This window comes from Mytilus galloprovincialis, chromosome 14, assembly GCF_965363235.1.
Source record: "Mytilus galloprovincialis chromosome 14, xbMytGall1.hap1.1, whole genome shotgun sequence".
NCBI lineage: Eukaryota > Metazoa > Mollusca > Bivalvia > Mytilida > Mytilidae > Mytilus > Mytilus galloprovincialis.
Genome location: NC_134851.1, coordinates 64,616,195 through 64,688,283, shown reverse-complemented (window position 1 = coordinate 64,688,283; position 72,089 = coordinate 64,616,195). Strand labels below are relative to the sequence as shown.

The 72,089-nt window shown below is 32.0% G+C and overlaps 1 protein-coding gene across 1 annotated transcript; it reads left to right on the top strand.

The window, feature by feature from the left end:
- The first annotated feature begins 25,507 nt into the window (after window positions 1-25,507).
- On the top strand, window positions 25,508-51,231 carry LOC143058147 (cell adhesion molecule CEACAM2-like). Its single transcript, XM_076231609.1, has 6 exons — window positions 25,508-25,820; window positions 43,461-43,748; window positions 44,249-44,560; window positions 46,017-46,322; window positions 48,900-48,959; window positions 51,224-51,231. The coding sequence occupies exons 1-6, from the start codon at window positions 25,508-25,510 to the stop codon at window positions 51,229-51,231; spliced, it is 1,287 nt and encodes a 428-aa protein (XP_076087724.1).
- The last annotated feature ends 20,858 nt before the right edge of the window (window positions 51,232-72,089 follow it).

Genomic DNA, 72,089 nt, shown 5'->3' with positions numbered 1-72,089 from the left:
CATCATTATCAAGGGACATAACTCAGTTATACGGAATAGAGATGCATGATAGTCAACTCCTCAGTCACTCTCACTAAAAAATATCTTGATGTGATACATTGAATAACTACGTTTAATTGTAATTTTGTGAGACGCTGAATACCGCAAAACTTATAATTGTTTTTTTTTTATAAGTTAGACCGTAAGGGAGCAACCATTAAACTTCAAAAGACGGATGGGTATTGTTTTTTTTTTTTGTTCGAGTCAGAGTTTTTTAAGTTTGTCTATCAAATCATTTTTTTTCGTCAAAACTTGACCACATTAAGTATGGGGAAATCTGAATTCAGAATATTTTTATTTTTGTCATCTGCTTGACTACAATATATATTTTTCCATCAAATTTGGTGTCAGAATATTATTTTAGGGGGAAAATATACACCCCCTGCCCTTTTTGAAGTTAAAGGGTCGTTCCCTTAGTTTTCTCAATTGAAATGTTTCCTTTTTTTATGTCTTGGCCTTTTATAAAATAATAATCCATTTAACACCGTAGTTAGATCTTTGAATGCTGTTCTTGTTAAATGATTAAAACATAACTTATATGTATTGCTATGCAAATATAAAGAAACTTATGGTATTTCATCTTGTCTACACTATTTACCTAAAAGAGGGACGAAAGATACAAGAGGGACAGTCAAACTGATAAATCGAAAATAAACTGACAAAGCCATGGCTAAACATGAAAAACACAAACAGCCAAAACAATAGTACACATGAGACAACATATAAAACTAAAGAATAAGCAACCCGAACCCCACCAAAAACTGGGAGTGGTCTCAGGTGCTCCGGAAGGGTAAGTAGATCCTGCTCCACATGTGGCACCCGTCGTGTTGCTCATGTTATAACAAATCCGATAAATAGTCCAATTCAGTAGGTCACATATGTTGGCATAGAAAATGGTTGTGCTTTTCTCTGATTATTTTTAACGTCTTTACAATAAATCTGTTTTATTTGACTGACTGATATTCAGATACTTACATGCTCAGTTTTTTCAGAATTTACAATAAGGCTGAAATTCGTTCTTTCTATAAATATGGGCATGTAATTAGCAACTGCACTTAGTAATTCAGTTTGCTTTTCTTAAGATTGTTAAAAAAAAATGTAAGCTTATTTTCTAGTTTTAATTACAATTTCTGTTCATCTTTCAAATAATAACAAGTGTGGACACAGATGAGTGTGGTTAATATGTTTGGATGTTTGGCAGTGTTTTCTGACAGTAGAGAATTGTCTGTTTTTACAATGGTGTTCTATATTTAATTGTGTTGCACCATAACAGCCTGAACCAAACACCAAACACTAAGATTGTTGTTTATTTAATATTAAGCTTTAATGTCCAAGACTGTCATGCTACCACTATAATTCCATTGACTACCAAATGATAATGATAAAATGCATGTTCGACATCTTTGATTTTTGAATGTGAGGAGAGGAACACAATATCATGATTATGTGCATTACTGCATGATACGATTTTTATAGGGGAGATGGGTATCTAACACATTATTCAGTGCAATTTGATAAACATAATTTTCAAGGGACATAATTTAGTCCTACGGAATTGAGATGCACGACAGTCAACACCCTAGCCACTCTCACTTACACAGTCTGAGATTACTATGACGTCAGACGGATATTTTGTCAGACAATAAATGCACAAGTCAATCATATAGCTAAGATGTACGTCAGTACAGGTATGAGAACAGGTCTATCGTATGGTTAAGATGTTAGTTTGTAGATATAGGAATATGTTGTATGAGTGCCAATTAGACAACTATCTATCCAAGTAACAATTTAAACAAGAGGCTCTAAAGAGCCTGTGTCGCTCACCTTGGTCTATGTGCATATTAAACAAAGGACACAAATGGATTCATGACAAAATTGTATTTTGGTGATGGTGATGTGTTTGAAGTTCTTACTTTACTGAACGTTCTTGCTTCTTACAATTATATCTATAATGAACTTTGCCCATTAGTAACAGAGAACAATATTTTGTAAAAATTTACATAAATTTACCAAATTAATGAAAATTGTTAAAAATTGACTATAAAGGGCAATAACTCCTTAAGAGATCAATTGACCATTTCGGTCATGTTGACTTATTTGTAGATCTTACTTTGATGAACATTATTGCTGTTTACAGTTTATCGCTATCTATAATAGTATTCAAGATTATAACCAAAAACAGCAAAATTTCTTTAAAAATTACCAATTGGAGGGCAGCAACCCAACAACCGGTTGTCCAATTCATTTGAATATTTCAGGGCAGATATATATTGACTTGATTAAAAAGTTAACTCCTTGTCAGATTTCCTCTAAAGGATTTGGTTTCAGAGTTATATGCAAAAAACTACATTTTACCCCTGTTCTATTTTTAGCCGTGGTGGCCATCTTTGTTGGATGGCCAGGTCATCGGAAACATTTTTCAAACAAGGTACCTCAAAGATGATTGTGGCCAAGTTTGAATTAATTTGGCCCAGTAGTTTCAGAGGAGAAGATTTTTGTAAAAGATAACTAAGATTTACGAAAAATGGTTAAAAATTGACTATAAAGGACAATAACTCCTAAGGGGGTCAACTGACCATTTCGGTCATGTTGACTTATTTGTAAATCTTACTTTGATGAATATTATTGCTGTTTACAGTTTATCTCTATCTATAATAATATTCAAGATAATAACCAAAAACAGCAAAATTTCCTAAAAATTACCAATTCAGGGGCAGCAACCCAACAACGGGTTGACCGATTCATCTGAAAATTTCAGGGCAGAGAGAGCTTGACCTGATAAACAATTTTATCCCTGCCAGATTTGCTCTAAATGCTTTGGTTTCAGAGATATGAGCCAAAATCTACATTTTACCCCTATGTTCTATTTTTAGCCGTGGCGGCCATCTTGGTTGGTTGGCCGGGTCACGCCACACATTTTTTAAACTAGATACCCCAATGATGATTTAGGTCAAGTTTGGTTAAATTTGGTCCAGTAGTTTTAGAGGAGGAGATTTTTGTAAAAGTTAACGACGACGGACGACGACGGACGATGACGACGACGACGGACGCCAGACGCAAAGTGATGAGAAAAGCTCACTTGGCCCTTTGGGCCAGGTGAGCTAAAAAGTAAACCACTGCAGGTCAAAGTAAGGACATGTACTGTATAGGTCCACCATATGACTAAAAGGTAAGTTTGTATATGTGTGTTATTAGGTAAGTCTGTAAATGCATTTAAACATGTCCACCATATGGCTAAAAGGTAAGTCTGTATTTGTATGGGTACATGTCCACTATTTGGCTAAAAGGTAAGTCTGTACTTGTATGGGTACATGTCCACTATATGGCTAAAAGGTAAGTCTATACCTGTATGTTTACATATCTATCATATGGCTAAAAAGTAAGTCTGTACATGTATGTGTACATGTCCATCATATGTGTGTAAGGTAAGTCTGTACAGGTTTGAGTACAGGTTCACTGTATGGTTAAGATGTAAGTTTATACATGTATTTGTACAGAAAATCTACCAAAGGAAAATTAATAAATATCTCAATTGACTTACATTCCGCGTTCTTTAATTCAAAGGAGGGGTATTTTTACCTCATTTTTTTTTCAAAAGAAAGATGTCATGAGCAGAGTATGTGTCCTGTTAAATGAAAGCCATTACGGAAACAGGTGTTATATTATACCTGGCAAAGGACTTTTGAAGAACACTGGTCATGGTCATAAAAATAAAAAGATGGCACAGCTATATATATTCTTATGACATATATATTTTTGTTTTTGAATCCGAGTCAAATTGACTTTTAAACTGCGTTAGAATATCTCGTCGTCTCATACAAAACTAAATTTTGTCTTGTTAAAGATCTCATGTTCAGTGCGTTTTTGATTTTACAAAAACGACAAACTATGACATATCGAATACTGCCAATGTTAAGAAGGAAAAAACCAAACCTTTTGAATAAGATAAATTGCAAATTTTAAAAATTACAACGCATATATGTCCGTATAACAATAAAACCTTGTTTTGCAATAATATAAGACCCAAAATAACATATCATTACACTTCCATGTGTTATTTTAATAGTGCACTAAACAAATATAATACATTTCAATCAACAATCTTGACAATGATTTTCTTTTAAAAATACATTTTGAAACGTTTATTGAAATCCTATTTACAAATGCAAATCCTTGGTCGATAATTTCTTTTGAATTTTTACTATACAGAATTCATGTCTAATTGACTTTTTGATTTTAAGTTTAACTTATGTTGTTAAAGTTCTACCATAATCAACGGCATGCTTAGTAAGCATTTTATAAAGGTTTGCGTGTAGGAGACTTTTTTTTTTACTGACGATCAAGTAAGACATTTAAGAAAAATAGACTATATTTCAGCATGTTAACCAGTTAAATACATTAATCAGGTTTCTGCGTATCTATTCCGAATCTTGCTATTATTATAGTGATTTTTGACACAATGTGATTTTAAGAAAATCTCATAATATATATATCGTATGTAATAATAAGTAAACAGTAAGTGACAAAAAAGCATTGCAAATAGTATCAACATGTCAAATTAACAAGAAAGTACGATTTGAGAGTACTAGGAGTTACTGACAGCTAGTTAAGAGCCAAACACATTTGAAATACAAAACAAATCATGAAGACAATTAGAAAAATGGAAGCAATTTAAGAAGGTTTATTACATTAGTATATGTATGTCATGTAGCTAAAAGGTAAGTTAGTACATGTATATGTACAGGTCCATCATATAGCTAAGAAGTAAGTCAGTAAATGTATGTGTACAGGCCAATCAAAAAGCTTAGAAGTGCTTCAACTTAAAGGATGGGCATGCTTTCCAAAATGTTATATTACTGAAAAATTTCAAATGCAGAGTTACAAAAAAAAGTTGGGCCAATAGGCGGTAGTAATATCAAGTGCTAGTAGAGCTATAATATCGGAGGACACTTTGTATTTGGTGCAGGCTCTACCAATCCGCAATAATGTCCGGTTGTGACAAATTGTCCAGCTCAGAAGACAAGTTGTTACTGGCCGCACTTTCTGGTGATGACAGACTGTCCACTCGGAGGAGAAGTTGTACCAGCCCACACTGTTTGACATTTTCCCTACCGGAAACACGTGTTATTACTGATGAAATACGTTCAGGGAAGAGGTGTTCTCCAACATAACTTTTAAAGCTATTCCAGAAACATGAGTCATCTTATTTAAATACATAGAATAAAATCTAGCTGATCAGGAACACGTGGTATCTTAGATAAAAACCATTACGTAAACAGATGCTACATTGTAACTGACGAAGGCCTTTTGAAGAACCCTGGCAGTGGTCATAATATAAAACAAAAAGATAGGATATCTATATATCCAAAGTAGGCCCAATGCCACAGAAATTTTAAGTTTAACTGATCTTGTTATAGTTCTATTATGCAGTGAAACGTTAATATAGTAACCTTGTGTACTACATTTTATTTAAAAATTGAATAACATAAGATATGATTCTTTTCATTTAATTGTCAACAAGCTGGACAATGATCTTGTAGAATGAGATATACAAAGTTATTCAACGCATATCCTGAGAATACTTTTAATCGTTATACTATTGAAGAAAAAAAAATCAGATATAGCATCTTAAATTGAAATATTTAGATTCAGTTTTTGAAAATATGTAATTCAACAAAACTAACTTAAGTTAGATCATGAATCCTCATTTTTTAGATACTACAATAAGAATAATTAACTGCATGCAAAGTGAGCATTTTATGAAGTTTGGCGTCTAGGAGATTTCCTTTATTTTCTTTATTGAAGATAAAGTAAGACATGTAAGAGAAACTGGCCGGCCTGCTATATATTTTATCATATAGGGTGTCTGCATATTTATTTCGCATCATGTTATAGTGATTTCTGACACAAACTGACTACGAACAAACCAATTGTATTATTTGTTAACTTCGTGTGAATTTATTCATTCATAGCTAAGCCTTAAGACGGTGTTTATAAAATAAGTACGAATTAAGTCTAAGACGGTCAGGATTCTACTTCGTCAAAATTATCTCCCCATTACGCCAGTTCATTTTCACAATCGTAGAAATGGAAGCCATTGTAGGGATGACGCCATGCCAATTTTGCCCTTAAAAACCGATAAATCAAAAATGTACATGTATCTACTAGCTAATGGGCATGATCTTCTCTGCATTAATTCAACTTAAAACTATTGTCTGATCGGTTATCAGGTGGAATTTTTGAAAATTCTTAAACATTTAAAAAAATTCTCTGGTGGAATTTTCGAAAATTTTAAAACATTTAAAAAAATTGTAATAAATATTTCGTGGAAGGGCAGACTAAAAATGTTTAGTGGTTGAAGATTATAAAACCTAGTTTACACACACTAAAAAATTATATTTTTTCGAAGATATTCATTTTCATCGTCCAACTTAAAAAAACTGTCGTCAAGTACTTTTAGTAAAAAACAGCTATTCGAACACACCTACTCTGTTTTAGTGATTCATTTCACTTGATCCATATATTTCATCTTTTCGTACTGTGATTTTTTTATGTTATAAAGTCAACCTGTAGCTTTGATATATAGAAAAATGATAGAATCTGAAGCGAGATGATATATCAAATACTCTTGCTTTGTACGTTTTAAAGACAAAATATACACCTCTAACACGCCCTAGCATAAAAAGGTGAACTCGATTTTATCTTTTCGATACAATTGTTACCCATTTTTTGGATTTTTTTCTTGGGTCACATAATGGAAGGGCAGGCACGAAAATTACTGAACTAATAGATTGATATGTTTTCCGTCCGTGGTAATTTTTTTTAAATCGGAGGTTATGCATTTTCTACATCCAACTTGATAGATACCCATGTTGTCAACTTGATATCTAATTGTTCTGCATTACTATGTAATAGATACATTGAAAACTTATGCAAATGTTGTTTTTAAAATAAAACACTTCGTAATTGAGAAGAAAATTGTCGTTTTATTTGTTACTATTAACTTTTAAATGTTTTGTTACTATAGTAAACATTACAGTAAGCATTTGTCGCCTTCTCTAACAAAGACCTTCTATTCTTTTGTTCTATTTCAACTGGGTTTCTGCCTGTAAGAGTGATATGCATAACTGATATAAACAGTGCGTTTATTTGGTGGTTATATCCACAGTTCGTTTGGCAATTGTGACATCCTTTGAAAGGTCGCATGTCCACCTTTTGCATTAGTGCATTGTGATTTCGTCAATAATACATGTATACATTTTCATCAAAACATCTTCTATCGTTAAGCACAAAACTTGTTTTTTAATACAATCCCAGATAAATATCATGGGACGCAAGGGAATCATGTCATCAACATCAAACGGTGTTCAATTCAAAGGACAAACATGACAAAGTAATCTACGATTAGAAATTGATGAAGATACGACACTGAAACAGTCTAGAGTAGACCAAACAGTTGGTTGATAACTTCGATAAAATGAAGTCATTGTTATCTTTTTTTCCTTTAAAGGAATGACTGTTATATTTGTTTTGTCTATGAAGAATTAATTTACAAAATGTGATGCACACTGATTTACTAGTGTAGAGGGTTATTTTGAAGTGTGCACCAGATTTTTTTATGTTATTTGGAATAGACAGAAAAAATAGTACAGTCATTTATTATAATTTAATTCTAAATTCCATTTTAAAACAGAGAAAACCATGAAAAAACGTTGATGACGTCACGGTCACATGACAAAATTAAGTCTATGAGCTGATAAACAAAGCAACGTCAGTCAATCAGAAAACGTGTTACATCCAAAAATAAATTATTAATAATTCTAATGGGATTTAGCATTGGTTTTTCGATAACATTTCCAGCATGCTGGATCTTTCAATGGTTTTATAAATGACATGTGAGTAATACTACACATATTGACGTATTGGCATACTTTGTTTTAACATAACATAATCCAAAAAAAAAACCATGAAAAAACGTTGATGACGTCACGGTCACATGACAAATTAAGTCTATGAGCTGATAAACAAAGCAACGTCAGTCAATCAGAAAACGTGTTACATCCAAAAATATATTATTAAATTTAATAATTCTAATGGGATTTAACATTGGTTTTTCGATAACATTTCCAACATGCTGGATCTTTTAATGGTTTTATAAAGACATGTGAGTAATACTACACATATTGACGTATTGGCATACTTTGCTTTAACATAACATAATCCAAAAAAAAAAACATTTTGGCAGCTCTCACAATACATTGTTTTAACAGAGAAGTTGTGTCCAAGTTGAAAGAGCTCATTATTTCTGAAGAAATAAAAAAGGAACGTAAGAATAATTACGATTGGTGTAAATTTAAAATGATGGTTGGCGGTTCGAACAAGACATAAAAACTTCTCTATGGAAAGAAAACCTATATCTATGTCGAATAAATGTCCTTGCATTTACCATCAACCGATATATGTTAATGTATTTTGTTATATTGTGTTGGTTGTAGAATTCAGTGTAACATTAATATAACATGGTTTCATCTGTCGAATTCATCCCAACGCAGAGAATAAATAAATAAAATAAAAGCTTTTAAAGGTTTTAAAAATTACAAACATTTAGATTTGCAATTAAAACATGAAACACGTTTAAAACATTATAACACCAACACAATTTTAACCCGAAATATGCACCACAACCATTCCATGTATTATTCAATTTTGCTTTAAAAAGGGGGAAAAATCGTTTGACAACAACATGTACAATGCATATCCTTGGTCAGTTTTTCAAACTTTTAACTATTAATAATGCGTGTCAAATTGACATTTTAATTTTTAAAGAACATTTTTATATGATGTTTAACTTTTACTGTTAAAGGTCTGTTTCACAGTGCAAAGTTATTACAACAAACACGCCTATTATATATTATTTCACAAATGCTGATTTTTAAAGAAATAAAATATGATAAACATATTATTATTAAAGTTGTAAATAATGATTAGCCTTGTCCTCTTTCTTCAGATATTTAATTTTCGAAAAATGTTTTATTCGCTGAGAATGGTTGCAAGTTAATCATGAAATCTTTGAATCATTAAATTTAAATACCACAACAAATTCATGCTCAGTAAGCACTATTAGTAATGCTTTGGGTCTAGGATATTTCATATTTTTACTATATATCTGGTAAGAGAAACTACTTTATATTTAAAAGAAAAAAATCCATAAAATATCAATTTTAATAATTTTAGTTAGGACGAAAAAGAGTTGACAATCTTTAGGGAGCGGAACCTGCTTAGGTTTAATCGATAGAAATGTCAACTTGTGTAGTTGAATAGTTGAGTTGATCGTTCATAAATTGTTATCAGAAGTACAAAATATCATTTTTTTTGCATATTTATACATAATGATGGTGTGCCAAATTTTGCACATCATGTTTGCAGTATACAATTGTAATCATAATATGATAAGTTCAGACTCAACTTTACATAAAAAAGCAAAATGTTATCAACATGAACATACATTATATTAATCTGGTAATCCTTGATTTTTTAGTCTTAACAATTTGAAGGATACCTAATTTCTTAAGTAATTACACATTCTTGTAGATATGCAAGAGTTCAACTAATTTTCTAAAGAGCTGCCTTAAATTTATTTTTAATCAGAATATGTGATTTTCGCACATGCATGTTACATAAATGACCCTAAATATTAGTGTTGTCATGTTAAGCAGTTCAGAAGAACCGGTTTCTCGGATAATCTTTCGACCGATTTTTATTTTGTTAAACGGATCTTCAATTGTTTAAATATGTCAAAATAAAAGAAATGTTAATATTGTTTTGTAACAATTCTAATTATCTAGATTATGTCATTGAACTGTAGTATACCACAGACACTCTTGCTTATTTTAGCAGGTAAAATATTATATTGATATGTGAGATGAAGTTTTAACGATAATTTGTTCTTTCCGGGCACTAGGTTGCTCTTTTGTATAACATACTTAGGCAAATGTATATACACTTGCTGATTGGACAAACAATACATCATTTACTGAATTAGTGTTTATTGTGGTGAGAGAGGAATCAGGTGCAAAACTGTTTTTCTACATCCAATTGAACATTAATTTTGTTATGTTTCCCCTATTAACTGCTTGATGAATTGCCATAAATCCTAGTAACATTAGGATTTTAAGATATAAGAAATCGAAGACTGTGGTCATGCCTAAACGCATATATTTTTGAATGTTAAAATAAGAATATTTTAGTTAACAGTGGCTGTTTACTCCGGGTCAGTGTTAGAAATTTAAAGTGGTGAAACTTCTCAAACAGATCTCATTATCCTTATTATCCTTTCGACATTGACTATAATTGTTTTTTTCTCAAAAGTGTTTAATAAATAGTAATCAAAGGTAACAGGATTATACTTCGACGCGAATTCGGCTACATAAGATTTCATCTACATAAGACTCATTAGTGACGCTCAGTAACACCAAACAAGTACAAAGTTGAAAGGCATTAATGAGCCAAAATTCAAAAAAGTTTTACATAATGCGAGGTACACAATATTCTCTATTTCTTCAATAACTTTTATAATGCAAGGTATAAACTATTCTCTATTTCTTCAAAAACTTTCATAATGCGAGGTATAAACTATTCTCTATTTCTTCAATAATTTTTATAATGCGAGGTATAAACTATTATATATTTCTTCATTAAACATAATCGTTTAATCACGTAGATGTTGGAGCTTAGAATATGCATGTCCAGGTTGTCACGTAATACTATACTGATTCTTCTTTCAGTATGTGGCAATGTTGAATCCACACTGTCTATCCAATGGGGTAAGTTTTCGACACATTATAGTAATCAAAGGTACCAGTGTATAATTTAATACGGCAGACGCGCGTTTCGTCTACATAAGACTCATCAGTGACACTCAGGTCAATATAGTTATAAAATCAAACAAGTACAAAGTTGAAGAGTATTGAGGACCAAAAATTCTAAAACGTTGTGTCAAATACGGCTAAGCTAATCTATTACTGTGATAAGAAAATTCTTAGTATTTCGAAAAAATCATACTTCTGTAAACAGGACATTTATTACAATTGATATTCATGTCAACATCGAAATGCTGACTATTGGTCTGATTAAACTGTTGCTTACAAATTGAGATTCAATTTGAGAACTTTACAAACGTTGTGGTCATTTTTTGCAAACATAGACAAAATTTAAGTGTTGATGGAGGTTAAATGTCAAATCCAGTCATGAATATTCAACCATATTCAGAAATGAAATAATTAATAGTTAACACAAAAGATTATACTAAAAACATATACAGAAAACAATAAAAAAAAAACCAATTGTTATGAGAACCAACAGAAAGTCTTTTCAGCTGTAAAGATCTATTTTGATATGAAAATAGTAAAATTTAGTTTAAAATATCATTCCCAGCGTTAAATACTCGCTTCTTGCAAAAAAAAAATGTTTCTATACATTTTTTTTAAATAAGGGAGACAATTTATACTTCCGGTTTGAAAAAAAAAATGTTACTTTCGGTATTAACCAACAAATTAACTGACACTGATACCAAAATATCTGGTTAAATACACTTTTACTTCCGGTTTACAAAAGATCACTTCCGGTTGGCTTTTATAAGGTTAAATGACTTGAAAAAATTCCATTGCATTATCATGAAGACATATGAGGTAAAAGCAAAGGTCAAGGTCATCAACCACGGATCTCAAATCAAAAGACCCTAGGTCTAAATTATATTTGCGTCATGAGTTATATCACCATATGCATATTTTCAACTAAAAGAGGGGAGAAAACTCTAATATGATGTAAGCGTACTTTTTAAACCAATATGTATGTATTACAACATGTTGAAATAAACAATTAGGTAAAACTATGTTGTCGATTTCTTAAATCGTGTTTGAAAAGAGGTGAAAATTAGTCAAAATCAAAATTTATAAACGACCTTGACCTTTGACCTTGACCATATTGTTTTTGGGACCAAGGACCTCAAATCAAAAGACACAAGGATTCTATCACTTATGGTTTACAAGCTACAACAACAAAAAATCTTTAAAATACAAAAGGGGAAATAACTCCCATATGTAGTCTCCGGACCGCTTTGGTGAAATTTATTTTAAAGAACCTAAGGATATAACGAGCAATCTTTTAGTTGATTGACAAAATATCATTGCCAACAACAGATATAGATTAGGACCATCAGCCTTGAATAACATGTTTTGTTTTTCACTTAAAATGAGAGTGGCAAATGAACAAAAAATAAATTTTGGGAATGTCTATTGGTATTGAGATCAGCAAGTAAAATTTCAAGGTCACTGCTACTGTGTATCTATCATTTTATTTTGGTATCACCTTAGTTGAAAAAGGTATACAGATGTTTTTTATTAATTAACATTACATTGCGATGTATACTAAAATGTGGTATTTAAAAATGATTTCCTTGTAATTTTAATCAAAATAAAAAACTGTTCTGGTACGAGAGAAATTGATAACAATATAAACAAGTAAAAGAAGAATTTGTCATCGTTTATATTTATCAAAAAACCAACAATGACAATACGTCTTATCTTGCCCCGCTGTTGTTCAAATATTCCATCTCAAATGTATGTATATTGATTGATGCTGATCGAATTCAAAAAAAAAGTTGGGCAAAGAAGTTGAATACTATTGATTTATATTAGACTTTGATACCTCCGCTGATCAATATACAAATGATATATAATATATAATGTAAACTATAATCATCATTTATATTTTAATTTGCAATTAGGTTTTCCCTCGGTGCGTATTGAACCAGGACCATACAGTGTTGAATACGGTCAAGATATCACTTTGGTTTGTAATATCACATCCAACCCACGTCATTTCAACGTATATTGGTCACGGGAACTAAATGGTCACGAACTACGCACTATGGAATAAACATTACGCTTTCGACTGAAATAGATATATTTTAATGATGGATAATAACTTGATATACATAAGAGTTGCAATTAATCCTGTCCTAAGTCAGGAATTTGATGTACAGTAGTTGTCGTTTGTTTAATATGTAGTTCATACATGTTTCTCATTTCTCGTTTGTTTATATAGATAAGACCGTTGGTTTTCCGTTTGAATGGTTTTCCACTTGTAACTTTTGACCCTTTATAGCTTGTTGTTAGGTGTGAGCCAAGGATCCGTGTTGAAGACCGTACCTTGACCTGTAATGGTTTACTTTTATAAATTGTTATTGGGATGGAGAGTTGTCTCATTGGCACTCATACCACATCTTCCTATACCTATTTATCACTCGCATGCTAACCTTTTACAAAATGTAAAACAAACAACATGAGTAATGATAAAATGGTGACTGAAGTATAAAGTTACAAGTCCTCACAAATGACAAAACTAGCCGACCTGCGTGCTTTTACACATTATTTCAGTGTAACAACCATACCTCACGATAAGAAAATGCATCACTCGACTTAAGAAAGTAATGTTGTATAAAACCGATGTTTTCAGATGATTTTTGTCTCAACATGTTGAATGTTGCCAAGTATAGATCTTTCGGTAAATAATCAAATATCATTCAGACATTAAATCATGTTACCTGTACATTCATATAAATATTTTTGAAACCCATTGAATTTCCTTGTCTTATTCCATTCATATATAAAACAATAAAAGGCATGTGAATATAAGACAATATAACAACAGCCCAGTGATGAAAATGGACAAAACACAATGTCAGACAATAGACAGGAAAAAGAAATATGGTCAATTGTTGAAAAGTATTATTATTTAATATTTCTTCTTTATCGTTTTTTAATAACTTCTTGAATTTACAAATTCTATCTTCCATTTGCATCCAAAAAATGCCTGAATCCAAACACAAATATGAAGTGTTTTCGTTTCACAAAATGGTCATCTATTAGAAGGGCTGCGATAATAAAACCAAACCATTGAAAGTTTACTTGAAATCAATTATTATCTAATCACTGCATTTTACAGGTGTTCCAAATGTTACAATTCCAAATTTGGAATATATCAAAGGAAGTGGTTGGGGTGTACGACTAGAATGCTTGATAGATTCTTCTCCAAACCATACCGATGTGTACTGGCAAAAACTATCTAATGGTTCAGCAACAAATATAACAGTGACAGATTCTGATATGTATGGCTCAACTGTCAGTCTCCCGTCATTGACTTTCCTTCGACTTACAACAAATGATGCAGGACAGTATACATGCTTTGCTGTTAATATCGTAGGAACTGGTAGCAGTCAACCAACCACTCTGACAGTATTAGGGGGTATGATTCTATAATATTTCAACTAACGAGGCAACCTCAATCATTTGTTTTTATCTATAATATGTTGTAGGTTCAGTACAGTGATAAGAACAAGATTCACGTACCCACAAGAGGTTGATAGGATCATCTCTTTTTTTAAGATAAACCAGAATGAGTTGTTATGTATCTGCTATGGAAAACTTATAAAAGAGGGACGAAAGATACCAAAGTGATCGTCAAACTCATAAATCGAAAATAAACTGACAGCGCCTGGCTAAAAATGAAAGAAGAAAAACAGACAAACAATAAAACACATGACACACATAGAAAACTGAAAAATAAGCAACACGAACCCCTCCAAAACGATGGGTGGTCTCAGGTGCTACGGAAGGATAAGCAGATCCTGCCCCACATATTGCACCCGTCGTGTTGCTTCTGTTATAACAAATCTGGTAAATAGTCTAATTCGGTAGGTCAAATTCATGAAAGGGAAGGGGATTGTAGGTCAACGTAAGGAACATATTCGATATCATTTGTGAAACGGTTATTCCATAACGGTCAACCAACTCGTGATGGCGTCCGTAAAATTTACGAAGGGATGATTTCAACTTCACCATTTGGAACTCTTGGTTTAATAGCTTCATTGTGAGCAACAACCCTCGATCAAGAAAATCATGATAGAAAATGCAAGAACGGGAATATCGTATCAATTGGGAGAAATACACCTCGTATGTAGCTCTAAGTGGATAGGTGATCAACACCTTTCCAAACCTTTGACCTACAATGCTCGTCTTTTCTCATTTAACTATATTGCTTCTAGCGTCACTGTTAAATGATGTGTTTAAAAAAAAAAAGCTTTGTTTAAAAGTCATACCCCAATAATTAATTATTTGCTATTGGTCTTTTTTTACATGGCGTTGTCAGTTTTTATTCGACGTTTGAGTTTGAATGACCTTCTGATATTTTTCAGTTATCATCTTTTCTTGATGCAACTGTCATACAAGAGAGAGATTTAGATATCTTTAAAACGAGGGTTACTCCACCATTTTTTTAATTGTATAAAGTATAAAAGCTTTGTTGATAATTTGGAACGTAAAACAATGACAATAAACTAGGCAAGTTGCACATATAGTCTGCTGTCCACGTTATTATCGGTGACCTCAACATTGTTAATATCAATTAATGTGTTATGTGTTATCTAAAGGTCCGAAATATCGTGAGCCTAAATCCATTTATTGGGAATACAACTTTAAAATTTTGATGGATTCAGTCGAGGATTATGCCAGGCAATGGGCTAAGCGCGAGAAGGAAGACGTAGACACTCTTTCCGAATAGATTAAGGCAGTGAGGTCGTTGATACAAATTAGAATTAAGAAACTTAATGGGTCTATCAATGCCCAGGCTACGTCTGTGAAAGACAAATTGAAAAAGTTGGTATTGCTTTGCTTCATAAAAAAGAATGGCCAACGTAGATACAAGTATCTTGTCTTAGGGAGAGATAAATACTACTTTGTAAAGGATCACTCTAATTAAAAAAAAAAAAAAAAATTCTCTGAAACTGATTATCAAGATGCTTGATATCTTGATTGACAACATATTTGTTACGTTCGGAAGACATGTTTTTCAACAGACTGTCGGCATTACAACGGGAACAAACTGTGCCCCTCTACTTGCCGACTTGTTTCTTTATTATTATGAGGCTGACTTCATGCAAGAACTTCTTAGGAAGAAAGACAAGAAGTTAGCAATATCCGTAACTCTACTTTCCGCTATATAGATGATGTTCTTTCACCAAATAATTCAAAATTTGGTGACTATGTGGAACGCATCTATCCCATCGAACTAGAGATAAAGGATACTACATATACAGTTAAGTCAGCCTCATATCTTGACTTATATCTAGAAATTGACAATGAGGGTCAGTTGAAAACAAAACTTTACGACAAAAGAGATGATTTCAGCTTTCCAATTGTGAACTTTCCATTTCTAAGTAGCAACATTCCAGAAGCACCTGCATACGGGGTATATATCTTCCAATTGATACGATATTCACGTGCTTGCATTTCCTATCAGGATTTTCTTGATAGAGGGTTGCTGCTCCCAAGGAAGCTATTAAACCAAGAGTTTCAAATGGTGAAGTTGAAATTATCACTTCGTAAATTTTACGGACGCCATCACGAGTTGAATGACCGTTATGGAATAACCGTTTCACAAATGATATCGAATATGTTCCTTACGTCGTAACTACAATCCCCTACCCTTTCATGAATGTGACCTACCGAATAAGACTATTTACCGGATTTGTTGTCACATAAGCAACACGACGGGTGCCACATGTGGAGCAGGACCTGCTTATTATCCGGAGCACCTGAGATCACCCCTAGTTTTTGGTGGGGTTCGTGTTGTTTCTTCTTTAGTTTTGTATGTTGTGTCATGTGTACTATTGTTTGTCTGTTTGTCTTTTTCATTTTTAGCCATGGCGTTTTCAGTTGATTTTAGATTTCTGAGTTTGACTGTCCCTTGGTATCTTTCGTCCCTCCTTTATAGTCCACATAGGACTTAAAATTGAAAGACAAAACCTGTAGTATTTTCAAGTGGTCGACAAAGAAATGTTGGTTGTGCTGTATTTACATCCTTCAAACAAGAAATTTGTTTTGCATGTTAATAAATAGAAATAGCGATTTTTATCCAAACCAATCGTAGATTTAAACGTTGTTTATATACTAGTATATATATTATAAGTACGTACGTCTGAACCATATAAAACTGTACGAGAGGATCGAGTTTGAATCACGGTCAGAAAATAACCAAAATTTGCTTCCGAAAATATATAGATCTTACATTGTTTAGACGAATTATATATATATATCTATAAATATATGCGGCATATGTGTTGCTCATTTTAACTTATCATTAAGTAATAAATATTGACACACTCTATTAATTTAGAATTTATATAACAAAAAATGGATAAGATGTAGGAATTATGGTTCCGAGATATAGAAATGATAATGTCTGCTTTATTTCTAATGTTTATATGCTATTCAAATGGTTGGATAATTTTTAACTACTTACAATCATACATAAGTAACCCAATGGAATTAACTACTGAATATCAGTTTTCACATCGAAAATTGAACTGGATACATGTATATGTGGGCGTTTTCAATTGTGCACCCTTTCTCGTCTTATTGTTAATATGTTCACATGAAACAGAATTCTGACAGTTCTTTCCAAAGACGAAATACACCTAACAAAGGAATCCACGTTTTCCCAAAAATACATTATTGATGGCCTTCGTCCAAGGAACCATATTACAGTGATTGCACGCATCTAATATAAATAAAACAGACATTTTAAAATTAAGAATACACTCTACACTAGAAAATCTTTTTAACATTCCAGTAGTTTACCTCAAAATTAACACGAATGGACTCCTTCAAAATACTTATATGTACCCATGCATCCGCTATCTCTCTTATTATTCAGACAATTCTTTATTTATCTATTTAATTTCTAGTTTCAGACCTTCCTTTTATATTTTAATATCTATCTACTTCTGCTACGTCTAAATTCATGGCTTAATGATGGTCACTTCTTTTGTAAAAACAACAGCAGTGTTCAGTATACACTTTAGATTAAAGTTGAGAGGGAAGAAAAGCATCAATTGATTCTTCATTAAGGTAGATAGGGTGTCTTCCTCCATCTTGGAGGGGACCTCGGTGGCTGGGTTGTCTAAATAGTTACCACTGTAATCACTAGCCAGTCACTGAGGTTATAAGATAGAACCCCGCTCTTTTGGTTGCACTTGGCTTTAATCCTAATTGAGGCCAAATACAATAATATTTGTATTTAGTTAGGTAGGGAATTCTTGTTATTGTACATTTTGTTTACATTGAATCTATGGGAGGGAAATTCTGACTTTATCAGTGCTTATTGAAAAATTACAAAACAAACTTTCAGGTAGGCTATTTTTAAGCTTAAAACACCAGGTACGAAGGGACATAGGAAACACGCATATGTTTTTATTTGGCCTGACTAGCATTGAATTTTTTTTCGAAGGTCGGTCCAGGCACTCCGGTTTCCTCAACCTAACAAATGGCTAGAAATAGTCTAAATGCGGTGCCTAAAAGTGGCGTTAAAACACCAAAAATCTAACATACAAATTAAATCCATCTTGGACTGTGAAATATCAGAAAACAATCGATCTAGATTTTTAATGAAGTGTGCAAATTTTGAGAGTAGCAGATAATTCACGTGTAAGAAATTTCATTTAGATATAGAAAATGATATGTTTCATAATATTTATTGTTGTTTTTTTTGGTTTTTTTTTTACAAAAAACAGAAAACATTTGTTTAATTTAATTTTGCCAACTTCGCCACATACGGGAAACACCTCAAATGTAAAGCAGATAATTCATATAAAGTAAATTTTACAAAAGAATGTGTTAGGAATTACCTATTTGATTTGAAGCAGAAACAAAATCAAGTCCAGTCACTAATTTTTTTCTTTTTATTATCTGAAAGCATAATATGACTGCTTTTTTCTAATATTTTATCTCAAAATCCTATGGTGTATGTTTAGTTTTATTTAGATTATGTTCAACTTCTAAAAGAAAAAAAAACCAAGTTAAATCTACATTGACGCAGAATGTATAGTGTCCTGCTAGGATCCTGGTTTTTCGGATGAATCGGTCCTCTTTTTTCGAGTGATAACACATCCGATAAGGTCAAGTAACAGGTCTTTCGTAATTATGATAGTTTTATGCATTACTCCCAATCTTATTTTGAATACTTTACACGTTTTGTATAAACAAAGAAGCATAATTTCCTTGTATTTAACCAACAATTCTAGCTTTTAAAATTGTCCAGGTTTTTTCGAGATAAACATTGAAACTGGTCGGGTTTTTCAACAAATGGTCCGGGTTTAAAAAAGATGAATAAGAAATAGATATCTTGACTTTTAAAAAAATGACGTATTCTAGTTTATAACATTAATTAAGTGAAGGACTATTTCATATATTCCCATTAAATCACCAAAACATACAACTGCGTTGATCAAAATGCATACCATGTATATAAATTGTCGAAAAATTTATAATTTTATTTTTACGAGCTATCGAGACGTTGCGGATTGAGAGGCTAGTCTAGCTTTTCACTTGTTTCGTAGTGAGTACAAATACAATTTATATTTCCGACAATTTACATAATTTTTATATTGTTTTTATCCTGCTATATACATCCGTCACAAGAAACGTTAGTTGTTAAAATCCAGATCATTGCCTCTTATTTCGAATATCATTTTTTTATGCATGGATGCAACGATGTTATCACCATTGTCAAACATATTTTTTCAATACCTCTGAGTAGGAATAATGGTATATTATGTAATTAATATCGACACACGTTTCCTGTCACATTCTAAGCGTATTAATCAATTTTGAAGCCATTTATTTCGACAACAAGGTTGAGGATGGGGACATATAAGTTTCTATATGTATGTATGGGTTCAGTATGCAATCCTGGATATTATGTTCTTTTACTTTGTTTTCTCCGTATATAAAAGCATAACCAACCATTGGAAAACTGAAAAAATAAGCCGAAGAAAGGGAGGTATTCTTTTCGGTATTGTGGTACCTTAATGCAAAATTTCTGTTCGGAAAACTTATTATCACAACATTCCAGTGTTAAACATGTTAAATTAAAAATTACTGTATCCTTTATAAATTAGTCTTTCGAACGTAGTGCAGAAGCATAAAACGGACTCATACTCTTTTCAACTTCAAGTCATGCTACTTTTGATTTTACAGTTAATCATAATTCTTGTGGTGAACTCCGGAGTTTATAAAAAGGTAGTAAGAAACCTACTGGACATCATCGAAGAATCAGAAAGATGCCGTGTAATGAAAACTATTCTTTCAATAGAGGCCTGCTCCCACTCAAAAAAGGGAAGAACAAAACTTTATTAAAAAACCACACACACACACACACCCACACACATAACCCGACCTATATTTAGTGCCTTTGACAATAACATTTGAATTAAATTTCATTTATCTTATAATTAGCAATGAAGTAAAAAGCTAAAACACACTGTATGTCTCAATCCAAATTCATGGTCTTTGCTTACATCAGATTGTTGACATCAAAAATATATTCTGTACATACCGGTGTGTATGTGCAATTTAATAGATGTGACAGTTAACAATTTATACAAATGACCAATACTTTATGAAATGTAAGCATTATTATACCATTATCAAACTAATACATGAATTGGTGTCGTGTCTTGAAAAGTACTTCTTAGTAATTGGAAGACTTCTTTTGCTTTAAAACGTTAATACACTGACACATAACTTATTAAGCTATAGGAAATTAGTATAATCACTCGATAAACCAAGGACGCAATGACAAAAGCCCAGACTGCTCTTGAAAAAAATAAATCTAGTCTCAAAATGTCGTATCCAATGCAACGACAAAAAAAAAACGTGTGTACAGTGTTTGAGTATCTTTGGATATATAGATTTAATGTATGCATTTCCTTCGACATTTACATTGATATGCATATAAAAATAATTTTTATTCTGTATTTTCGAATATGAGCATTGTAAGGCTAAATTCATCTTTTTTTTTTATAAAAAATAATGTCAGAATGATAGTATATTTTTATCTGAAAAACTAGCATACCTTGTATAAACTTGTCTTGTCTTGTAAGAAAGGAAATCTGTTCGTTTACATTATTAATCATATTCACCCGGAAAAAAAAGTGGTCCAACTAAAAAAAAACCCGATCAAATCACTAAAAAAAACACGATCCTAGTCGGACACTATACACACAGTAATACATGCATGTTTAAAGAAGAACTTCTGTTCGGACAAGAATTTATTGAGGGTCGGCAAAAATTTATAGTCTCAGAATTATTCATACTTGTAGACAGATTATATTATCACCTTACAATGACTTAAATGATATAAAAAATCAAAGTTTCAGTATGATTGCCATGGAGACCATTCATGCTTTTTTTCGTCCATGTTACATGAAAAAACCTATTTTGCCATTCACTGTAATTCAATTCTTAGTATGCATTAACTGATAGGACAGTAACACAGAAAACATGAACTACATGACATTGAATCATGACATAAAAAACAATGATAAATCTAAAAATCTAATATTTCCTTATGATAAAAAAAATATAGAAGGTCACCCCACTTTTTTAAACTTTGAAATGTCAAATTTTGAATGTTTTTCTAAGGCCTATATATAGAAATGCACCAAATCAGTGATAAAGTTATTAATCTTTTTAAGAAAACTATTATAATGCTGTCTGCAATCTTATTTCAAGATAAGGATTGAGAAAAAGTGATACATTTAACTCAGAATGATATAGAAAAAAATATTTAATGCACGTCACTGAATGATATGAAATGTCAGGTATAATGGATTACTATATTTATAATATAATATATCTTTTTAATGGGTCATTTGACTGAACTGACTACATATTCAAATCGTGTTTTTTTGTAGGAGATATTGTGGTTAACTCAAGTATAACTAATTACACAGAGGTATATGGTTCACAAGTTACGATGCAGTGCAGCATTACATACGAGACAAAGTTTGGGTCTGTATATTTGTCCTGGCTTAAATTTAGAAGAACAGATAACATAACAACACGCGGATCTGTTGTTTATCCTCCGTACTACGGAGAGGACCTTGATATTACCTCATATAATTATTCTCTTGCAATTCCTGGAAAAGATGGATTCATCATAGAACATCATTATCTTACAATATCACCTCTATCTTTCGAGGATAAAGGTCCATACCAATGTATAGCTTCCAATCAGTTTGCAATGGATAAGAGTCCATACCTTGATCTGATCATAATCGGAGGTTGGTATTGATAAACTACATGTAAACGCCTGTACAATAGTAATAAACAAATAGCAGTGCTACATATAAACACGCATATTTATTCGAAGACACACCTGGTATAACTCCTCAGTTTCTCAAACACTTATACAGCATCGACTTTAAACTGATTTGGTTTGATTTGTTCTCATTGCGGTGGTTGATTGTTTGATATTGTACAATGGAATATCACGCTAAAGTGCGATGAAAAATATGGAAATGTTTTTTGGCTGAAAACGTTCAAGTTTATTGATGTTTTCAAGGGCTAGTATGCTAAAGCCCCAGTCACACTAGACCACGATCGCACCACGCTCACTGCGATCTAAAATAAATTCAGATAGTGGTGAGGTCGCAACATGAAAATGTAAATGTTCGTTGATGTTACGATGCTAAGTCGACCTCATTACATTTCCACAACGATCCCGCAACGATTATACCACGTTCTCACCACGCTTATTCTGCCACTTTACTATGTTTATCAAGATCGTTCTACGCTCTTCACGTTCTTACTACGACCATTCCACGAGTTATCCGATTGCAGCACGATCTTACCACGTTTCTATATACTGCGATTATACCACGTTTTTACCACGATTATACTACGCTCACACCGCGATCTTACTACGTTGCCAGCAATAACGTTAATATTGTGTTCCTTATCAATACAGTATAATCTATAGAAAAACGAGAAGCAAGGTTGAGCCGTTAGAGAAAATGGATAATTACATACAGAATAACAAAATCGAAGGACCTTCTTTATAATTTTTTTTGTGAAAAAGACAATGAGAATGATGGTCGTAGTATGAACGCAGTCACGTCGTAAGAAAAGCGTAACGCTAGATTAGTACTATGGTCGTAAACAGAGTGGTAGTTGACGCGTAGTTGGGTCGTGGTGAGAATGTGATGGTTATAGTGAGGTCGTAATAACGTCGGTGGGAGATCTTCGCGTAGTCTCTCTGAATAGAATCATGCTTTCACTACGATCTCGCTACGATGGTACGGCGACCTTTGCGATATTACTTCGATCTTAGTATGCTCTCGCTACGCTTCTACTACGACCTGATTTCGCCACGACTGCACCACGATTGTTTTGAACATGTTCAAAGTTGGCTACGCTAATCTCAATTTTGAAGACCTCACCACGACCTTACTGCAATCTTCAAAATTTGCATTTTTTACAGATCGTAGTGGTATCGTGGCTATATTTCATGTACATGATTTGTTAACAATTAGGGCGTATTAGATATTTGTTAATTCTTACAATTAATTAGTTTAAATGCATATATTATCTTTTCTACTATATACGAACTATGTTTTTATCCCATAATTGATGATTTACGCTTTAAAACATTCATCTACAACTTTTTAACGGGAACCGCAACGAAAACAATAGTTAGAATGCACCTGCTCATTTAAAAAAAAATCATGATACATAATACCTATGCCTCCCTATTTCGTATCTATATATTAAAATGTTACGACATAACTTCCTCTTCCAGCATCATCAAAATAAACCACAATGGCCTCGACATATACAGTCCGCCAAAAGTTTAGCACCACCTATTTTTATTGCATCGATTTTTTTTTCAAATTTAAAAAATCAAATATTCAAAGAAAAAAAGATAAATTTTTCTAATGTATACCATTAACAAACCACAAATATAATTTTGGTCACTTATGAAGGTTCTATGCATGCATGTTTTTCGTTCATTTATTTTTTTACAACAATTGATCACCCAACATCATTAAAATTGTCTACACACAATCTGTAGTATGTTCAGCAAATTTAATGTCAAAATGTGAGTTAATAGCATCTGTAACAACCTCTCTTCCGATACAGTTTCATATCATTCTCGGTACAAGCCTTCAAATCTTTAGTTGAGGGAATCGGTTGCATTAAACAACAAATACCACCTAGAGAAACAGTATATTTGTACATGCGTAGATGACCTTTGATAAGAGGTTGCTTGACTGCTTTATCGGAGTTTAATCTTTTTGGTCGTAATGCAACTGAAGTTCCTAATTAAATGGAGAAATCAAACGATAAAACACATTAAACGAATTGACTATAACTGTCATATTCCTGACTTGGTACTGGAATGTTACAAACGTAGAAAAAGGTGCAATGAACCTCGTTTTATAGCATTAAACCTCTCTTGTATGACAGTATCAACAAATTTAAGTATATTTATGACGATGCCTGGACAAAATGTCACAAATAGGGTAAAACATGAACACAAACCCTACAAGAACTGGCGGTGACTTCAGGTGCTGCTTCACATGTGACACCGGTCGTGTTGCTCATGTTATAACAAAGCCGGTAAGTTATCGGAAGGGGAGCGGGATTGTAGTGAGGACATAAGGAACATATCCGATATTATCTGCATAACGCCTTTTCGGATATTCAAATACATCACAACTTTACGAGAAAAGAAATTTTTTAATAATTTGATCCCTAAAAACTTAGAAGAACGTGAAGCCATACCCTCCTCATTTAACTACAATAATGTGTATATTCTGTTTCACTTCTTATACAGTTTATCTCAAAATTAATGTATGTCCTATAGTTGTCAGATATTTCAATGTTAAAAATACAACAATAGATTATATGCCGCATACAGATTGTTTTAACAGTAACAATCCTGGATAAAACCAACGAAAAAATGTTGTATAATGTCTTTATTTTCAGTCGACTCCATTGTATCGGACCTTTTGCATATATTATATTAAAGTTAATTACATATTTATGTATTCAATGATGATTAAAAAGCACGGCATTCACGATCACCGATTTAACCTTCGAATTGTTAATATAGAATTGTTAGTAGATATAGGAAGATGTGGCATGAGTGCCAATGAAAAAATTCTCCATTCAAGTTACAATTTATCAAAAAAAATAAACATTATAGGTCAAAGTACGATCTTCAACACGGAGTTTAGTCTCACATCGAACAATAAGCAATGACGGGCTCCAAAAATTACTAGTGTAAAACAGATTGTCAATGAGACGCTTCTAAGGTTTGTTTTGCTTTACTCTCCATCATTTGTGTTTATGTAAACGTCATCCATATTTCCCTTTTCTTTTAAAAAGCTGACATAATTTGTAGTGCACTTTCACAGTGTTATTGTGTGAGCTTGATCATATTTAATGTTCTTTTAAATTTGATTCAGATATTAAAGCATAGATTACAATTTAATCGATTGTTGAATTATTGTTGACGTAAAAGTGAATTGGTTGTATCAATATGACAACATAATATTTTCGGTTAAATGCATTTTATAGGTGTTCCAAATGTGTCAATTCCAAATTCAAACTATAGCAGAGGGCATGGTTATTATTTGGAACTAGAATGTAATATAGAATCTACTCCAAACCATACCAGTGTATACTGGCAAAAACTATCAAATGGTACAATAACAAATATAACATCAACTAGTCCTGGCTTTTATGGATCAAGAATCAGTTTACCGTCATTGACCATAAATCCAGTATCGCAAGATGATGCTGGACAGTACACATGCTTTGCTGTTAACCTTGTAGGAATTGGTAAAAGTCAACCAACTACTCTGACAGTATTAGGAGGTATGCTTTTAAGAACGTTTAAGTAACGAAACCAAATCAGTTAATCATTTGAGGTTTGTACTATTATAACATATACTAATTACAGTGCAGTAGCATACATGAGTTGCTTCCTTTATTTTGCATTTTTATCATTTGTCCTGAAAATTCTTAATTTCAAAATTAAATTAGTAGATATGGGTAACTTAATCCTTATAATTGAAGTAAAGTAATATCAATTCATAGTGAACAAATGTTGTTAACATGAAATAATCTCAAAGTAAAAATTGTTTGCTTACTACCCTTTGTGAATAATGTAAAATAACTCCTCTGGTTAATTTCCAAAAAATTCATTGTTATGGGGAGACAATTTCCATATACTTAGTACAGTCTTATTTATAAAGTTTCAAATGCTTATCATTATTTTCTATAAAGAATATGATATAAGTTTGAAGTTTTCTAAATAAATTGGTTGTTATGGTGTTCTGTTTTTTGAGATTTTGCGTGTCTGTATCTTGTGTATGTTTTTGTGAGGAAATTCCCAGCATGCATGTATGTGTCTTTAATGAATCCGGTTATTCAAATATATATATGTAAATTATTGGGTTCATTTGAATTCTGACAGGATAAAATATACACCATATAAAACAATAAATAGTTTTACAAGTAGCCGGATCAATGATGTTGAAGTTAAGGGCATCCAATACAGTTTCTCGATATAATGTCATTTTCATAATTTTGATATATGTTGTAGGCCTTGACGAGTTAAAAAATAAAACACGAAATAAAAGATAGGTCACATTGCTTGTTTTCGAGAAAATTGAGGCTGAAATTTGGGGATTTGTGCTATTTTGTAAAAAAGTTAGGCATTGTTATAAAATTTTTGGAGCAAATATTCTTCGTCGTGAATTATTAAGATCGGGTTCAATCTGAAGCTGTGGTAAGTGACAATAAGGAAAACATTAAATCCCAACACGAATGACTATACAATTGTTCAAGCCTTGCTTGATATTGCGGACCAGATGCTCAAAGTGGTATTTTTTAAACCTAAAAACAAGGAAATAAACTGTTTCTTAAAATGTCATTTTTATAATTTTTTTGCAAAACTGCATTTTGTCATGCTTTCTCCAAATCTCAAGTAAAAAATATATGTCACCGTGCTGGATTCTATGATAAACGCGATTTATCCTAAAAATTGCTTCCCCCTTTTGTAACCTCAACGTTAGCGCTAAAGTGCACGACGTCGCTGGCAGAAAATTTCGACGTTATCTCTGCAAATTACAGGCGACATTTTTGAGATGTATAAATATTGCTTGTAAAAAGCTACGTAAAAATTTGTAATATTGTTTTCGGAAATAAAATCATGTTAATCTTACATACATCTCTTTGTTTGTGGTCTAAGTGAGAAACATCACAAGAAAAATGTTATTACGGACTGTTAATAATATTTACGGCTTTTAAAATTGAAGACTCGGCAATTTAGAACTTGACATACAGGTACATGTACTGTATACACTTGTGTTTAAATTTATAAATACCATATGTTGACCTCTAGATGTTATTTTTTGTTTTGTTTTGTTTGGTGGGGTGCTGTTTCTTTACAATACCCCATTAAAATTCCTTTTCTTCACATTAAGATCACTTTTTAGAATTTCACATTTATTCATAGAATTAAACTTTTATCCGGGTCAATGATTACAATTGAATAAAATTGGGAGGCTCCTTAACAGTTTTAAGGTTTGCAGTTTTTATATCTGACTATGCTGTATGGGCTTTGCTCATGGTTGTAGACCGTGCCTTGACCTATAGTTGTAAATTTCTGTGTCATGTTTGTCTCTTGTGGAGAGTTGTCTCATTAGCAATTATACCACATCCTTTTTATGTTGTCAGAAAACAAAAACAAAACCTTATAAAGGAAAATCTTCAATATGCTAAAGAATGCTTTTGTCCAGACAGAGAAACCATACCATAATTTTGATTTTTTGATTTGGCAAAAACGATTGAATCAATAGCGAGAGGACTAGACATATTACCTATTACCCCCCTACCCCCCCCCCCCCCCCCCCCAGCTTTAGGTTTGTTTTCTTCTCCCAACTTTCCACACTATACCTACCAAAATTACGATTTCAAAGCAAGTCATTTTTATAATATTGTACTTTTATATACTATATCCTCATTTTTTAATGCTGTTTTGGGGGGTGGGGGTGGGGGGGGGGGGGAGGGGAGAGTTGGCAAGTTAAAATCCAAATACTTCTGTCATTGCGTAATTTTATTGGTAAATGACTATATGATATTTTTCACCACAACGAGACGCATTGCGGGGTACATAAAATATCGCACGTACATTCCTCTGTCTGTCCTTCGGTCCTTCTGGTTAATTAGATTTTTCACGTGTACAATTCTTGCCAAATTTCTAAAAAACTGATATCGTATGGACATGTTCGAAAATCAGTGCATATCAACATTATGCCATTTGGAAATTTTGATTATATTGGGAATTGCATTGTATTGCTGTCATTCCGTCATTTGTAAAAAAAAAGAAAGAAGAAGAACAAAATAAACAGCTGCGCTACGAGCGCATGACACGCCCGTCGTCTTATGAAAAAAACCATAATACATGTTTTAAAACAACATAGGGGTTGTACAGGAAGTCATGCTAAGTATATCCTGACTCATTCCTTATTCTTGCTCAACAGGAAGTTTATATATCACAACACGTTTTCTATGATACCAAATTGAAGCTCAATGAAAATTCAAGAACTCAAAAATGAATTAAAGAATCATCACGAAAAGGGTAAAGATCTATAGAATAATTTAACTAACAATTATGTGAAATTTTATGCTAATTATAAATAGTTTCTGAGATACGGCGCGACATGTGAAAACCCCCTCTTTTTCATAAACTCGATAACTCTTAACTAAAATTGGAATCATCCTCAAAAAGTATACAGATCTTCAGATTAATATAACTAAGCAGTTTGTAAAGTTTTAAGCTATTATCAAAAATCGTTTTTGAGATACAGCGCGACCTGTGAAAAAAAAACATACCCCTGTTTTAGTTACAAAGTCCTATAACTCAAAACGTTCACCAAAAAGTATACAGATCGTTTAATTCATCAAGAAAAAACAACCATGTTAAGTTTAATAAAATAAGGATATCAAAGAACCTTAGTGAGCGTGCTCACATAACAACGTCCCCACTTTGTCACTGGAGAAATGAAATAACTGTAATAAACAAAATTGTATAGGAAAAAAAAGGAATCATAATTTCCTGTCAGTATGCACATCTGCATAGTATGTCCTTTTTATCTAAAATGGTTTCATGAAATTCGGTTGTGTGGTTTCAGAGGAGTTGCGACGTCAAAATGCTGCAGAAGTATATTGAAGCAAATATGGTCAAAGGGGCGTAACTCTTAGAAAAAAAATTGAATTGTAATTGCACAACTACGTAAGATTGTCCTTATTATCCAACAAGGTTTCATGAAATTCTGATGTGTGGTTTGAGAGGAGTTGCGATGACAAGAAACAGGATTGACTGACAGACAGACGGACGGGTCAACACATTATACCCTCTGCAACGTGCTGTATAGATATGCTGTACCATCTTTACGACTGACTGACGGACACCGGACATTTGTAAACCATAATACGTCCCGTCAATTTTTACGGGCGTATAAAAATATTGTTGGCTATTGCCTTTTTTTAGATAAAATACGTGCTACGTAGAGGAAATAGGAACTTTGTTCTTTAATTAAAATTGTATCATTGTTAATATTAGCGGCATACCATTATTTACCTAACTTAAATAAATTGAATAAATTGTTCAGTTAGGAAGTTTACTTCTTTGTGTGCCTATTTTTTTTTGTATTATTTTAAAAATATCATGTTTTCTGTGCTGTAATCAAATGACAGAAAATCGGATCCGGACCAAATTATGGATGATAAATGATAATAAAATGATAATTGACATGCATTATATTAGTAACACCGAAAGGGTCAGTCGTCTTGAGATTGCTCACTATACGATATTTTGTTGAAGATCTCTCAGAAACAGTAATGTGTTTTATTTCTTATGACTGTTATCCTGTTAGAATCAAATGCACTAATGTTAATGGTGTAGAAATTAGTATGCGGGAGAAACAGAAATCGGAGCATCGAAAAATCCACATTACGTTTCTTATTACGGGAAATTACACGCATTACGTCCCGCAAAAAGTGACGTTTTGCGGGAATTCAAACGCATAACGTCGCGCCAAAAGTTACCTCCCTTGAAACTGTATCGGATGCCCTTAAGAGGATATGAACACAATTTGAAACAGTGTATCACTGACAGCATACTGCATTGCTATAGGCGTGTTCTTCATCTCATATCATATATACATAATAAACTGTATCTGTATGTTACACTTTGTAAATGCAGCTGTTTCGCAAAACACGCCTCTTTTGGGGAGATCTTGAATATTCATAGAAAATTAATTTTGTTTACATACTGGTTCCCAGTTATGATCTCTGTGTTCCATTTCTTGGGAATGTTACCAGAAAATAAACATGTGCATATTGTTTACAATGAACTATGTGGTAACCTATCATTCGAGGTAGGAGTAGTTAAGAACATTAGTGTTAGTTTAAACTCTGAGAAGGTCAGGGCATATAAACGTTGCAAATATGCCGCACAGACCTATATTTTGAGCTTTGAAAAAAATTGTGGTGCAAATGAACTTTCAAATCTAGGATTAGATTTTTTTTCAAAGCTTCATAGTATAAGTGGAACAGTTTAAGCCGTAAAAGGAGTGTCAATGGGAAATTGCAATGTCAATATTTACAGAAATGCAACCTGTAAGTTTCCTCAATAAACAAGGTATATTTTGGGTGAGGGGTTTAATGACGACTTTAATTTGTCATGCAAGTACTGCATGACCAGTGTCTAATTTTCTTTAAAAAGTCTGAAATGGCCTATATCTGTACTCGACTGTACTGATTTTTACTCGACCAGTCTGAATTGATCTGAAATATACTTGAAAATACTCGACTGTAGTCTGGACCATACCTAACAGTCTGAATGTGTACTTAATCACTAACTTATCATGTTATATGAGTCTGAACCGTACTCGACCTAGTCTGAACCATACTTGACCTAGTCTGAACCGTACTCGACCTAGTCTGAACCGTACTTGACCTAGTCTGAACCATACTCGACCTAGACTGAACCATACTCGAACAGGTCTTAACCAACTTATACATATTTTGTATCTATCAAATGATTTCATCAATTTAGGAAATATTTTTTAATAAAAATGAAATTTGAACAACAACTTGAAATTAAAAATATATTCAATATAGTATTGAAATTAAAATTTCAAAATAATCAATCATGATATAACTTCAACACAATATTAATCAACACTTACATTATAATATATATATCAACTTTTAAAATATAAATAAGACAAGCTAATCAAATAATCTAAAAAATGAATTGTGATTAATATTTTCAATATTATTCAAAATTTTATGAATATTTCGGAAGTATTTTACGGAAACTGGACTATTTGTCAAATAAAGACATGAACTGTTGTTAACCGTGCCCGGAAATTTAGAAATGATCCATGTAAACTTGTCGCTCCTTTAAAAAAACTTATTCTAAAAGGTTACCTATTCAACACCGTAATAAGATCATTGAATATTGTTTTTATTGGAATAAATATTGATTTTGTTATCAGTAGATTAAAAGCTAACTAAATTTTACTAGTATGTTATATATATACATATTCATGGATCTACAATTTGTCGATACCTGTAACTTGGCATTGCACAAGGTCATGTTTTTCTCTGGCTGTTTATGATGTCTTTACACTAAATCCATTGGATGTTGCATGTGTACGAATTGATAGTTTAGTTTAAGATGCATGATTTTTTTTATTAGTTGTTAGTGGCTTTGAACTAGCTGTCAGATAACTGCGAGTACTTTCAGATCTGTTCATTGTGTCTTTTTGTGTCGGGATGTATAAGTACGCGGCCACGTCCACTTATATTTTTGTCCATCTGATGAGTTAAGCCTTTTTCAACTGATTTTTATAGTTCGTTCTTATGTTGTACTGTTATACAACTGTCCCAGGTTAGGGGGAGGGTTGGGATCCCACTAACATGTTTAATCCCGCCACATTATTTATGTATGTGCCTGTCCCAAGTCAGGAGCCTGTATATTCAGTGGTTGTCGTTTGTTTATGTGTTACATATTTGTTTTTCGTTCATTTTTTTACATAAATAAGGCCGTTAGTTTTCTCGTTTGAATTGTTTTACATTGTCTTATCGGGGCCTTTTATAGCTGACTATGCGGTATGGGCTTTGCTCATTGTTGAAGGCCGTACGGTGACCTATAGTTGTTAATATCTGTGTCATTTTGGTCTTTTGTGGATAGTTGTCTCATTGGCAATCATACCACATCTTCTTTTTATATGGCATACATACAGCACTTTAATATGGTCTAATTACCTCAGTGCATGTGTGTTTTACAGGTAGAAAGAAAGCCCTATTTTCTTAAATTCGTGTATTACTTATCTAGTACATAGTACATGTATATTCGAAAGGCCTTGTTATTTAATTCAAACAGGATGTTGCAATTTTGAATCAATGTTATTTAGAATTTGATACCTCTGACCAGTAGTGATCTTATTTATGAGTTTTCCCTCCAAGCAGAAGTTATTCTTTATAGTTCACCACTAATCAGAAAAACAGTTTTATTTATGTCTTTAACTTTATCATTTTTTAATATAAATTATATATATAATATATTTTTTTTCCCTAAATATAATCATAAATATATATTTCTAATATAAGGTTAAGCAATTTAAAAAAAATGTTGGCTATTGTTATATATGTCAATTAAAAAGACATTTATTTTAACAGTTAACAAAGTAGAGTTTTTTTGGTCTAGTATGGTTCAGACTGGTCAAGTATTGTTCAGACCTTTGGTTAAGTATGGTTCATACTGAAAAATAGGTCGAGTACAGGTCGAGAATGGGTTAAGACTGTTTCAGACTGGTCGAGTAATAGTTGAGACTATTTTCAACGGCAATGATAAGGGTCAAGTACGATTCAGTACAGTCAAGTATGGCTCAGACAGGGGTCGAGTAATGTCAAGTTAAAGTCAGACCAATTCAGACTGTTCGAGTAAACATCAGTACAGTTGAGTACAGATATAGGCCATTTCAGACTTTAATGGTTTTTAGTGATATGACACATGAATAGAATTGATTTAACACCATATCCGTGCTTCGTCCTAATTAGGATTCGAAATTATCAATATACTCAAAAGCTGTTGATTTATAGAACAGCGACGACTGAATGAATGACCCACAGTAAACATGGTAAAGAATATTTGTTTGAAAAGAGGGACGAAAGATACCAAAGGGATAGTCAAACTCATAAATCTAAAAGAAACTGACAACGCCGTGGCTAAAAATGAAAAAGACAAACAAACAACAGCACACACGACACAACATAGGAAACTAAAGAATAAACAACACAAACCCCACCAAAAAACTAGGGGTGATCTCTGGTGCTCCGGAAGGGTAAGCAGATCCTGCTCCACATGCGGCACCCGTCGTGTTGCTTATGTGATAACAAATCCGGGAAATAGTCTAATTCGGTAGGTCACATTCAGGAAAGGGAAGGGGATTGTAGTTACGACGTAAGGAACATATCCGATATCATTTGTGATACGGTTATTTCATAACGGTCAACCATCTCGTGATGGCGTCCGTAAAATTTTACGAAGGGATGATTTCAACTTCACCATTTGGAACTCTTGGTTTAATAGCTTCCTTTGAAATGTTTAAAAACTTACTCAGAAATCTGTTCGATCTACTTGACTTGCATTGCTCATAAGTAACGCGTTAACGCATAAATATATACATACACAGTGATATAATACATGTACAGCAGTTCAAGATAATTTGTCTAGCATAGAATGAGACGCAATACAGATCGTATACTTGCACCAACGTACCCAAATACAGAGTTAATTAAATAAAGGCAACAGTAGTATACCGATGTTTAAAGCTCATAAATCGATAGAAATACAAATCTGCTTTAAAGCCTGCATATTTTGACACTGTTTCTTATGTTGATCGGTGTCGGTTTTATAATATTATCATGAGTTCCTGTTGCGGTCCGACTTAATAACCATTTTCCGATAGCGTCCGGCAGTAAATACGTATATCCGTTTCTTTCTTTACCCGTCCAAATATTTGTGTGTAATGTGACTAATTATTTTTCTATAAATACATTTTTTTATTAATGTCTGTTAGTGCTATCATATGTGTTCCCATCATGCATTTGCTTCAATAAATATTGAATTGTGCTAACAAAATGATTTAGTTATTTATGTCAATTGTATTGGTTTTCGTTATTAAAACTAAATACTAAAATTGAGAAGTGAACTGGGGAATGTGTCAAAGAGACAACAACCCGACCGTAGAAAAAAACAACAGCAGAAGGTCACCAACAGGTCTTCAATGTAGAGAGAAATTCCCGCACCCGGAGGCGTCCTTCAGCTGGCCCCTAAACAAATATATACTAGTTCAGTGATAATGAACTAATATATATTCAAAGCTTATTCTATTTCTTTATTTTCAAATATTAAGAAGGTATTTTATAAGAGCTGTAGCAAAATAAATCCGTTCAATTGTTTCGACTATATCACAAGCGAAATTGCAAACCACACTTTTTTGTATCTTTTACTTTTATTTGAGGGAAAATTTGCTGTTAGTTTATATGTATTCTATGTATATATAGTAGTCTGTATTGAAACCACTTCTTTTTGGAGTTTTTGATAATATGAAATGGCAATGCATGGAAATCTTTCCAATTGTACTTTGTTATGAACATTATTGTTAAAGTTTTAACTTTTTACTAATCTAAATATTAAACTTATCTTTCAGTTTTTATTTTTTTTTATTTTCCCAACTGCACAGATGTTTCAGTTTACACATTTCGACAACAATAGCCTCATGCGTGAACCTAAAACTAAAAGATCAATAGAAAAAAGAATATGTTAAAGGAGCAATAACAATAATCCCAGTGAATGTCTCATGTATGAGCATTTCAACAATTCATAAACTTTGTAAATGTATTTAGTCCACCACACCCCTACAAAAATACATACAGATAACAAGAGATTTATTATTCCTCTATGATTAGGACATATTTTTGACAAACGATTTGCGCTCTTTTTATACCCCTATCATTTTGTACCCACAATAAACATTCCGTATCTAACATTTACCATTTCGTACCCACGATAAAATCAATTTTGTACCCTATGAGCCAAATGCAGCTACTATTTCGCACCTCATAAACTATATAAAATAAAATTGAGAATAGAAATGGGGAATGTGTCAAAGAGATAACAACCCGACCATAGAAAAAACAAAAGAAGAAGGTCACAACAAGGTCGTCAATGTAACGAGAAATTCCCGCACCTGGAGTCGTTCTGCTGCTGGCCCCCACACAAATATATACTAGTTCAGTGATAATGAACGCCATACTCATTTCCAAATTGTTTACAAGAAACTAAAATTAAAATAATACAAGACTAACAATGGCCAGAAGCTCCTGATTTGGGACAGGCGCAATAAGCAGCGGGGTTAAACATGTTAATGACATCTCAACCCTCCTGGTATAGCTCTAGCCAATGTAGAAAAGTAAACGCATAACACTACGCACATTAAAATTCAGTTCAAAAGGAGTCCGAGTCTGATGTCAGAAGATGTAACCAAAGAAAATAAACAAAATGCCAATAATACATAAATAACAACAGACTACTAGCAGTTCACTGACATGCCAGCTCCAGACTTCAATAAACCTGATTGAAAGATTATGATTTCATCATATGAATATCAGGCACAATCCTTCCCGTTAGGGATTTAGTATCATACCATCATAACATATATGAGAAGAACATAACCCATGTTTTGCCAACAACTGGTTTTTGAATAAATGTGTTTAGTTCCGATGCAAAGACCCTATAAGTGAATCAATATCAACGCCAAAATATGCAATCTTTAATGACCTGATAGCAGTTTCGTAACTATACCCCTTCTTAATAAGTCTATTTAAAGGTTTTATTAGTTTCTGAAGTGAATACTGACATTTTTGTGCTTTATATAGAATATTTACATAAAAAATTGGATGTGAAATACCTGAACGTATAAGAAGTCTGCATATTGAGCTATATTTACGAATGATGTCCTTATACCGATGATAAAATTTAGTAAATGTTTTGACTAGTTTGTGATATCGAAAACCCTGGTGTAATAATTTTTCAGTAATACATAATATACCTGTTTTCCATTGCGTATCGTATATTTGTAGAAGTTTAATTAGTAATTTTTTTTTAAAATGTAAAACATTATGAGATAAAATAAATTAAGATACAATTAATAAATTGAACCAAACCGTCTTTTTATAAAAAAAAGGCCCATGATTGGTTCGATAAGGCATATAGTTGGTTTTTGTAATCACACTTTGTTTGTAAACTGGATTGATTCTGACATAAACACATATTTTTTTTCTAAAAATATGAGGTTAATTAAGCAATAAAGGAATAATACTCTTCAACTGTTTTTTTTTTTTTGAATAGTTATTAACAGCTGTTTTTGACAGGAGATTTGGTGAAAAGAGCTCAAGCGGAAATTATTTGCCACTGTTTTTATAATAGTTGTTGGTTGTTTTTGTCAGGAAATACAATGAAAAGGTACTCAATCTGAAATTCACACAAGGAGGTCATGGATAAAAGATGCACCTTATGTAACCAATCTTAAAACTTGATACACCTTTTTTAGTTCAAGAATTAAAAAACAATGTGATTTATAGATGTAGGTTCAACTACGAAAATCCGAAAATTTAGGCACACGTCGCAATTTCATATGGCAGGTGTATTCTTTAGAATGCTACTTTTTCAAAACAATACGTCGGTTTCGCGACGCAAGTACGGCGGTTGTCTTGAGTTACATATTTAGAAAATAACAAAATAAATGTTATCATCAGAAATGTAAACCGGCTCTAAAGCGCCAGCTAAAAAATGTTATACTGGAAATAAAATCATCAATAAAACAGTTTTACAGATTTCAAAAACAAATGTTGATTGACTTTACTCCTTTAGAATATCTCATATGTGGTTTTATTGATAATGTTATGCATTGCTCGTGACATCTATCGCCTTACAATTAACTAATGTTCCAAATTTTATTTTAAAGGTTGAATATGAAATTCTTCATGATGAAATAACTGTCTTTTTAAGATTATGATGGGCAACTCTATGTATAATTATTGTTTCGAAATATTTGATTTTTGATTTAAGACATCACTTTAATATTTCGATTAAATGTTTTTAAAATATTATTGAAGGGTATGTATTGGTCAACTCAAGCGAACGCTTCTATGCAGAAGAATATGGTTCTCAAGTTACATTGCGGTGTAGCGTCACATTCGAAACAGAGTTTGGACCTTTAAGAGTGTCCTGGGATAAATACAATAACAGTGTTGTTCGTTATCCTGAACATCCTGCATGGTATGAAAATGACCACGTGACCTTTAAAAATAATTCAGTGGAAATTCCGGAAAAAAATGGTTTTACAATGAACCACTATTTTCTTACAATAACAACACTTTCATTCAATGATGGTGGTATGTACTACTGTACAGCTAAAGATCAGTACTCAGTGGGATATATTGCCATTTTTCTCACAATAATTGGAGGTAAATAATTAACATATGACAAATAAAACTGCTTTATATTACGCGAGACGGTCTTCGTGATTTCATCGTTCCCAATGAAGATACATTGGCAAACATGTTTATTGTGTCACGTATCTTTATATAAATTAACTCACAGTTGGGTAATATATTGCGTAGGTATCAATTTTCATAGATTGAGAAAATTTGCATTTTCCTGGATAATTAAATTTTCGGGTCTGCCAAACTCTGCATACGAAGTCTATAGACAGTTGACAATTCTTTGACATTTAAATTCGTGTTTCACCTGTTGTCACATAACCGACAAAAATTGGTAACTAACGAATACTAATGAATCCATAGCAATATAAATATAAGGATATGTGGCATGATTGGCTTATAGACAATTATCCAACAAAGATCATACTTAAGGTATGTTTGTAGGTATCACGTATTGATCATGTTGATATTAAGTTCAATATTATCTGCATTTGATAACATATTTGTCTCTGCATGATAAAATACATTTTGTTTAACAGTCAAAAGAACATAGAACGAACACTGTTATATAAAATAGTGACTGTAGACATTTATTTATTTCAACAGTCTTTATGTAAAATTTTAATCTAACCGGACACTATACTTGCGGGGCAAACCAGCACTTGATTGCACACCATTTAAATCGATAATTTGATTCAACTATTTGTGCTTCGTTTCATTCACGATAATCCTTAGTTGTGACCAATTACCAGATAATAAAAATTTTCGACTTTGTTAGTATGTCAACAGCATAAGGGACCTTCGATATAAAATACATTAGTAAATTATAATGTCTGATTTGTAGGAACAAAAATAAACATTGAATTTATAAATAAATTCCTATTATTCTGATAAACATTATTATATATTAGATATAAAATAATCCATGTTGTATGGCTGTAAATTGGAAATGTATCCAGCAGAGTATAGATTACGTACATAAAAACAAATTTGTGTCTAAGAAAGGCCATCAACAATAACAAAAAATAATACCGTTTAGTCATCTTTCAAAGAACTGAGACAAAACACAAGAGTAAAATATTTCAAACGAAAAAAAACCCGATAAAACAAAATAGCTGCGACCTGACTTATGACAAAACACTAAACGAACCAAACACATAAAAGCCATCAAACAACATCAAATATGAAAAGTAATCAGATAGTGGTTCGCAATTATATGGGGTTATAGAATAACCAATCGATGAATTCCAATAGAGAACAAATATTTAACGAGTGACAGAATAACACATTTATTCACGAAAGCGCGTATATCAGTGTTGTTCGGTCACCATTTGAATATTGTTCTATATTTAAATTCTTTGATTAGTTATTCATTTTATGACATTGGCAAGTGCTTTTTATTCTCCAATTAAAGGTAATGATAATGCATATTGTTGTATGACGTCAAAGGGGTGAAATAACCACGTTTATTTTACATGTGAAATTTTCGGTTCTCATTTCACATGGAAGTTAACGTTATTTATTTCATATATCTAAAAATTACAAGAAATAACATTTCCCAATATTTCATCATTGAAACCTATCAAGATATTCAATCGTATTGGTCATATACGTTTGACTTGTACAAACATAACAGTTAAAACAATTGACATACTATATTGATTTGATTAACGATAAGCCGCGTGTCAAGTGTTATACTTATCATTCAATGGTTACTGATACACTATATTGTTTTTATCAAATAGTAACATTATCATGATTATCTGGATTATCCTTTTATGCTGTTTGACATATAAATTACCAGAAGGAGTGATTGACATATTGCAGATAGAGTAGTCGCATATAACCTCTTCATTTTACTACCATAATGCTTATGCTGTGTCATTTCTTATCCGGATGTCCTGTGTAGAATGTCTGTCGTAGAGTAATCAGATATTTAGATATTCAAAATTTTAAAGACAAATCAAAAACATTAAAGTTGCTGACTAGAAACTTTTAGATTATTATCAAGTCAGCCAAAGGTTTTTCGCGATGGCACTTTATTTTGAGTGTTATTGCACATTATGTAAGAATCCTGGGTTTTGATTGGTTTAAAGTCAGTGTATTTTTCACCAATTCACTGTTATCAAATGCATATCGTTCATCTCTGCAGTGGTATTTGGCAAAAAATACTCCATCCATCTGGACGCTTGTAACGTCACGATCATTTATGCGTTTTTGAAAATTAACCTTTGGTGTAATTAAACAGATATAGCATGTTCTTCAGGGGTATTTGCGAAAAAATACCAGTCTTGGGAATGAATTTCCCTCGCCATACGGCTCGCGAAATTTAACATTCTCTACACTGATGTTTTTCGCAAATACCCCTCCTTAACATGATATATCTGTTTATAAATATCCAGCATAAAATCAACGAGAAAATGTACCTACCATATCATGTATATGTTGTTAAGTGTTTTGTTTAGAAGACTCAATGGTGTCGAAACATTTTCAAAATTTATACTCTAAGTTATTTATTAAACACAAATAATCCCAAAACACAGCATTCATAGTATCATATTGAACATGTTAAGATTATTAGATTTGTTTTGCTTTACTATTCATCCATTTTGGTTTATTATAGAGTCATTCGCATTTCAATTTTCTTAAACAAGGCTGCCATATTCATAGTGCACTTCCATTGTGCAGCATTGTAAGATATTTTGTTTATATTAATAGTAAAACACCAATTATTATTATTGAATTAGTAGTGACGTTAAAAGATATGATTGTTTCAACATGGAATAATAAAAATTATCTGTTAATACATATTACAGGTATTCCAAATGTAACAATTCCAAATTTGAACTATAGCACAGGGAGTGGTAAGCATTTTGTACTAGAATGTATGATCACTTCTACACCAGACCATCACGCTGTATACTGGCAAAAACTATCTAATGGTACAGTGGCAAACATAACATCTTCTAGTCCTGGTTTTGACGGCACAACGGATACTTTTCCATCATTGAACATCACCCATGTATCGACAGATGATGCAGGACAGTATACATGCTTTGCTGTTAACATCGTAGGAACTGGTAGCAGCCAAGTAACCACTTTGACAGTATTAGGGGGTATGGTAACTGTTAGTAGAAGACGTTGTTTGAAAGTTGCATCCGTATATAAAATAATGTTTGCTTCAAAAAAACCCGCGCGTAATACATTGTAATACGGACAAAAGTATAAATCAAATTTACAATATAATAAAGTTTCAAAAAAATAAGGATCGGAAGAGATGAACTGTGTATTTGGCAAAATAATCCGAATTTAAGATCCTCGATCCTCTTCAATGCGTGTCTGACGTTCAAAACTGCTTTCCTATTATTTATGATAAGTTTATTATCAAATAAATTGTCAACCTCTCCCCCCTCCCCCCATCAAGCAGTTATTGATGTAAACAAACACAGTCGATGACTTATTGATTGACACCACTGACGTCGCCCGGTTCAGAAAGCGTCACCTTAACTACATAGCATATCCACCGACTAAATTTTTAAATACCTATATCTTGAAAACAATTTAATTTTCATAGGTTAGATATGTTTAAAGCTCTTAACGAATGCTTTCGAAAAGCAAACACTTTGATTTGATAAAGAAAAACAATACTTTGAACAAACGTTATTGACAGTTTTGAATGAATAAGGCATATATGTTTAGACATGCGTTTTGTTGTTAAATTATACAGGATGCAAATCACACATAAATGTATATATTCATTAGTTCCCCGGTGTAATTCGCATTACAATAACCGTTGCAAATTCATTAATCCCTTAGCCAAAGTTTTGATATGGATTAGAATATAGTTTACCTTGTTTGATACTGTTAATCATATTACTGTTAATCATATGCAGTATTTGTTTATTGTTTTGTTCAGTTCTTGTATCGTTCTGTTGCACCCCTGTCCCCGAATAAGAGGGAGGATTAATCGCCAACTAGCATGTTTGTCCGGACGCATTCTGTATAATATCGTGTTGTTCTTGTTAAATCTTAACTGTTTTTTCTTCTTCTAAATAATGATAAATGTAACTTGTCTCCAATTTGATGTCAAGGTTTAAATATAAGACAACTGATCAAATGTTTAAACACGCAATGACTGAAGAATTTAGCAATATAGAATTCAAAACTTTTTCAGGAGATATAGTGGTCAACTGTAGCAAAACTAACTACACAAAAGTATATGGTTCACAGGTAACACTTCACTGCAGCGTCGCATACGAAACAAAGTTTGGACCTGTAAACGTAACCTGGTTTAAATTTAATGAGAGCGGTATTAGCGTTCCTGTACAGCCTTCATATTATGGATATGGCCACGTCACATTAAGCAATCATTCTGTAACAATTCCAGGAAAGGATGGTTTTAAAATGGACCACTTTTTTCTTGAAATAAGATCGCTTACCTTCAAAGATGATGGTTCCTACATTTGTTCAGCTACAAATCAGTTTTCACTTGGATCGAGTCCGTACATTGATTTGAAAATAATCGGGGGTTAGTAATTAATAAATCTACTAGAAAAACCTTTTGACATAGTAGTCAAATATCTATAATACTAAAATTACGAGGTCCAATTTGTCAGCCGTCATCGGGTAAAAACGACAAATCAAAGAATTCAACTCTATATAGAACTAATATAGGACAATGGTGTAGATTAAAAATTACACCCCTCCAGAACCTTTTGTTTTCCACATAATTAATATTGCCAATAATTAACAAGTTCTGGGTCGAATCCGATAACGATACCAATAGTATATTCACCTGTTAGCTATTGCCTTATCTATACGTTCCGCATTTGACAGGCGCACCACCCAACGGTGTATTTAGGATTTTGCTATATACACGGGTCATAATCAAAGGGCTGAAAATACTCCATTCCTGGATAGCCAGGACCTTTTGTTTTCCAAATAATTAATATTACCAATAATTGATAAGTTCCAGTTCGACGGGTTCAAACAGAAAGATTTGAAAGCAAAAAAAAACTGTGTATCTCATAATCGACATGACTTTATCAGATGACAATACCAATTACTTAAATAAGGCTTAGGCATAGTTATATACTTTAAGTCAGTCACGGACCCGCGATATCACGGGTGTGTACTTGTACATATATATATTTCAGTATTTTTATTATTTTACTTTGTACATGGAAAAATTAACATTGTAATAGTAAAAAGAAACCAAAGGGATATAAAAAGTCAGGGAAACTACAACACCAGTGCACAAATGAGTAATGACAAATAATGAAAGTTAACAAGGACCCTAGAAAATAAAACAAATACAAAATGTATTGATCACAAGTAGATGTTGCTCATTTAAATACAAAGCCCGGTGATAAGTCTTATTTTACATGTCACATTCACTTAAAAGAGAAAATAACTGCAGTTACGGCAATTGTAACATATCCTTCGTCATATGTGAAAGAAATATTCCTTACTATTCAGACACCTCTTGTATCGACCATTAACATTTTCGAGGGGATTATTCTATTTTGAACCTTAGTTGAATTACTTCCGTGTAAGCGTAATTATTGATCAACGGAATCATGTATATATCAACGCATAATATCCAAGGATGCGTCTATCTAAAACCTGATGAAGTCATTTATGTATGCACTTGAATAAAATATGGAATGAACGCGCCTGATTAAGAAATATTTACGTAATCATTTGGGACACGTCAATCATCAATCATCACACAATCGCGCACATATAACAGATACCTTTTCTTTATAACATATCAAAAACACAAATTAAAATATTAAAATTAGGGTATGCAAATATGATTCTTTTTTAGTCAATTATATCTGCATTCAATAACAAAACCCTCCTTGTGTATTCTTCTTTCATTCTGATCACATACAAGTCTTCTGCAATTTTGTTTTTGCCTTTTAGATATTCCCTATATTCATCTTGAACCAGGACCATTCAATGCTAGCCATGGTAGTAACATTACACTTAAATGTAACATTACATCTGTTCCGACACATTTCAATGTATATTGGGAAAGCGTATCGAATGGTGTTACTACAACTTGGCATCAAGGAGAAACATACGGACAGTCTGTGGCATTACTGGACCTTGATAATGCATCATCCAGTGACTCAGGACAGTACATCTGTTTTGCAGAAAATGTACTCGGTACTGGTAAAAGCAAACCTGTTAATGTCACAATATATGGAGGTAAGATTTCATTTTTGAGGTATACATAACATAGCTGTAATTATCATGTGTATCATCTGTTGAATTACTTTACATTGTTTAAGCTAAATACATGATAATATGAGAAGTAAAAAAAGATAAACAATATGAGGAGTTTGATTTAACCACATTATCGTGTTTTTGGATTTTGTGTTTATCAAGTTGAAAAGAGAAGCAGTACACTCATGCTATAAACAAATGAGAAACATATGTTGATTAAATCGTCTTCGGACAGTTGATGTTCGAATCAGTGCAGGTAAGATTTTCATGCTTTAAAGGAATAATACCTCATCATATTTATATTACATGTATAATGGATTGATGAAATGTAATGCTGGCATTTTTAATTATCGCTTTGTTAGACTTTAACTTACTAGTATAATGATTTCCAAGCAAAACCTTATCTTGACAACTTACAATCATTTATGTTTGACAAAGGATTATCTTACACACAGTAAAACAGTGACAATATTTCATTGTAGACCAGGATCATCCTAAAGTAAACATTCAATCAAACCAATATGTTGTGAAATATGGCAGTCCTCTCACAATTGCAAGTTCAGTTCAAACAACTGAATTTAATCCTGTTTCTGATGTATATTGGCAGTTCAATAATAACGGTGTAATAACAAAGATTTCAGAAGAAACAGACGGGATAAACGGAAGCACCATAAAAATTCCATCACTCACCATTTTGAATGTGACATCCTCAGAATCTGGAACCTACACCTTTTACGCTAAAAATGATATCGAAACAGGACATAGTAGGCCAATACATGTTTTTATTATTGGAGGTAATACTCGTATATTCAGGTTTGATATGTGTTTCTTTATTTTACATTGGCTAGAGGTATAGGAAGAGGGTTGGATCTCACGAAACATATTAAACCAAGCCGCAATTTTTCGTATGTCTCAATTAAGTGCCTCTGGCCTTTGTTAGAATGGTATGTTTTTTTTTAACTTTAGTTCATTTAATATATGTTTCGGGGTTTTGTGTGACTTCAATTTTTACTGAACTAGTACACAACTTTATCTAGGGGCCAACTGAACACCATCTCCTGGTGCGGTTTTTTTCTTTCTGCGTTTCAGACCCATTGGTGGCACAGATTAGACTGTTGATTTTCCTGTTTGAATGGTTTTACACTGGTAATTTTGGGGCCCTTTATAGCTTGTTGTTCGTTGTGAGCCAGTGCTCCGTGTTGAAGGCCATACATTGAACTATAATGGTTTACTTTTATAAATTGTTTTTTGGATGGAAAATTGTCTCATTGGCACTCACACCACATTTCCTATATCTATATATTATGTTGTTGGTTTTACTGTTCTTTTGATAACGTCTATTATAGTCCGTGTTTTATTGACTTTTCATTTATTTTATTTATGTTCGGTATTTCTGTTTTCCTTTTTCTTATTTTGCTTTTTTCAATTTTGTCTTCCCTTTAGTTTTTCAATACGTTCAATAGTTATCAAAGGTACCAGGATTATAATTTAGTACGCCAGACGCGCGTTTCGTCTATACAAGACTAACCAGTGACGCTCATATTTAAATGTCATTTGTTGCAAATGTTGCAGGAATTTCCAATATTAAAAAAGGAAAATTAAGATGACTGTGATCATTGTGAGAAATTATGAAAACAAGCGGCAGTAGTTTATCGGTGTTCAAAAGTCATACATTGATGGAGAGAAATCAAATCCGGGTTGCCAACCTAAAACAGGTGGAAACAAATCATCTAGAAGAAGACCACACAGGAACAACACGAACACTGTTGTGCAACAAAAACAAACGCATCATACATAGAAACAAACTACCACTTTTCTGATTCGGTATTGGACATTTTAAGAAAACGCTGAACTTTGTTTAATAGCTAGCCAAAACCTCCCGCTTTATAACAATGCTAAATATCAGAATGACTATTCACAAATGATAAAGACCACGTTAGTCACATTCACCGTATGAAATGTATCAACGTCAATGTGTTAGAATAAATGTTTGCTCTTTGTGACCCACATTAAATCTAACAGGAGACAAGTTTTATTTGTAAGACACGCGTATCAATCAAAAATAAAAATAAATAACCTGTTTAGCTTTGTATTAAGCGTATTCATTCTTTGCATATTTCTTCTTTTTGTGACATTTATTTGTTTGCAGCGAATATGGTAATAATACTGTACAATTATAATTGTATCCCTCAAAGTCATCTTATGCCAGAATTGTCCAATGAAAAGTAATTATCCGTATTTTGTTTTCAGGTGTGCCGAAGGTCTCTGTTAGCAAATCAAATTATACAGCAGGGTATGGAAAAAGTGTTACAATGTTCTGTAATATAACTTCTGATCCCATTGTCACAAATGTTTACTGGGAGAAAGAATTCAATGACACGACTATAGTAATCAATAACGTGACAACAGGAATACAAGGAATTTCTGTTGATGTTCCATCGATGACTATAGTGACAACCACTACATCAGATATAGGAAATTATAGATGTATAGCCACAAATGATGTCGGAACTGGTTGTAGTGAAACCACAAGGTTGGAGGTCATTGGTGGTGAGAGTATTTTAAAGATTCTTTGTTTTTGTTCTCATATCTGCTTTTCAAATATACTATTCTTTGTCAATTCTAAGTCATTTAAGGTTCTATTTATAATTTGCTGATACAAATGTTTCAAAAACTAGAAAAGTAATAAAGAAATTAAGTGAATAAATTTGTAAACCATCAACTATAAGCCCCCAAATTTAATCTTAGTTATGTTTTAGAGCTACCATCTGTCAGTATCACAACGAGTTTGCCACCAGTTAACTATGGCGAAAAAGTACACATATTATGTGTTGTGACCGGCAAACCCCCTCCTATACAAGTTTACTGGGAGAAAGAATTCAATGACATTAAAAATGTGATTCATAACGGCACCATTAATACGGAAGGAATAACAGTTGAAAATCCATCGCTTATATTGCTCCATGCGACAGATTCGGATAACGGACTTTACAAATGCTTTGCCGTCAATGAATTTGGAAGGGATTCTAGTTCATCAATCGAACTTAATGTCGTTGGAGGTAATATATATTTCAAACAATTAGACTTATGCATACAACTACAAAGAAGATATAAGAAAGCTTATTATAATCACACGGTAAACAAAAATCGCAAGACGATTAATCTGTTTTAAATGAACTGTGTAAGAAAAATCAAAGAATTAGACACTATGTCTTTACTCTTTCGTCAATCCAATTACTAGTAATAATTTACCAAGTTAGTCAGTGAACTTACATATAGACGGTTTATGACATTTTTAGGAAAACTTATGATGTATTATACTTTTTAATTGTTTTCGAAATGTTTTGCATCAATCTTAAACTATGCCTGTTTGTAGGAAATTACTATGTGTGTAGCATTATTGGTATACACAATAATGTAATAAGGTCCAATTTAACTTTAATGTATAAGATAAACGGGATTAAACATGGTGATACGCTTTATTGTTGCAGGTCGTCCTGAAGTTGAGGTTCCATCTATAACACACATAACAGGCATTGGTTATACTGTAACACTTACTTGTTCCATACGAAATGCTTTCCCAGCTGTTTCGAAGGTGTACTGGGAAAGATCTATACGTGGCGCTATAACAAGACTTTCATCTGTTTCAATTGGTATCATGGGAGTAACAGTTGACAATCCAACCCTTATTATTCCATCGGCAATGGAATCTATGACTGGCGAATATACATGCTTTGCTGTAAATTCTGTCGGAACTGGTAGTAGCTTTCCAGCTACATTGACTGGTATTAACGTTTTCTAAAAACAACCTTTCTTTAAAATTCCACTGTACTATTCTTATGTAGTCTTTGTCTAGAGAAATAAAAGATTGGACTGTAATCAGATTTACTATCTAGTTTTTGATTAGTATAATTGCGTATTGATGGTACATTATGTTTTTAACGGATAAGAATGAACACTATATTTGGTGTGTATCTGGGTGTCTAGTATACACTCATTTATAGCTGCGCCTCATTATCAGATGCATTTGATTATTACGTGATCGACTAAAAGAACGGTTTATGAAACAATACAATAGTCTCATCTGAATAAAATAATAGGATACATTTTACATTTTGATTATACTGTTTAAATGAGAAAACCAATGCAATTGAGGTTGAACCTATAACGTTTGATATGTAAGTGTCGCTTACTAATATTGACATACGTGACTATGTTTTCGCTATATCTTTTTATTCTTTATCACATATTTCATAAAGATGTTGTATTCTTAATAGCAAGTATTATTGTAGTAGGAGAAGGGGCGAAAGATACTAGTGGGACAGTTAAACACATAGATCGAAAATAAACTGACAATACCATGGGTAAAAGAGAAAAAGACAAACAGACAAATAATAGTACAGAAGACACAACAAAGAAAACTAGCGACTAAACAACACGAACTCAACCAAAACCTAGTGGTGTTTTCTCAGATACTAAGGGTGATCAAATCCACATCTGGCATCCGTCGTGTTGCTCATATTAGTACAAACTCGGTAAATAGTCAACTTCGGTATGTCACGGAATACGGGATTGTAGTAACGACATAAGGAACATATCCGATATCACATGTTAACAGGATATTCCATAGTAGTCAACCAACTCATAATGAGGTCCGTTAAATTTACATCACATATGTGTTTCATTCGGATCCATAAGTTTGATTAGCACGCAACAATCGCAAAGCCTTACACAATAGTTGGCCCTAAATGAAGTATTTGCTTTTACGAATTCATAGAATAAAGAGAAATGTAAACAGGTCAGAATCATAGAATTATCTATAAATCAAACAGCGAAAAAATCAAGGTCACCATATTTTATCGAGTATAAATCTTGAAATAAAGAAAATACAGAAGGAACAACCAAGGTTGCGAACAAAAAAAATCAGACGGACTACAAAAGAAGAAAGGAAGGGCGCCCAAACTATTTAAGCGGCTCTCACTTTGCATGCTTGCAATGCAACTGTTTAAAAATAATGTTGCTAGTAGCATTACATTTCTAATCAATTAAAACAGCTCATATTGTTTGTGTGTTAATATTTAATTGATTTGTGAAATTTTACTGTACAAGTTACATGATTTATTACCGTTTTAGTTAAGGCAGAAGTTACATCAGAAGACGACTCTGACGACCAGGATGATGAGGACGACAATAGTATGTATTGCTATCTTTAAAGCTACCTGATACGATTTTTGTTAGTTTACATTATTTAAAAATAAAAAATGCTGCAACTTTCATAGATGTGAGAGGGTTAGATAGCTATAAAATCAGGTTAAATCCAATAGTTTTGACATAATAAATGTCTGTTCCAAGTTAGGATTATGACAGTTGTTACCAATTCGTTTGATATGTTTTAGGTTTTGATTTTGCCATTTGATTAGGAACTTTCCTTTATATAATTTTCTCGGAGTTCAGTATTTTGTGATTTTACGTTTTAGTTGCACTGTTAACACACTTGTCTTTTGTTGTTTCTAGTTTACACCAATCTTATATTATACACAATTGATAACTACATATACACATTTTGATCAATTTCTCGGTCAAACGTATGTGAGAACGGCTACAAATGTATAGTATTGTTGGGGATTATATTTATAGTTTATAGTTGTTCCCTTGTCTAATACTTCTTAATATGTTCATGGGATAGAGACAATCATTTGTTTTCTTTTGTAAATTGATATGTGAATGTTTTTAAAGGACGATGTCAATTTAAATATGCAAAATTTCATTAAAGGTTAACAATTATATAGTTAAAAACTAACATTATTTATAACTTTCTCAGCTGACACATTAGTAAATGGAATAATAGGTGCGGTAAGCGCATTGGCAGGCATTGGATCAGTAGTTGTCGGTTACTGGGCATACACGCACTCCAAGAAGCCTGGTAAGTGTATTAGTAATTAAAATTGAGACATACCAAGAGTGTCTTTGTTAATTAGTCTTGATATAAACAAAATTAATGCATTAATACCATGACTAGCATACATTGTCTTACAAATTGCAATATTCCAATCATTTGTAACCCTATTGTTGTCACAGTAGATGAAACCAAACACATTGTCTTATAGGAAAGATATTGCCTTTGGATCTAAACATAAAGTACGACTTACCCAACTAAAGACGAAAAACGACTAATAGTTGAGTAATCCTACATCTAGATCTTTTGATTATAATAATCTCGCTTTTAAAATGTGGTAGTTAACTGTTTTACCTTTGTATGTCAGTCCATCAATCCGTCCATCTGGCATTCAGTAAATTAATTCGTCCGTTCGTCCGTCGATTCAATATTTTTTGTCGTATCTTTCTAACTACATTACAATGTAGCTAAAGTCAGGTTTCAGGGTGTAGATCAGTAAGTTTTACGAAATTATACATTTTCGATGCATACATGTCGGTCTTTTAAAGCTAATGTCACAATAATTTTCTTTCTACGTGTTGTAGACAAATGTAAACATCAAAGTCCTTTAATCTCTGAGGGAAACTTGTCACATTTCCAATCGTACTTTATTTTCTCATTTCAATAAATAACGGGACAACGTTCCAAAGGTGTTTTTTGATATACATGTACCCCCATGATAATTTTAACAACATTCAAACCTGATGCTTCTATCGGATAAATATATTTAAATATATATATATATATATGCTAAATACTTAAGGTAAACACGTAAACCAGTATCTAATATATGAACTACCATTATAGTGCAAGTGGTTACAACACAAGACGTATCTGTAATACGCGCAATCACTTACTATTCTCTGTTATAAAACGCTATAAAGCGATAACATATTAAACCCCTAAGCATTATTTATCTATGTGCCTGTCCCAAGCCAGGAGCCTGTAATTCAGTGCTTTTCGATTGTTTATATGTTACATATTTGTTTTTCGTTCATGTAATGTATATAAATGAGGCCGTAATTTTTTCCGTTTGATTTGTTTTACATTGTCATAACGGGGCCTTTATAGCTGACTATGCGGTATGGGCTTTGCTCATTGTTGAAGGCCGTACGGTGACCTATTGTTGTTAATGTATGTGTCATTTTGGTCTCTTGTGGACAGTTGTCTCATTGGCAATCATACCACATCTTCATTTTTATATCCACTTAGTTTAAACATATCTATTTATAGTGGATTGGGAAACAAGTTTTGAATGTAAATGTTTTTCTATAGTACCAGACAAGATATAACTTTACTTATGCCAAATATTCCTTTAATTGAAAGTAGGATACATTTTGCACATTTTTGAAAAGTGAAAATTTAACAAAGACTAATAGGGGGAAAACCTTGCGAGATGAACTTGAAGATTCCATGTCACTGAATCTGTTTTGATGACTGCATTGGATGTTTCTTTTGTTTTCCACTGCATTTCAAATAACATAATCAGCTATACAGTGTATAACTTGATTGACAATTATAGGCAGTTAACAGTCACACTGTACGCCAAAAGAGACCGATTTCAATTCAATCATTGCAGTATTTTATTTCATTTTTTTGTTGAAATGTTCTAACAACATCTGCATCTAATATAAATTTTCATTTTGATGTTATTCGCTAAAGTGTATTAACTGTCGTCCTGTAAAGGGATTCTGATTTTTAAAAGTCTGACACCAAGAGTTGAAGATGACTCACAACCGAATTCAATCGATTTTTTGGTAAATTAGTTTAACAACATGGATATCAGTATCACAACTGACAATTCACTTGGTTCAATCATTCATGCAGTGTTTCAGGTGGTATCAAACACTATAAGGCGATGACTCTATAAAATCAACTAAATAATCATATTGTATTGGAAATATTATGCTTTTCAATGATCAAAATTAGTTTTTGTCAAACTACTATATAACCTGATGAAATGGTTGGTACACCTTTTTCAAATTTTATATTTTTGTCAAAGGGTCAAAATAAATTGTTTGTAAAAGAATTATAAAAATTAAACAAACCAAACTTATTTTAGTGAAATGTTGGGTACCACCTTAGGATCAATTGATGGCTTTGAGCTATTGTCTGCTCTTTGGTCGAGTTGATAACTCTGTGACATATTCCCCGTTTCGATCTTCAATATAAGCTGAATTCCTGCCTTCTTTTCCCTGTCTTCATTATGCTTGTAAGAATCAATCAATGGTTATTACTAATAACTTCCTTGTACTAGTTAGTATGTCGTAAAGAGTATCACCCTCGGAGAGTAATCAACTTTAAACCGTTTGTGTCTTAAATATAATAAGGACGAACATGTAGTTACGTGTGGTAGCTCACCACCACTAACACTCATATTGTTGTATTTGTTTAAGCCAAGTTTGCTTTTTTGCAGATAAAAGTGAAAACAAAGATGAAAAAACCACTGGAAAGAAGTATGTAAATTAAACAAGTCATCGTTATGATCATTTTAAACCAAAATATATATAAAAGAAGATGTGGTATGATATTCAATGAGATAACTCCCAACAAGAGACCAAATTACACAGAAATTAACATCCATAGGTTACAGTACGGCCTTTAACAATGAGCAAAGCCCATTTCGCATAGCTTGCTGTAAAAAGCTCCGAAATGACAAATGTAAAACAATTTAAACATAAACGATTGACATTGAAAAACATATAAATGAAAATGTCCCATTGTTAGTTATCGTTGATTAAATATTATAATACACAAATGAATCATCAAAGGTAAACGATCAAAATTAGGTACAGGTTTACATAGATTTCTTTTGGCAAAGAAAAAAAATCAAGTAACTCTAAATTATGAATTTGTAATACCTTTATACAAGATGTAATGAATATATACAAGATAATTAGAAGATATGGTATGCGTGCTAATGAGACAAATCTCCATCCAAGACTGGTTAAAAGTTTAAGCTAGAAATTTTATTTGCAATCGAATCAATATTGGTATAGGGTTGTTTGGTAGAGGAAAAACAACCAAAACCTTATGAATACTCCAAAAAGAGACTGCTGTACCGTTTGAACGTAGCATACATAATTAGGAACGAAGAATCACTTGAAATTTTATAGATATTATAAAGGCAAGTTGAAGCAACATGTTTACTTGCAACTGACTTTAAACTCGTAACCTTGGAAATTGTATATATTGCCTGATATATGAGTTTTATGTAAAAAGTTGAAAACATGAATTTGCAAGTAAATCTCATATACTTGTCTGTTTCTTATATAAAAATAATAAAAACTACTAGAAACATGCAGGTCAGAATCATTATTTAAACGTTTAACGCTATGCAGGGATTGTATTGTTTAAACTATTTTTTTAATCCATTGATGTCTTGATTTAAAATGTCCTCTGACATGATATTTAAAATGCATATTAAATGAAACTTGAAAACCGGAAAAAAGGATATCAGCTTATATTTGTTATATACTTTCAAATCAAAAGTGAAACAATAATGTTTTATGCAGATGAGTTAAGTATTCCCCAATAATCATTCCAGATATTTTGTTCCTATAATGCTAAACGTGTTAAGCTGACATGTGCAATGCAATAATCAGGAAAATACTTGAGGTATTAATTTGTGTAGGAAACATTGCATGCGTATGCACTTACCTCCTTTCAAGTCCCCAATATGTTGTTTGTATTACATAAACATTCAAAACATTATCTTTATTTTTCAATACTTTTGATCTTAATTAGTATTCGTATTTTCAAATAGCTAGCGTTCAAAAGCTCTGTAAATAAACAAATGATATGCACACTTGTAAAGGATTGTATAAAATATATGCAAAGAGACAAATTGCATTCATTGACAATAACTATATATTAACTATGATATACAATGATACAATTGTTTACTATAAGATACATTTCTTAGTTCCAGTAACAAAGTCGAAGACGTAACCACCGCATCTAATTCCACAGTAAATGGTATGGAACTCATGTATATGTTTGCTTTTAAAAGAGGATATTATCTTAAATAGTGTTGAAAAGGGAGAAAACATATATATTTAAAAATACAGAAAACCGGATAAATATTTCAAATAATTATGACTTGGAACATCAATTGTTCACATGATCAAAAAGTTAATGTAACGAATCCCTTACTAACTTATTACTGCTAATTTTTAGTTTTTATTGATATGCAAGACGGGGCAAATATTTTAAATGCAACTGACAGTTTTCTTGTTCAAACAAAAAAAACGTACGCTATTTGAACTGACGCGTTCATTATTTAAGCTGACAATTAGAGACAAAAATTTCCGATTAATAAAAACCGTGCTCAAAATCTTAAATTATAATACTTAATTAGCTTTCCCGAGAACATTTGTTTTAACTTTCTTTTTGTACTGAAAGTCAACATGCATAAATTATCTTTTAAAGCACGGATGATATATCAATCGCATTGTTATCTTATAAATGCTGCTGTTTTTAATCCGGCCCTGTTGATTTTGTCCACTATATAAAGTATTTAGTTGATCAGCAATGATCAGTACATATATACCTTCGTATCCATTTTTTTAAATCGTTAACCCGAAATGTGTTTAGAATAGAGACAAGTACTGCACGCTTATAATGCATTCAAAAGGAAGATAATGCTAATTCATAATTAGTTTTTAAACAGACCAGTTATGTTTCGTATACGTGAAAATTAAATAAAGGGAAAAATCGTTCCGAACTTTGCAATTTGAATGTAAAATGGATGTATGCATTACCTCGTAAAATCGCGTACTAATTAATCACGTATTTATGTTCATTGAAAATATTAATAACACATCACGTTTTCTCATCACGACTTTCCTCATTTTTCGTTACCAAGAACACTCAAACCGAAAATGCATCAACCAAATTGTGAAATTTTATTTTGTCACGGATAATTCCAAATGTAAGCAAGAAATGTATTAAATAATCACCTACTGCAATGAGAAATGTACATAATAAAATATCATTTACTGTTAATAACTGTCTTACTGATTAAATCATTATAATCATTTTTCAGAATAAAAACATTTAGTAACTTCTGGTGCATTAGACGTGTGAGACAATGTTTATATATTTGTGATGGTGACACATTCACAATTTAAAACCATGAGCGGGGTCCTTATACAAAGACGCCGCTGTGAAACATCTTAAATGTCTATACGAATTATGTCATCCCTGTCATCTCCATATGTAAAAGTCTAATTTTCTGCTTCATCAAATATAACTAAGTCATCTGTGTCAAAGGGTTCTTTATTCATCAATTGTACATCACATGCATTCATCTTACAATTACATACACTAACCATGTAATAACAAATAAACAATGATAAAGGTAATAAACTAAACGATATAATTCAATAGCTTAAAATAGTAGTTAAACATCCTATTTTTTTATCTTTATATTTATTAAACCTCAATTCTATTATTTACAACAAATTTTACATATTATCACAGAAAAAATAGAGTCCCTATACTACCATTCTACAGCATTCTTTCTTCTTACAACCAAAAACAATCACACAAATCCTAAACTTACTTCATTATATTGATAACACCGTATATAGATACCTTGTATTCAACAATTATTTTTAACTGTCTATTCTAAAATTCAACAATGTTCATTTGTAGCGTTTGCGGATGGATTCCATTCCTGAAAACGCATTCAACGAAGTCAAAGTTTTTCATAAACAAACACAAAAAAAACAACTTTGCAACTAAGTATATACCGCAAAATAATATAACTGAATTGAATCACTCACAGAATTATACATAACTTCACGCAAACCTATCACACAAAAGACTTATAGATGACTTCATTATAATGTCGACAATTTATTACATTTCACATAGTTAATCATCAATTGAATTGCTTCCCTCGCTTTTTCCGAATAAAAATCCGTCTCTGTTATATCATCAAACTGCTGAAAAAGTAATCGCAAATAATGTTCATATCTTGCATCTCGGTTATCAACCGCTTCAACAGATTTTCTATTTACATTACATGTAACTATAAGGTTCTTATTAATGATCTTTCCGATCAAAACATCACCACTTGTAAGACTTCTTTTACAAACAATTTTCCCGAATTCTTTATGTTTCGATTCAATAATATCTATATTACAAACATCACTACTTTGTTCTTTAATTTCAATTTCTTTACTATGTTTACGTTTCACTATTTGTTTACGTTTTTCTTTACACTCTATTGTCTCTCCTACAGGTAAATTCCTATCGCTATTAATAACCTGTGTTACGGGTATATCAACAGTAACTGGTTCTTTAAATGTACATCGTTCCATATTTTTATCCACGTGTTAAAATTGGAATACTATGTGTGAATGAAGAGGCTCCCATAAGGGGAATGCCTGTAATCATTGTACTTTCCTCGCATTCATCCACGGTACAAGCTTCAATGTTAATATTATCAATTACAATACTTTCATTATCATCAACGTTCAAAACGTCTGTGTCACTTTGAATGAAATTAAATTCTTTCAAACGTTTATTGTCTCTCTTTCTTGCCGATTCTGATTTACGTTTTACCTGCTTATTTGTATCAGTATTCGAGAACATAATCGAAATTCTTGTTTTTTCACTATCACCATTAAAACTATATGTTATTATTCCATACTCCTCACATGCACATTCTATTGCCTTTATAAGAAACTTGGGTAATCTATCCATAACGCACAGTCAATGTTTTCATATATGAAACAAAATAAACCAACGGAGCCTCTGATCAGGTCCGATACACAATTCAGCCGTCAAAATAGATATTTTAAACAGTTATTCTCTTTAAAATAGAAGAAATTACTTACTGCAACAAGGTCCGAAAATTATACACATTTCACTGCTTGGAATTCCGAGCATAACCTTGAAAACAGAATCAAATATATCCTACTTTCAAAAGACGTGTATACACTTCAGAACACTAACCGGAAATCTAAACATCCTATATTTTAACCTTGCAACTCATAACCGTTCCTGTCAATTGATCCGACTGAATACATACAAACGTCATAAATTCTATACAAACGGTATGCGGTTTGAAAATATCAAAATGTAAATTTACAAACAAAAAACAATAACTTCATGCAAATTATCATTACAGATAATTTGAGCTTCGTATGTAATGTCTTAATAATATAACATAAATGAATTATCCTTTATCATCAATACAAATATAATATTTAACTTCATATGAATCTAGCTCGAATGTTCATAATCACGGAAGATAATCCCAGTGTAATATTTCCAAAGTGCCAATGAGATATCTGTAATAGTCAAGTTATACAGGTAATCATAAATAAAATACAAATGCAATCGATTTACACAGTTAAGTAAACTCACGAATTTGTGGAACTGAGTTTGTCTAAGTTATTTCGTTATTGAATGGTCCTGTGAAATAACTTTCTCATTTATTAATCCTATAACTTATATACACGCTGCAGTGAAGTTGAAAGCCAAAAAATGGTATGACCACTTACTGACAATGCTGACCAATATATATCTGCTTGTTTTGACGTTGCAAAAGGAGTTCATACATAAAAGCCACTAATTAGTTTCTAAGCTCACTGATGCAATATCAGTGATAATTACTTACTTCCGTGACATTGTTTGAATACACTGATCCATAATGTAACATGCATTTTTACATTCGACATCTACTGTTTCAGGTTCCAAAACGGATACAAATTCTAGTTGTTAGCAGAATGTTTGAAACGTTAGTGTAATACGAGAACGAACACTTGCAAATACTTTTAATGACTAAATTGTGTTTGCTTTTTAATATTATTATATAAGATTTCAATTTTTTAGAACGTTATATGTAAAAATGCTAAATTGTTTATTTGAAGAAAAAAGTACAAATCTCTCATGTCTTTTCTATTAAAGTTTTATTCAATATTTAAAAACCCTCTCAAACAGTTATTGATATAGCGCATCTTAATATGAAGTTAATTAATATGTCAAAGCAATTTTTATTAAAAGATAACTTTTGTTTGTATATGTGTATATGTATAGTACAACACATTTTATTGTTTTTTTTAAAGTAAATTGTATTTATTTTAGATAATATGGTTTTGCATTAAATACTCCATCATCTTTATATATATTGTGTACATTTATTGAGATAAACAAATAACCAAACAATATATAAAATATGTATCTTGTAAAAGATATTTCGCTAGTAATCTATGTCTTTGATAACTATTTACACAAAAATGTATATTGATTCGTTCCAATTAAGCTAAATGTGTCCGGGACGTTACTGTAAACTACCGGAAAACATATGTTTTTAATTTAGAGTATTACCTAAATACCTGATAAAAACTGTTAATTAACAAGCAAAGAACAAAAAAAAAAAAAAAAACCCACAAACATCAACAAAAAAGAACCACAAACACCAACATTAACAGTATAGATACATTATCTCATCTTTAACATTATAAATTAAAACTATTCAAACGAGATATCTCTTCTAGGATAATCGTGAAAAAGTAAATGACAAAAATACTGATATCCTAGGAAGATTCAAAAAGGAAAATCAAATTGAAAAATTAAAAGCTCAAACAAACCATACGCATGGATAATAACTGTCAAAAAGATGACTTGGTACATGCATTTTCTTATGTAGAAAATAATAATTGGTTAAACCTACGCAATTGTTTTCATTATGAATGATGCACGTGCACGTTCATGACATTTCGATATGTACAATCACAATATGCAGAATGTGCAACTTTTCAAAGAAACAGAAAAGTATTCGTTAGATAGACGGAGATATAAAAGAAGAACTGTTCAATCATATTATGATTTTGGAAAACGTTCTTTAATGGCTTGTTTTCTGATTAAAAGTTCGAACTGAGATTACACTTAAGCTTTATTTAATATGACACTGAATGTTTAAACGTAGAACGATAATAATGTATTTTTTGTAATGTTTTCAGAATGTATAAATGAATTTTAAATATTATTTTATTGATCCTTATTTTCAGTATATTGTAGCACACGAAAATTCTTTAAGTTTTGAATGATCATTAAACATTATAGCATACATGTATGTTTCTATTTAAAAAAGACGAAAAGTGTCATTTATGTCGTAAAGGTCTTTATATTTCTGTGGATATTTAATTAAGTTGTTTTAGGCCTGATGTGTTTGTCTATTTTTTTTCCTATTGATATCATATTGATAGTTTCGATTCTAAATACCACAAGCTTTAACTCCTTTATTCTCCTTTCCCAATAGTTTGACATTTCCTGGAAACTTACATGTTTTTGATCAAAGCCACCAAGGCATTGTCAAGCGAATTCTTCAACTTTTCTTATTTAAGTAGCAGTCTGGCTAAGAATCATGCAAAATGATGAAACACTGTATCACATAAATCCACAATACTTTTTGTGTTGAAACATATTGTGAAGTAAGAGCTAAATTTGTAATATTAAACCATTAAACACAGTATATTTTTCTTAGTGCTTTATTGAATATTGGACAGTATAAGAATTTCACTATTTTCTCCTAAGACCGGATGTTTTAAGGAAAATGTTTATATGCAACCTAAAGAGAATAACATTCTTTGAAAAATATCAAAAAATAAAATATGTAGCCTAGTCCTGATTTTGAGTAAATTTGATTTCTTTTTTATTCAAAATGGTCTAAGGGAGAAATAACTCCTTTCAAGAAACATTACTTTCTCTTACATAACAACAGATGCCATGTGTCTGAAAAACATCCAAAGTCGTTGCTGTACCATTTTCTATCTTTTTATGAAAATACAGAGTGGTTCATATTTAATTAAAAGGAATAAATAGTATAAAGACTATATTTTCTTAATTCACCCCTGAACTGCAATGTTTACAGTTACTCATTTCCTGTTTGCAAAGGTTTTGCATCTGCTGTGTTTCATTAGATATTACACAGTTTTATTCCGTTTTTACTGTAACGGGAATCCATATTTCCTTTAAGAAGATACTGTGCATGATGTGGAAATATTTTAGAACATTTTTAGACAAAGGCAAGTCCTTTCACAACTTTTCCAGTGCCAGTGGCATGTCATGATGCCTTTTTGATGCGTCTACCATGCTACCGAGTCCGATGCCAGTAAAGAAGCTTGAGAATTCCTGTTGTTGTAGTTTGTCCACTGTGCAAAGGGAGAGCAATTAACAGGAGTATCCAGGTATGACCAAAACAGAAAGATCCCTAGACCATGGAGTAATAGTAAGTAATAGTAATGCTCACTTAATTTAATTTAAATATTTTTTTTTAAAGAGGATAGATTTATATCTGTATATTGAGATAATAAATTCAAATGAAAAAATATTTAAATAAAGTGAGGTGTTTATTCTGTAACAGTGTTACAGGTCTGATAATATCTAATAATGTACATCAGTTGTGCATGGATATGCAATTCAGAACCTGTCATTCAATTATTAGAAATAAACTGCTACCCATCTAACATATCAACAAAATTGATGCTATTTTTAAGAGTTGTGGAAAAGAAAAAAATCTGGCTAATTTAAATGACCTTTCTTTGTTGCGAGAGATTTACAACTGTTTGATTGAAATTTTATTAAATTTGTACCATGACCACTCAAATGACACTTTTCTAATGACTTAATACTAAAAACCACCTCCCCATATGTCATGTATGTTATAAATTCTATTAATTGTTATGTAATAAATGTTATAATTACAAATTATTGTATTTACTGATTGAAGATCATCCTGATCTTTTAACATGGTTTAACAAAATGAAAACATGTATCTTCTATGTTATATACATGTACTGATCATGATGTACATGTAAATTATGTTCAACATTTTATATCTTATTTTTAGGTATTTTTTACCAGTGTTACCCACAGTCTACCAAGAAAACTAGTACTGAATGAAGTAAGTGATATTTTTTTAATAAATAAATAATAAATGGATTATAAAACTGATGGTCAATTTTTCAGCAATTCATGTGTACATGTACCTACAATGTCATGAATGTATACAGTGAAATTGTTTCATTAAAGCATATACATTTATCTTGATATTTAAAAAAATAACTGGTTTATACATTGTTCATGTTTGCAATGAACTTAAAAGCATCTTAGGAATTTTGTAATGTAAAAAATTGTACATCCACCCTTGGATTTCAAGCACCACTTGATTTTCTCAACATAAACATTTAATTTGGAGATTGCATGTATATACATGTATGTATGAGATTGAGGGCAGTTAATACATTTCTTCAGTTTTCATTAGGTAACATCTTACCTAACCAAGGTTTCTGATCTACTACTCTTTACATTTGATCAAGCTATATTTGTTTTCCCATTCATGATTACTTTCATATATCTTAAAGGGGAGTTACATAAATACATTATGCACTGACTTTATTCTTTTGTATTAGGAAATTCTGTCTTTTATTTCAGGTTTCACACACATACAATGATGGTTCATGTGAGAGGAAGAAGTGATTTGTTGGAGAAAGTTCTTGCTTGTCTTTATCTACAAATGATGTACATTTTACAGTACACAGAACATTGAGAAATTGATTGAACGAAGCTTAAGAACACAGAACAAGAATTAAAAGAATAAATATAAAAATATAATGTTAAACGTTTAAAGATTTTTGCTCACATTGTTTTGAAAATATATCAAAATATTTACTTTATAAATGAATAATAAATCTTTTGAGAAGACATATTTTCATTTCCTCTTGTTTTGAATGATCTTTAATACATGTCCAAAGGTGCTGTTGTCACCATTTGGTATTTGCTGTTATTTCAAGTCTATATGAAAGAAAGGAGATGTGGGTTGTAATGTATAAGTCAATGAAACAGAAAACAAACAACACAAGCACATCTTGTATGAAACAACAAAGCCAATTGAGAAAGGCAATGGTTTGAATAGATAAGTGGTACATGTATTTGGTTGAATACAAAAAAATATGGCAATTAACAATTTTATTCCCAACAACCTTAATAATGATAACTCATCAGTTTTACAAGGTATCAAGAACATGAAGAAGGTATGTAGAAAAGAAAAAGAGATAATCCTAACAACTGAAGTATTCACTAGGGAGACAGCAACTCAACAACACTAATATGTCACAATTATTTTAAATACCATACAATTATCATACTGCTAATGTCAAAGCAAGAAAACTGAAATATCTATATTTTAGTCAGAATATTTCACTCAATTTGATCAATGGCACTTTCAAATTTTAGGAACAGAATGAAACCAAACAAAACCAAACAAAACCAAACAAATAATGATATGGTCATATAAATCTTAAGTCGAAAAATTGATTTTTCAAATATCATGTCATTTCTGAAAGACAAAGCATGTCTTTTGAATACCAACAAATCTGCCTACTCATCACCAACAAAATAGAAATATGTTTGGTACTGAAAGTCAAAGGTCAAAGTCTGGGACTCACTGGTACAGTGTGTACAGTTTTTAAAAGATATAAATATGTCTATTGTCAATCAGTATTTAAAATACAGATCTGAGAATACTCACATTTGCTAAGAGCTATATTACAGCCAATAACAATAAGTACAAATATATGTATGAAAGACTAAAATATCAGTCAGTACACTTACAGTCCACATCCAACATCCAATGAATGTAGTATACAGACGTCTTAAACAGTCCGGGAAAAACACAAGCTTGTGCAATGCTAAAATATAGGTATTGACATTGTTTTGAAGTTGTAGATCTAACAATAAGTAATGGTTTTTCAGCTTTCTGTGTCAAATATTTAGCTACATTGTTATCTGACCCAAACAGCATGAATAAACGTCTGTCTAAACATCAAAATTCACCTCATCTTTTGTGCATTTTTCAAAAACCATACCCTTGGCAAGGTGCTCTAAACGTTGTCCATACGTTTGTAAATCTGTCTTCTGTTAGTCTTCCTTATGACCATGATTACTCTAATAATAAGTTCGTCGCTACTTAACAAAATTGTATATTTGGTCAGCATCTTAAGTGTTATGAGTTGAAATATATGTTATGAAAAAAAAGAAGATGTGGTATGAGACACCTCACCTCTAGAGACTAAAGGTATTAGAAGGTGTATAATTTTGAGATTTGTCAGGTACTTACTTACCTTCATCTCCAGCTTGGACAAGACAGAATATTTGAAAATTTTAGAGTAGAAGCAAATACTAGTACTAAATAATGATTGCTAGGAGTCAGAAAAACACTTTGGTCTAGGTACTGTTCTTCTTGTGGAGTCTTTCAACTTGTCAGCTTGCACATATTGCAGTTTAAAAAAAGACTAAGTGTCGTTCTTTTATCATGCACATTTCATTAAAATTAATCGTCAGAAACACGCATGAAATATTTGCCACTGGATGTTCTAAAAACAATCAATCATAAACAGATAATCGTCCTGTGTTAGATGGGTAGATGGCGTATACCATAGAAAATAAATAAGTGTATGTCCCGCAACTGAATGTTCGCGGGGGGGGGGGGGGGGTATTGTTATACCCATGTTCGTCCCTTTATGGGTACATAGTTATTCAGCTTAACTCTTCCTAAAGTTTGAAATGTAGGAAGTTTTCGTTTTGCTATCTGTTTGTACATATATTGAAGGTGTGCATGTCGTCAGGGTTTTGATTTTTATTCAGTCTTTTGGGAGATACCGGGGTGGTTTAACTTTTGTCATTTTTTCGGGTATAAACGGTTAAATGTTTAAGTTATTTTAGAATAACACTTTTGCATCTGTGGGGGCATCAATTACGTCTCTCAGACACAATGATATCTCAAAGAAAGTCATAAATTGACTTTGCTATAATATAGTTACTTCAGAGTGCAGTTCTGGGGCGTCACTTTGTATAGTTTTTCATTAGATCATTTTTTTAAAAATGTGTAGTTTTGCTCCGCTTACCGGTATACAACATATATTCCGCTTTCTGAATTAGACCCCCCTTTTTTTTTTTTTTTTTGGGGGGGGGGGGGGAATTTAGGATCTGCCCCATTTTTTTTTACATGAAACAGATGTCATTCAAAGAGAATGTTGGGTCAAACCTAGCTATATAGCAAGCTTAAGTTAACCTGCCACTTGTATGACAATTGGTTATCTTTCCATTTGTATTAAAAACAATGATGCTTCTGACACGTCCAAGTACTGATGAATTTAAGTTATTTCCGGGATGTCCACCCCCCCACTCCCCAGGCAATTGATTCTTAAGTTGTACAGTTTTAAAGACATGCTCTTTTTTCAAATCATCTATCAAGAAACGGTTGTTTTAAGTAATTGTAGCCACATAAATTTGTACTATTCTACTCAGTTAAGTGTTTTCATAAACCTCAAAATCAACTTCTCAAAAAACCGGATCGTATTTACCTTAAACAGTCCATATTCACAAAAATAATATATGCTTTTGCTTCAGAATTAAACAGACTATCTTTTTAAATGGTTTAAAAACATTATTCACATTAAACTAGCAATAAAAAGTAAATAAGGTTATCTACAGCAAGCTTATTTATATAATTTTGAGAAAAAAGTGCATAAATATTGTAAAAAACGTGACGACATGATCAACAATTTTATGAAAATTCTATACTAGGCTACATATTTTTATTTTTGATATGTTTTAGACAAGGGTCAACTGAAATAGTATGATCAAACAAATCAATTCTATCATCAGGGTCTAAGGAGATAATAGAGTTGTTTGAAAATTTCCAATTTTTGACAAATTTCCAACTTGAAATCATTTATTAATTTGGTTGTCATGGTAACCAAGTTTCCCTTCTTGCATCCATCTTTTCAAATGTTTCCTATTTAAGTTGAACATTATAGATTGAAAATTCTGGTATATACTTTTTAAACAGTTCATCAGTATTGCACTTTTTCCAATTAGAAAAAATATACAAATTTTGGGAATTTAAGGCCTTTAACACCTTGTTGCTAGGAACAGCCGTTTCCATAGCAACAGCTTGATTTTTTGTGTGCATATTGCCATTTAATTATTTTTGCCTCAAGTTGAATCAATTAAACTATAGCAGATGGATACCTTCACTATGGATGTATCACCCTTTGCATGATTCTTAGCTGGACTGCTACTTAACATACGATTTGATTTATCTCAATCGATTTATGACCGAAAAGCGTTATACTACAATGTACTTTTTTTTTGTTAGCGGAACCAGAAAACCCTGAGGCAGAGAAATTGACAGTTTTCGACATAGTGTCAATGGTTGATTAACAGAAATCTATGGAAAGGGGAAGTTCTTATTCTAACAGTTAAACCACTGCTGCCATATTCCTTGATTATCTGCTTATCATTTTAATAACCAGAAATCACCCTCGTTGGTTTTTGGGTTCGTGTTGCTCCTTTCTGTGGTTCCTATGTTGTGATTTGTAAGATATTGTTTGTCCTTTGATTGTTTTCGTTTGTTAGAATGGTACTAACTGTGAGTTTAATTTTGACTGATGAGTTTTGATTGATAATCATATTTCCTTGTACAAAAGTACTAAAAACCACTCTACTGAAACCGTTCAGAGCCTCCATATGAGAGTTAGTTCCCCTTATGAACTTTAAATACATTTTAGACCTTGTGATTAACGGCAGTCTTTTTTTTTGTACTTATAGCATGTTAGAATGTATCGTATAAGATATTTTTGAATTTAGTTCATATTACCTATTTAAAATTACTGGAAATGCTATTTTTACGACCGGAAGTTGCAATTTATCTCCCTTATTAAAATTGTATAATTACCAGTTTTAATCAGCAAACAGTGAGCTATCGCTAATTATTTCGAATTGAAATGTATTATAGGGTGGACAGACCTTCACTTGGTCTCTAAATAATTTGTTTTAATTATAATTATCTTTTTCTTCTTCCGCCACATTTTTTTCTCACGTTTCTTTGTAGTTTCTCAAGATGACGCTTAAATAATTTTGCATATGATATCGAATAGTTATTGCGATTTTGAAACTGACCCTGTTTGTTAACAGAACACTTCTTATTGTAAAAGTCATCTCTCTAAACATTTGTGTCTTGTGTGCGCTTCTCCTTCGCAACCGTTGAAGAGTTCGAAAAATGTATTTCCCCAATTTGCTTTTTATATACTCAAGATCTTAAAAATAATTTGACTGAAGCAATCCAGAGCCTCCGTACGAGAGTTATTTCCTCTTTTGTGTGTTTGATGAAAAAAAATGTTTAACTTGTAAACCATAAGAGAGAGAGAGAGATAGAGGGTATCTGTTGATCTGACGTCTTTTTTAATAAATACAGAAAATGATGTCACCATCAAAGATCAAGGTCATTTTTTCCACATTCAGTTCATTAGGCTTCTTTTCAGAAAGAGTTATGAAAAAACAATTTAACCAAACTGTTTGTCGCGTCATGATCTTAATGGACTTTTTTTTCTCAAATTGGTCATCTTTATTTTATTCAAGGGGCTGTGCCTCTGTTATGGTGAAATCAAAAAATTAATTAACAAAACTTTGCAGCAATACTGTCCACTTTTGAAAGAAAGAAAAAGAAAAACATATTTCGGTTTATGGAATCCATTTATATTTTAAATATGGATAAAACACATGTCAAATTTCACAAATATAACCCCCAAGGGATTCTCCACTGTCACATCCTTGATCATGGAACTTGTATCTGCGGCTTGCGTAAAAGAACATGCAGTCCTTTTCACTGTCAGGTTTTCCTCCGGGTCCCTGATTAAAGGCAAAGGTATTATACATCATCTTTGTTGCTTTACCATGTTTGATCCATCTCCAATCGCCATGTTGTAGGATTCTATTGACGTTACGTCCACCAACGTAGTAGTGTACACCTGTATAAAAAATCATCTTTATCATCATCATCATGAATTTGCAATGCCTTATGTAATTTGTTACAATCTTACCATCGTTGCTTGGTCAACCAATCGAAGCGTTTGAAAGAGGTCGATGTAGCAAAATTACACTTTAACGATATTGTATAAAATACATCTACTAAAATGAGGTATAATTTATTTAGAATATCATAACTCTTGGTGATTTCATCAGTTATCTCCCTTTATGATTACCCATCAAAAAGCCGCTGTAAACAACAAAAAATCTGTTGACTGTTTGCAAAACTATATTTGTAACCTGACTTTTAAGTCTATTGTATTAGGTAAACTTGTATATACATTTTGAAATTAAGTTACACTAAACAATAAAAAGAAAACCAAAATTAACCAGGCTTTTACATGCAGGTATGTTTTAGTGTGGATGAGCTAAAACGTAATGTTTGCTAAGTTTCTACGTCTGTTGGAAAACTGAGGTGACAATTCGGACACTTATTATTTTGTCAAAAGATTTCGAAAATCATTGTAATTTCACAATTATATCTTTATCATCATAGTTCTGAATTCTTCTGCGGTTTTAGTTATTACGTTTGATAGCTCCTCAATGTTTGCACACATGTTTAGTTAGGGTCTGCAAATAATTTTGATCCTTTATGAAGAAAACTATAAAGACGGTATAGTCTACATTTGATAATTATTGGTTTCTATATAAACAAACATTTCAGCAAATATTTCAAAACCGTTACCTGAATTCTTCTTCTGAAGGAACAATTTCATGATCATGGCTTCTTCAAGCCTTTCAAAATTAGCAAGGTATGCGCCGGGGTCTGTACAACTCGCCTGTGATATAAGCAAAAAACATATAATAGAAAAAAAAAACTCCAAAACAAAACGGAAATTTATTTATTTAAGAACAATATCAATAGCTCAAGCACAGGAAACGAAAGGTAAACAAATGTTATATACCCGATTTTGTACATGCATTTCCTTCTGTAAAAAACAATTTCCAAGTTTGCTAAAACTCTCACTTGTATGACAGTCTGTTGTATATCTGTTATATTTACTACAAAGGAAAACAAGTATAAGTAATTAAGTAACAGTAGTATACCGATGTTCGAAATTTATAAATCGATTGAGAAATATTCCTGACTTGGTACAGGACATTTTAAGATAAAAAAAATGGTGGTTGAACCTGGTTTTTAGGGCATGCCAGACCTCCTACTTTTATGGCAATGTTTAATATAACATTAAAATGACAACACTACATGACAAGATCACAATACAAATAAATGGGAAAACCTTAAGGTCAGATAAGCACACGAATAATAGCTAACAAAAGGTACCACATTTAAATTTTAATACAACAGACGCGCGCGTTTCGTCCACACAAAACCAGTGACGCTCAGATGAAAAGATGAAAGCCAAAACAAAAGAAATAGTAAACCATTTCATAGTTAACCTTAGCAAAATCAAAGATTTAAAAATTGACATACTTTATGGTAAAATGGAACTATTAGCAAAACACCAGTAAGGATTAAATTTGATTATTTTCGGCGTGCCTATTGTCTTCAAAAAGGCGCATTAAATGACGCTCGAATCTACCAAAGTGAGAAAAAAAATCGAAGTTGAAGAGCATTGAGGACAAACAGTTACTATTTCTAAAAGTTTTGCCAAATACAGCTAAGGAAATCTATCCATTTGTCATTTTAGCGCTTTTAAAGCTGCATATGCGGTATGGACTTTGCGCACGGTTGAAGGCCGTATGGTTTCCTACAGCTGATAATTTATGTGTAATCTGATCTCTTGTGGACAGTTGTCTAAATGCCAATTATACCACATATTATTTTCCTATATAGCCTTGTTTCCCGTAAAAATATCAAAGTTTTTGATCTAATCAATACATACAAATGCTGCATCACCAGATACTTTGTCATCGTGAATTGAATAACAGCCTTTTCCTATCTTCTCGTATGGTTCTTTGCAGCTCACTGTTTAACATACATAAACAGATTCGAAAGATAAATCAATTCATACCATGTATGTAAATTCATAATTAATGAATGCTATTACAATATAGGCGTTTACATATACATAAACTCGTCATAGATACCAGGATTGAAATTTGATATTTACGCCAGACGCGCGTTTTGACTACAAAAGACTCATCACTGACGCTCGAATATTTTTTTTTTCAAAAGGTCAAATAAGTACGAAGATGAAGAGCAGTGAGGACCAAAAATTCCTAAAAGTTTTGCTAAATACAGCTAAGGTAAACCCAAAACAAAGAGGTGAAAATACATTTACTTAGGCCTAACAATTGAAATTAGTAATCTGGCAATTGATAGAAACAGATTTTAGACGAATTATTTTGCATAAGAAAAGAGAAATAAGTTTGGCAAACATAGTTCATCATTGTTATCAAATTAAAACCACATATTTTGTTATTCTTCACATTACACTAGTATTGGTCATTACTAATGCTTTTGCCATTACGGCAGAAAACGAGGTTTTCAAATATTGTTTTTATAGGTAGATTTAATAATTAGAGAAATAGAACAAAAAATAAACAAATTTTACATGCCTGTTGTTATTTGCAAACAGGAAAATATTTGATCTTTTTAATAACTACATTTCTAAAAAGTAATGTTTAACTGACCATATATCTTTGGTGGCTTAAACATGTTAAACGTTTTTCAAAATTTAATTTGCTTCAAAATATCTTGCGTATTCAAAGTTTCATATTTTAAATCAAAATTTGCTGCTTATTGTGTTTATACATGTTATAGTCATATTCCTGTGTATTTATATATGGCTGAGGTCCTATTCATTTTCAAAGCTTACCGCTATTTATGTTATCGAGCAGTGTTTTGCTAATAATCACGGTTATCGAACTTCTTATCAGTCCGGATCCATAACGCGTTTATAATTTATAAAGTATTATTTGCATAATCCCACATCGACGTACTGTTTTCTTACACCCATATATACACTATGATATACTCAACAAGTAACATTCGATTTTTTCACTTGCATCGATTGACATGCATGCTTACACTTGCATCTACAAAGTTCGTCAAACTATACACCTTGTTAAAACTTACCTCTGATCGACGTATTAAGCTTTTTGGATTTCGTTTTAAACTAATTGTACCTAACATTTATCGACAATTTTGTATGGTCTTATATTTTAACTGAACAGTTGGCTTTTTAACCTGGTTCCTTCGTTCATTTCTAATAGAGAAAAGTAAAAAAGGACATGCGCACACACTAAAATGAAATCCGTTTTTGTTTTCATCGTTCGATATACTATGAATTCATTTATTTTCGTGGATACCAATTTTCGTGGTTTAAAGAAAACTTGCCTATTCGTGAATATTCATTATTATCATTATTAATGTTTTTATTATTACACAGTATGAATTACAGCGCATTATATTATATTAAAAATACCCTAAGCGCGTTACAATATATATACCCATTTGCATATATAAATATTAACAATAAAATGTATACGCCCATGTTAAAAACTTCTAAACCAAACAGATTTTAATAATATAGCATTGATAAACAAAAAGATCTATATCAAAAGGGGCATGATCAAATCAAAACCAATAGTAATGAGACAAAAAAAAATTATTAAGCAATTTGTTCAACTAGTTTTATTATTTCATTTTATTTTTAAATTTTTTGTCATAATCACAATTATTAAATTTGACAAACACATACATGTATATTTTACCTGAGACACCTGACCTGTAAGTTATATAATTTTAACACTTCAATGCATACAAGATTTTCCTTTATCCTTGACTAGTTTTTGATTAATAACTTGTGTATTAAAAAAGCAACAGGAGGTATGATGATGGACATAAAGGGCCACCATGGTGAACATATTTTTTATCTTTATGAAGACTAAGTGTTATTTTAAGACACAATTGCTCTAATAATCCGATATAAAAAATAACCTTGCACAATATAATGGTCCGTAACCAGGAATTTCAAGGGGGCGGGCATTTTGACTCATGAACTCGACTTTAACAGTCACAATTTGATTTGATTTGGTTTCAAGGGGGGGGGGGTCGTCCGAACCCCCGAACCCCCTGGCTACGGGTATGCTATATGTGATAAGACGTTTAGCTTTGACACCAGATTTAATTAACCGTTTTCGACATTAATCAGGAACATGACAGTTGTAATTATTACGATTGATGTGTTTGAGTATTAACGTTTGGCATTTGATTAGGTACTTTTAGTTTTGAATTTTCCTCGGAGTTGAGTATTTTAGCGATTTTACTTTTTAGCTGCAGTTTGTCGAGTTTTTGTGATTATCCAATTTAGGACCATCATCTTTTGAAGTTAGTTCATTAACATAAGTATCATTTCTAATTCAACACATAGTGTATCATCATGCCATCTTTTTATATAATCCAGAAATCGTACAATTGCTTACATTAATTGTCTTATTCTATCATTTTTTTTTTTAAACACGTTGAACGACAAAATTAAAATTTTACTCGTGTGGTATTTACCATATGTGGATTCTAAAAAAATATAATGAACTTCTGGACAATTTTAAATCACGTTTTTTTTAAGTGCGTTCATAACTTTTGAATAAACAACCTTTTATACCCCCATCCCCCATGTGAAATTTTATTTTTGAAAATACTTTGAACGACAAAATTATTTTATATTTTTTCCTGTATGAGATCTGCATTCTAATGTAAAATACCCGACGCTAAACGAGTTGATATGAATGGAATCTTCTAATATTTCAATCCATTATTGGCTGATTACAAAACACAAATAAGTTAGGAAGAATATGGTTGTTAAATTTGATAGATGCTTTATGTGTTACTTTTTGTTTTGTTTTGTTCTCTTTGAGATAGTAACACAGTGATGACTGTTATACACCTATTTTGGCAATTATCATACAAGTGAGAAGTAAGCACTATATAAAGAGAATCAATCCATCATTTTCTATGATTAAATAATTTCGGATATGTTCCTTACGTCGTAACTACAATCCCATTCCCTTTCATGAATGTGACCTACCGAATAAGACTATTTACCGGATTTGTAATCACATAAGCAACACGACGTGTGCCAAATGTGGAGCAGGATCTGCTTACCCTTCCGGAGCACCTGAGATCACCCCTAGTTTTTGGTGGGGTTCGTGTTGTTTATTCTTTAGTGTTCTATGTTGTGTCATGTGTACTATTGTTTTTCTGTTTGTCTTTTTTTCATTGTTAGCCATGGCGTTGTCAGTTTGTTTTAGATTTATGTCCCTTTGGTATCTTTCATCCTTCTTTCTACATTTGAAAATGCCTTTCATGAATATAACAGTTGTTGTCCATTCGTTTTAGTTGTTTTTTTATCATTTGATTTTGCCATTTATTAGGAACTTTCGGTTTTGAATTTTCCTCGGAGTTCAGTATTTTTTGTGATTTTCCTTTTGAATTAAAATGGTTTTTTTAGAACTTAATCAAGTAATTGCCGAGTCCTGCATTGTCGTGGATATTTGATTTGCATGGTTTTGTCAAAGTCTGTATACAACTCAATATC

Bases quoted from the DNA above. Each gene is read 5' to 3' on its own strand.
- LOC143058147 (XM_076231609.1), top strand. From the start codon at position 25,508: ATGCATTTTATAGGTGTTCCAAATGTGTCAATTCCAAATTCAAACTAT. The intron at 25,821-43,460 runs GTATGCTTTTAA...TTTGCCTTTTAG, and splicing joins TACTCTGACAGTATTAGGAG to ATATTCCCTATATTCATCTT. The intron at 43,749-44,248 runs GTAAGATTTCAT...ATTTCATTGTAG, and splicing joins TAATGTCACAATATATGGAG to ACCAGGATCATCCTAAAGTA.